The 72089-nt window shown below is 36.5% G+C and overlaps 1 protein-coding gene across 1 annotated transcript; it reads right to left on the bottom strand.

Moving 5' to 3' along the window:
• Nucleotides 1-15683: 15683 nt before the first annotated feature.
• Nucleotides 15684-68105, bottom strand: LOC129278860 (adhesion G protein-coupled receptor E3-like). The gene is made up of 23 exons (XM_064111537.1): nt 68072-68105; nt 61489-61664; nt 59392-59509; nt 58549-58601; nt 57533-57554; nt 55822-56199; nt 46053-46424; nt 44058-44101; nt 36415-36472; nt 32996-33133; nt 31145-31270; nt 30032-30255; nt 28277-28326; nt 26619-26727; nt 25327-25439; nt 24563-24665; nt 23243-23453; nt 21355-21421; nt 19703-19769; nt 18779-18894; nt 17703-17829; nt 17228-17269; nt 15684-16448 (listed from the first exon to the last, which is right to left on the bottom strand). The coding sequence occupies exons 2-23, from the start codon at nt 61519-61521 to the stop codon at nt 16377-16379; spliced, it is 2643 nt and encodes an 880-aa protein (XP_063967607.1). The 5' UTR covers nt 61522-61664; nt 68072-68105; the 3' UTR covers nt 15684-16376.
• Between the last annotated feature and the right edge of the window lie 3984 nt (nt 68106-72089).

The following is a 72089-nucleotide window of genomic DNA, read 5'->3' as shown; positions in this document are numbered from 1 at the left end:
TGGTGTCTCTGCTATGTTTTTAAGGCTCATTAATAGGTTTTACAAGTTACAAAATTAGACGGTGGTTGAACAATATGCAAAAACCCGAAGAAAAAAAAATTAAAATGGGGTACACTTCACCTAAACAGTACCATAACTCACTGATAGGTATTTCAGGATACGTCATATTAGTGCTTAGGACTATCCTTTGGTTTCATGATTAGGGAGCAGCCATTTTTACGCAATTTTAGACACTTTCGATATTGATCATCCATGTTACTTGTCGATGTATTACTTGAGCCTTCAAGCCACAATAGTGTAGAGTCCAAATATTTTTCTCCCAGGTTGATATTGTGTAAACTCTGACTATTTTTAAGTGATTCGACTCATTTTAGACGTCATTTTGATAGCCGTCTTTGATTTTTTAAGGCAAACTTAACAGCTTTATGCCACACTAAGATAGGTAATAGATGAATTGTGAATCTTTAGGCTATGGTAGTCATTTTGGACTACATCTTGGATTTCCATTTTCCCTGGAGTGCGTATGTTCACTCTTACCTGTATACGCCTATACCATTGTTCTCTTCATTCATTTCTTTCACAACATATTAAAATACAAGAGTTGCCAAAGCTGCTGTATATGTATAATTTCTCACATTCATATAGGGTGTTTCTAAAAAAAGGTAACCGAAGTTCAAAGGTAAACTTTATCAACTTTAATTTGACACCTTGCTTACGTCACAATTGTCGCGGGTCACCGAGTTATGGTCAATCAAATGCGAAGGGTACAAAACCTATTTTTCAAAGTTTTGTGTTTTAATGTACATGCACGAAACCCACTTTGTTGTAATGTTTTGATTTCATCAGAGTTTTCCCTGCAAAGTTCAGCGAAATGTTACCATTCTGCAATGTTGGTTGGACACATCTTTGGTGACTTGCAGGCACATGTTCAGCATGAGATAAATGTTTTTCGTCACAATCCCACAATGGTTAGAAGAGCAATGAAAGACATGCAGGTCGACAAGGGAGGTACTGTGGAAACGTTGAATATGTTACCTCCAAAATTACAGACTTCCCTAGTGCAACCCATATATAGAGGGTGTTTCTAAAAAAGGTAACCGAAGTTCACAGGTCAGCTATATCAAAACTACATGATATATTCTTGTAATGGTTAGAAGAGCAATGAAAGGCATGCAGGTCGACACGGGAGGTACTCATGGACCTATCCACGGAAGATTATCTATTGTTACTGGGGGTGCTGTGACAATGCTCAGCACCCCAGTAACAATAGACTAATCCTCCGTGGATAGGTCCATGGAGGTACTGTGCAAACGTTGAATGTCTTGGTGCAAAAGGTTTGGATGAATAACGGGCTCATGAAGGATTGAAGGTAGGCAGTTGATATATAAATGTCAGTCACTCACAAAAAGTTACCAGATGGGATAACAAAATTGAAGGGAACAACTCTGAAGAAACCAAAACCTTACAACAAAGTTGGTTTCGTGCATCTGCATTAAAACCCAAAACTTGGAAAAAGTAGGTTCTGTATCCTTCGCCTTCGATGGACCGTAACTCTGTGACCCTCGACAATTATGACAAAAGCAAGGTGTCAAAAGAAAGTTGATGGGCCACTCGGTCATGTAAAATAAAAAGAATATATCAGATAGCCTTGGTATATAGATGACCTTTCAGCTTCGGTTACCCCTTTTTTTTAGAAACACCCTCTATATTTTGTTTGCACTAGGGATGTCTTGTAATTTTGAAGGCATGGATTTAGGAAAATGAAACAGGGTTTGTTGTAGGTCTAAATATATATCACAGCGAAACACGTATGATTATCAAATGATTTACACTCAAATTGACTGTAACTTGCATTATCAGAATTCTGCCTCGGACACCCGGGAATTGTTTTGAGAGAAGTATATCGTGGTACACGTGAATCTAAGATAGTTCTAAAGCAACTTCATCGTGCATCGTCTGGGTACGATTCGTTCTGGATTGACCATTCGGATGGAGACTTCAAAATGGGTTTCCAGGGGAATTCAACTCCTTTCATCAGGTTGCGTCCAACAGAGCAAGTGGAGATCACAGACCTTTTAATGATGGTGCTCAGTCCTTCTCCGGGCACGGACTTGATGATTGAACTGCCATGCGGCCCTCCGGTCACTCACCCACATATGTTCAAATGGAGAGGATAAAAACTGGATCCAACCTTTTCTTTCTGGATTGCGTACTGGGTAATTGTCTGTCAACGGGGGGCCAACTGAAGAGAAAATAGTTTAAAAAGTTGGTAACTACGTATATAGGCCTACAATGTTAACCTTGGATCACTGACCCACTGTCGTACAGATGGGGCGCCTAGAAAATGATACAAAGTGAATCAAACATATTCTCTCTTGATTACGTACTATAGGTAATTGTAGAAGATTAATGATGAAAAAAAAAATCAAAATGGATAACTTCTAGATTTGCACGCCCTTAACAGGGATTCCGCGAACATACCCTACAGTAATTAGTATATATTTACATATTCACACAAACACCAACACCTAAGGGGAAGTTCAGCCTATAACGAAAGATAGGTTTTGATAATTTAAACAGAAAATCGAGTAAAATGTTGGTGTAGGTTAGATAGAAATCAGTCAAAGAATGACGTAATTGTGATTTTATTTTATTTGGATATTAATATTGTATATGGAATCAGGGTCGAGCCGCTCCGATCATCCATATTTTGTTTGATATTATACAGATACGGACTGATGGGGTTGCTGTGTAATAGAAAATTCCCTGGACCGATGGGTTTGTATTTTTCCGGGAAAATATAATAAAGAGGCGGTCCAAAGAACATTATTAAGTATAGTTAAACCCGTTTTAAAGTACATTTCACAGAAAAAGTACCCGCGTGTTTAAAGAAATTTCGGTTAAAACTTGAGAAAGGCCAGAGAAGAGCTTTACAGAACCAGCCCCGAATCTAATCATGCTAAAAGACAAGAGTTATCCGGTATACGGTTTGAGCTACCTTCATTATCCTACCGCCATCAAAGAGCAGGGGGCCCTTTCATAAAGCTGTTCGTAAGTTAAGAGCGACTTTTAACAACGACTGGTGATCCTTTCTCATGCGCTTAGTAATCACCAATGAACATTAATGGTGAATATCATTTACAAAAAAGAAAGGATCACCAGTCGTTCTTAAAGTCGCTCTTAACTTACGAACAGCTTTATGACACACCCATGAGGGGTCCGTTGCAGAAAGAGTTGCGTTTAAACGCAAGTAAAAAAATCAATCGCAAGTCAAAAATGCGCGCTGTTGATTGGTTGAAAATCAAGTTGCGCATGATTTTTGGAGTTGTGATTGATTGCAACTCATTTTGCAACGGGCCCCAGATCTTATCCAAGTATTCTGAATATTTCAAGGGACTGATGATCTTGTACTGTGACTTCATGATTCTTCAAATGCTTGGATGACTCCAGAACCAGAGAATATGATTCTGAGAAACCCCGAGTAAATACTCGAAGAAGGCACAATGTAGTGAAGAGCACTTTCATAAATCTTCGAATCAAATCTGGATATAAACGTGGGAGCTCAAAAAAGGAAAGTTAAACCCTAACCAATCTTTTACATGCTCTCGTTGATACGTCATCTCAGTGCTGAAACCACATGCATTGCCATATACCATGAAACAGTTTATCTTCCACTATTGAATTCATTAAATTTTAAATTTCAAGTCCACCCCAGAAAAATGTTGATTTTGAATAAATAGAGAAAATCAAACAAGCATTATGCTGAAAATTTCATCAAAATCGGATGTAAAATAAGAGAGTTAAGACATTTTAAAGTTATCTTTCACAAAACAGTGATATGCACAACTCGATGACTTTCGAATGAGCTTCGACTGTCGATGATGTCCCTCACTCACTATTTCTTTTGTTTTTTTATTATTTGAATTTTATAATATTTCATTTCTTACAGATTCGACAATAAGGACCAACTTGATCGAACTATATATTAAACAATGCTAATTCCACATGTTCAGCATGTTCAGGGAGGAATCAAGACAACAGGGAGAAAATTTGAATATTTTATATTTCATACGATAAAATACAAAAGAAATAGTAAGAGAGTGATGTCATCAGTCTCCTCATTTGCATACCGACAAGGATGTGAATATAACTTTTTTGTGAAATTAAGCGAAATTTTAAAATGTCATAACTTTCTTATTTTACATCCGATTTTGATGAAATTTTCAGTGTTATGCTTGTTTGATTTCCCTTTTTACTTGAAGAGACTGAATGGCAAACAAGTTTTTAAGGTATTAAAGTCTACTCCCACAACCTGGTATGTCACCTTTTGGGTTTGTGACGATTTTTGGCAACCAATATTCTGTTGCATTTACTGTTTATTGTTCACAGAAATCGGGCAGCTTTGTTATTCCTTAGCAGACTTTGATATGCCGAGTCAACAAATTGCTTGCTGGATATCTAGAGTAGATATGAATGCATTTATTGATGCTTATTTTAAGCTCTTTGGACAATGAACACAAATGTTTGTAGCAGAAATTAATATATGGTCACGATACTGAACATTAATCATGTTAATGCTGACTGTTAATTTATCTTGCTGGAATTTCCTGAATGGATCATTTTAAACCTTATTTATAATATTGAATAATTTGTGTATTTTATATTCGGAATTTAGTTCTGACTTGACGACAATATCTAGGCAATCCTTTTAAAAACTCTTGGCAGTCTGAATATTTATTCAACATTTTCTAGTTAGAGAAATGAAATACTGCATTCATTTGCTAGAATTGTTATACATACGTGGAAAAGGCTACTGTCAGATGTTTCAATCTTTCATTTGGTCAGTAACATTTGGCATAAAGCTGTCAAGTTATTCACGAATGTGTGAGGTTTTGGTATTGCTTTGAATATTGATCTGACTTTGGGATTTTTTCTCCAGATTTATCGTTTAAAAGATGTTAAGCCATTGGCAGAGTCGTTAACTCAATTTCAATTTCGGGATTATTTTTTGTTTTGTTTATGTTTCGTACATCACACGCAGATAGGAACAAACTAAACAAAGCTATTAGTCATCGTAAATTTTCGGATGTTAAGATCACGTGTTACAAAGGTGTCAAGCATGCAATTCTCATAGTTGATCAAAATATTAATTCTGTTAATTTTATCATGATTACTTCATTACATTGTTTTCATAATTATGATTACAACGTAATTAGAATGATTACTACTACATGTAAATAATCAATGAAATGTAAATACCTGATTACAATCAGAAAGCATTTGTAAATGAACTTGTGAATAATCAAAATGTCTGTCAGTGCAGTCATTCACATATTTTGTTATTAATAAGGATGCATGATGTTTATAGATAGCAGTAAACTCAGATAGACTAGAGGAAGCTGAACACTTAGTAGGAGTATTGGCACTGTACTTTAGATGGTTGATTTAGTTAACATGCAGTAGATAGGAAGGATTGCTAAGGTGTTGATCTTGAAGACTTGTGTTCGCTAATACATCGGTCACATTTGCTCTACGGCGGCCGTACAGCGAGTCGAAAACAGTCGTTTTAGTCATTTTTATTCAAACCACCTAATTATTTAGCTGGTACAAAAAAAGTTAAAACGGCTGTTTTCGACTCGCCGTACGTCCGCCGTAGAACAAATGTGACCGAGGTATTAGCAATATTCTCAGACAGTTCGGGACGAGGTTAAAGTTTCCGGTAGATTTAAATGCTGAGAAGAGTACTATGTGAGTCCTTGAACCCGTGATGATTAGAAAATAATATTTACGGATTTCTGATGCTTTTCATCACACATAAATTTCGGATGTTGATACAAGCTTCACACCGACAAAGTGAATGAAAGTTTTGTATGCACTGTAATGCTGGTAAATAAAGCCCGTTGAGAGATTTATAGGATATTTTTGGGGGATTAGTGAGTTCTATTTTGTTAGTGACATTGGAAGAAAAATTTTGAGTAGCTGCTGGAAGTTTATATAGGATTACTCACATAAATTAGGACGACAGAAAAAAAATTGTCCTGGAACCTTTGTGGAGAGTAGATTGCAGTCTTCAGTTGAAAATTACTCTTCGAGAGAACACAACTCTACGGAGTATAGTAGTAATTAAGTAGCATGTAATTTAGGTTTCTTTAGCTAGGAATCGATTCTTTAGAAATGATACTGAATATTTTCTAGTGTATAAAGACAGTGGTTCCATGGGGATACATTTATATAGCGCTAAACACATCGGAACGACGTCTCTAAGCGCTTTACAGATATATTCTTACCCCGGTCATCGGTCCTAGCATGCCCGCATACAATGTATGCACCTTCTCCACTCCCTGGGGAGCATTCCAACAAGAGTTCCAAGACTCAATTGCTAGGTATACTACATAGGCTTTCGCATCCTACCGGGTACCCATTTAACACCTGGAGAGTGGCAAATTGTGGATTGACGCCTTACCAAAGGACGCTAGGCCATGGTGCATGGGATTCGTACACACAACCCTCTAATTACAAGGCGAGAGTCAGAGCCGCTACACCACAGAGCTTCTATTTATCATTCGATCAGATGATAAAGTGATTTGCACAGACTTGAATTCTTTACTGCGCAGAGTAAGTGCTAGGGTTTAATATCGCTCATTTCATATTCATTTGATTTTTATACTTATGGAAATTGATGTAAATATCCAAATTCTATTGCGAAATATTTCATCACAATTGTTAACTTCAAGTTTCTCTTATATTAAAGTTCAGTTGAATTTTACTCGATATTTCTTAAGAATTCATAATTAGACTTACAAACTTGCATCTATAGAAGGAACATGGTTAGTGATCAGTGTTTTTTTTTTTGCAGGGGCGCGGAACGGTTTTGAAAGTGTGTGTGTGTGTGTGGGGGGGGGGGGGGGCTGGCCATGCAAAAATCACAATCAGATGGTCATTTTATATGTTTTTGTACACGGTTTTGGAAAAAAAGTGTCCCCGCAGCCCTCCATCCCGTTTCCGCGGCCCATGTGTTGGGAATATTGAATCCAATCAATTGGATTTGTAGTTAAGTCTTTGAATAAGAAAGGGTGATTAATTGATGATTGATGATTGATCGATGGTGTAATTAGGGATAAGAAATTACCGTACATTTAGTTTAAGCATTATTTAAAAGAAGTCATTCTGTCAGTTTACTATTTTTAGACCAACCTTTTATATTGTAAGAAAATGGACCTCGTCATCGAGCTCATAAAAAGTACGCTTACCTATAGCGATAACCAGTGACAAGAGGACATTTTAGAACTGAGGAAGAGACTAGAACAGGGGTTCTCAAACTGCAGCCCGCGAGACTCTGGTGGGTACTAGTCTTTAGGCACAGACCCTGATTGAAACTTTTATCAGCAAGTGTGTCTCCACGCAAAGATTAGCACATACAAAACTTGCTGTTTCAGGCACGAATAGGCTGTAAATTCAGACCCTAACTCCAGTGAAGGGTTTGCACAGCAGACTAGGTGGGTACCCCCTTTATTTTGTTACAATAACATTATCTTGTAGCAACTTTACATTTTCTTCAAATTATACAGAACTTCATTTTCTATAAAGTCCATTCACCTTTGTAAATGACTTGCTTTCACATATTTTTAAGCGTACGAACATTTCCTGTTTTGTAATACTTTTGACATGTACGCGCATTCCAAAGCTCCATGCCTTATAGACTTCTGAACAGCCAATCAAGTTTTGTTTACAATGCATCAACGAATGACAGCTTTTGTTTATGGTCAACAAACTTTTATTCAACCAATCATTTCAGTTCAAGGCGTGGCTTATCTCGGAGCTTTTTCTGTGGAAACGTTTTTGCCTCACTTCTTTTTGTGATCTTCGAGGAGTCAACTTCGTGGTCACACGTTTACTGAAGAAAGTCGCTAAACCTCGTGGTTTTACAATTTAACCATTCTTGGATTTTATATATACCCATACTTGGATTTATACACTTGGATTTTTATATAGTGGAGTTATATATCGTAGTTCTGTATTTCTGAGTTCAACTTTTCATCTGTGGACAGACCTGCGGATTGTTTATTCGCGTTTTTCGTGTGCCATAGAGGAGCTTCTAATTCATTTTTTTCTTTTTCGCGGACAAGATAACGCGACAAGTTTTCTGTTAATTGTGTTCAATGGGATTGTGCAATAACTTTGGACTTCACTTTCGCAGTGATTATCTTCCGCGGTTCGGTAATCAACTAGAGCTCTAGTCGCGATTCGTTGTACGCCCTCAACGGACTAAATCGCTTATAAACAACCGAAATCGCTAGCTTCCATATTATCTTTGAAGCTTAATTCATAGACTCCGTGAATCAACTCAAGTGTGCCATTTTGGATCAGAAGTCAGACAGTTGGTGAGTAGAATTTAGAGAACATAGAAATATAGTAGTTTCCATATCACATCCTGTTAATAACTACTAAAATCTAATCATAAATTTGTGCAAATTGTGTTTTTTTAAGTCTCCATTGCTGGGCGTACAAATGGGGAGCGGGCTTTGGGGACCCCCAAAAGTTTCATCACCATGAAAAAAAAAGAGATATAGAATGAAGGAGGGGAAAGATAAAATAATACATTTTTTCTGAATAATTTGTCAAAATCCACCCCCTAATTTTTTTTTTTTTTTTAATTAAGGGTAATTTTTTGCTCGCTCGCATTTTGTAAAATAAATTTTTAAGCCTTCCTCAATATTTCACATAAAACACTAAATCATCATGGACCTGATATTTGGATTGCATTGCCAGATTCACTCAAGCTGACAAGATCATTTTATTCCTTTAAACGAACTATAAAATGATTGCAATTAATCCAATACAAATTAAGAAAAGAAAATCATCATTGTTATCATTATTTTGATTAGACATTGACTTTTGTGTAGAACATGTATTAAAAATCAAACAACAAAACGTGTTATTCTCTAAAATTTCATGCTAAGGACCAAGCATCTCCCTTGCCCCCCTCCCAGTCCCTCATGCACTTGCACGTTTTATGAAAATAGATATTAATTATTTTTGCTATTTTCCAGGGCTGTTACGTTTTCAAGCTTTGCTTTTGTGACGACCCTTGCAACCATCCTATTTATTGTGTAACAGAAAATACCACTTACTATTTTTCATTTATGTATGATATATTTGATGATTTATATACAAAAGTATTGTTCATTATCTTGATGTCAAATTTCAGATATGTATTTTCTTGTCCAGAATTTTGTTATGAAATGTTGCAAAAAACCAATGAATGAATGAATATCTGGCCCCATCAACATTTTTGGCCCATTTCGCCACTGGTCTTCACTTCACTCTTGCCCTTTCGGATTACATAGAGTCCTATCTGGCCCTTAAAGTAAAAGGTTTCAGAACTAGAACTAGTACTAGTTTGGACTAGAATGATTACAAGCGAGGACTGACCGCTTGTATGATTACCTATGTATGTACGACTGCACGTGTAAGATGTGGATATCCCTGAGCTTGTGTGTAGAAACACGATGCGATATTCAAAGTTTTGTATGTTAATCAGGTCCATATTATTTTGAGAAAGTTAGACCGCCTTAAACAAATCTTGTTAAAGCTGGATTAAAAAAGTGTCTTTGCATAATTTGAGAGCGCCGAATCCGAATATGCTGTTTGCAAACCTTGAATTCAATGTTAAACCCCCAAATAGGCAAACACAAAATGACCACCATTCTACACTTTTTGCTCTAATTTGCCCCCCAAAACTTGCAACAAACATTGTTGTCAACTGTTTTTGGTACTATTGGGTCTCAGGAATACTAAAATCATACCAAATCTTCATCCGGGAAAGTGGTTATTATGGCGTCCAAGATGGCCGCCATTCACTGAAAATTAACAAAACCGACTCTTTATCCACCCTAGACACACCCTTTTTGGCGCATATGCAATGGTTTAGAGGGTAAAAGAGTATAGTGAACACAAGCACTCGAGGGTACCTGGAAATCCAAGATGGCGTCCAAAATGGCTGCCATAGCCTAAAACAAATCACAATTTATCTATCACCTATTTTAGTGTCCTTAATTCATGCTTTCTTAGCAATCTTTCACAATAAAAGTATTGTTATTGTTTCTCTTTTTTATTAACTTGAAATACAGCAAAAGGTAAAGAAAATAAAAAATTATCTTCCATATTTTGAAGAGTCAGTTCTAGTTAGTCCAAGGATATCAGATTTGGCTGACAAAGATTCCTAATTAATAACATCAAAATTGGCTGGCAAAGATTCCTTAGATTAAAGTCTACAATGCTGGCAATGATGAAATTGATGTTGAAATATGATGGATAATTAGAGTCACTGTAAAGAGTTAAAATGTCAATGAAGACGGGGTTGATGATGATATACAGCAGATTTTAGCAATCCAAGGGTTGCAAAATGTCTATGAGAGCAGGTCGATGATCTTGATGAGAACTGAGAAATATTCTCACTGAAATAGTTGCAAACACTTCACCGTATCTCTTTGAAAACCATCCAGATGGATGGGGAATATTACCAGGTACAGTATATTGTTCTTTCGCGGTTGATCTAAAAGTGGCTTAGTTGTTCAGTCTGCTTGCAATGACACATCAGACATGCTTTGGACTTCTCAGCAGCAACTTAAAAAAAGGGAAATGTTACTTGCACGCTGTTCATGGCGTTACAAGAGAATCTTTCACGGTTGCTCCTGAGGATGCGTCCATTGTTAACCTTTTATGCATTAGACAAATCATTCACGCCGACGCTACCTTATGTTCGTTTCAATAAATACATTTATTTTCAGTTACGAAACATTACACACGTTAATACAATAAAGGTTGAAAGTACCAGATGCAATTTAATAAGTTAAACAATTACAAAGATATCAGCTCATATTGTTCGATCGAAAAATGGGGAATTAAAGGGGAATGAAAAGTGACAATTGTGTCAACATTTCCGCAGTATTAAGGGTTAACTTCAAATGTTTAACCCATTGCCTACTAGAACCTGGTGAATCCTGTACAGAGTCCATGGGAATCACATAATTCAGTAGTCAACAAGTTAATACAGAAATAGTGCGTAAATTTTTTAATTCGTTTTTAATACAAGTTATCATTAAAATTGGGATACATTCATTCGTTGTGTCAAAATACAATAAATGAAGACAATATAATGTGACTTAGAAACCGGAGACGAATTAATGCTTATCGTGACCCTAATCCTAGAAGTACTGGGCTATTTGAGATGTATTGAGGACTGGAAGGGGGGTGGCCATGATGCCCCCTTCTGATGTCGGCCGCCGTTCGCGCCATTCCGCCGAAATTTGGCACGCACACGTCTTTAACACATAAACTACAAGCCAGTATATAAAAAAATCTAAAAAAAATCATGTCGCACATTTAGTCTCAGAAGTTGTGCGAGACTTGAAAGAAAAAAGTAATACAATTTCGCGGCGCTATTTTTTTGCGTTTTGGAAATATCGCGCGAAGCGTTGAGGGGGGCGCCATCATGGCCCCCAGTCCTTTTAGGATTAAACATTTGAAATAAATATGAAAAACCCAATCCGTAAAGAGTAAACACCCACACACAATTTAATTTGCTCCAACTGAGTTTCCAAAGAAATTGTATTTGATTCTTTGATGTATCCTTATGACTTATAAAGCTATATTCTTGCATGAATTTTTGAGTTTGAAGAGTGTAAGGCATATATTTAATAACAAAAATACGTATTTCGTAATACAGCACTTAAATAAAAAAAAAAACACACGCACTTAATCCACTTTTGATCAAAACTGAGTTGATTCCGTGACATTCTTTAGCTACAAAGTTTGTGGAGCGTTGTGGCCCAGTGGATTAGTCTTCTGACTTTGAAACAGAGGGTCGTGGGTTCAAATCCCAGCCATGGCATAATTTCCTTCAGCAAGGAATTATCCACATTGTGCTGCACTCAACCCAGGTGAGATGAATGGGTACCTGGCAGGAATGTATTCCTTGAAATGCCACCGCGCTGTAAAAAGGCTGCGGGGCTAAAGCCAGGGTAATAATATCCAAGTCCTTTGGAAGCGCATAGGGACGTTATGACATAATGTGATATGCGCTATACAAGAACTGCGTTATTATTATATTATTATTGTTACAAAATACTATAGTTGTACTTTGTGACCAGCCACCCAACAGATAACAATAAGCATGATAAGTGACCAGGATTCCGCAAAGGCCAGCTATTAATCACTAAATGAAATGGCCTATCAAGACCATCATTTCACGCGCGTTTTGCTCAGTAGACTGACTGGGAACCAATCAGAATTGCTCTTTTAAATTATCGATTAATTGCTGAGCTTTGTGTAACGGGGCCCAGCTTACTGAATATAAGAGTCTCCCAGCTGGGGCGGATCCAGGATTCTCAAAAAGGGGGAGGGGGTGCAAACAATTTTCGATGACAAATTTGACGATTCCCCCCCCCCCCATAACGTTTAAAACTAAAATTATGAACATTTCGTCCACGAAAAAAAATAGACAAGCAAAAATACAAGAAAGAAAAAAGGTCTTCACTTTCAAGGGGGGGGGGGGGGGGAGCACTTATACATCACAAATTTTAATTGTGCCTCTCAGAGGGGCATCCAGGTCAATGAGATTTTATCACACTCGATATTATTTACAGGCATTATGCTTTCAAAGGAATGTATGTTTGGTATATATGGCTTCAGCAAAAATAAATAAATTAACTGAACTATCTGTATAATTGATCCAAGAAGTATATGCACCCTTACAAAAGATACATATGCAGTTATAGTCTAAACACACGTTATATAACATAATTTTTAAGACACCTACTTGCAAATCACATTTATTTTCACACAATATATAACACATTATATATATGTATAATATCATTATAATAACATGAATATGTAATGATATCATATTATTTATATTTGAAAGATATACAATATATATTCACGGCAATCTGAATACGTACCTGTATAATGGTGCTTTTTGACAGACAACTATCTATATTGGAGGCCATACTTGTGTAGTTCCGACCTGTAATTTGCTCTGAATGGAATGCCCTTGAGCATCAAATTAACACGGAAAAGTACGCCATACAAATTGTATGCACAATTATCATTACTACTATCAAAGTTATTATCATTTCTATTATCATTATCATTATAATTATTATTATTATTGTAAACAATAATTATCATCATCATCATCATTATATACAGGTAGTATCTAATGAATGTAAGCTTAATGTATATACTTTTCACAAATACATAAATAAAATTAAAATAAGTGTATGATTCACCCAAGTAACATGCATTCCTACAAGTAAATAGCAAGGAACAAAAGTAAATAATTAGAGAATAATATACATAATACATGCACTACTTTTTCGGTAAAAATCAATATTCAACGTGTGAAAAATATCTACCAACATCCTCAACTCTGAATGTTCCTTATATATATATATCTATTATCTATATGTATATATATATATAGATCAGTGATTTTTTAATGATAGTCACCCAGCAGGTGCAAGGTGTTTTCGAATGCAATAGATCAGTATAATAAAGCCATTTATTATATCATGAATTCCTGATCAATTATTCCATTCACATTTACACACTGCTCCAATAATCACACCCTTGTGAGAACGTAGTAAGTATTGATTACAATATTTTTTTTTCAGTATTTACAAAGAGTGTCAACATGGTCAATGCAAATGGAAATAGTGTGACATGAAACGAACAAAGGCAAATTATTGATGTTGATTTTTGTTCTGATCCACTCGAAAAACCACAGCGTTCCACAGTGTTGACAGTGTGGAGCACAATGTGAAATCACCTTTGCACTGTTAAATTTGAGCATTTAATCAATGTGAATCACATATTCACACAGTCGACCATGTGAACACGCTGCGAACAGTCACACTGTCGAGGTGTTCACAGTGTGAAAATATCTCACACTGTTGATTTTGAGAAGTTTGATAATATGAATGATATTTTTACATAGTCCACTATATGATCACACTGTGTGACGCTGTTTTTTTCAGTAGGGTGAGCTCGGTTAAACTCTTTGAATTTTTTTATAACAAGAAGTAAAACTGTCCATTATTCAAATCATATATCACATTAAACAAAACCAGCCTCATAGGCGGATCCAGCTTTTGGCGAAAGGGGGGGGGGCGTACTGCCGAGTGGCGCACATATTTTTGCACTTCACCGGCGCCAAAAAAGAAAATGTTGAAAAAGGGGTCAAATCTGACCCTGTCAAATGCTCTTTTCAAAATGTAGGATTTCCAGTCATGCCATTTTGCATGACCACACGCAGATAATATTTCCGGGGGGGGGGGGCAAGACTCGAACATATTTTTGAAAAAAAAAATAAAATCGATAGAGTAAACGAACCGAGCTGCTCAATGGGGCGATTATTTTTTTTTACAAGTGTAATAAAAGTATTTGGTGCACATCTCACTTTTGCACATTTTTCATAGTTTTCATGAAATGTTAAGGAAAAAAATGTTTTCACAACAACTAATCGGGAATCCCCCCCCATTCCCCCTTGCTGCGTACGACCATTTCCTGAAGTCCACTTAAACATATCTCATTATAACAAAAAATATACATCAATTTAAACATATAATCTTTCTAAAACATATATAGAGAGAGATTGAAAGACTTATTAAGAAAGAAACAAGCAAAAAGTAGTACAAATTATGCATGTTATGTACGTTTTCAAAATCTCGTGTACTAACCCTTTTATTGCGATGAGGCCAATACTTTTGTATATTAATTGAGATACATATTAATTGAGATACTATATCATGAATCATTTGGAATACATCACCAATCCAGGTTTATATATTATCATTCAATTTTCATGTACATGATGTATAGGCCTATATACAGAATTTGGTATTTATATATATATATATATATATATATATATATATATATATATATTGTGATGCTTTTCACTAAATCTAATGCAATTTGTTATGATGAGTAATTTTTATCTAATTACTTTGAATGTTACTTTGATGAAACTGGATATAATGCTTATGACCTGAATTCAGAAAGAGATCCTTCAAGATAGAGCTTTGGAAATAGTTCTCCAGTTTTACAGGTATCGTTATCTTTGTTTTTAAATTCTTGACCGGCCCCGATTTAGATATAGGTGGCGCTGATTATCCTTGATCGGCCCGGTTAAGAACTCAGGCAGCGCCGATTTTTCTTTAACGGCGCCGATTTATAACCAGATGGCGCCGATTATTCTTGTCCGGTGCCGATTTAGATTTAGGTGGCGCTGATTATCCTTGGTCGGCGCCGGTTAAGATTCTGGCAGTGCCGATTTTTCTTGACTGGCGCCGATTTATAACCAAATGGCGCGGATTATTCTTGTCCGGCGCCGATTTAGATTTAGGTGGCGCTGATTATTCTTGATTGGCGCCAGTTATATGCAGGCAGCGCACTGCTGATTATTTTTAACCGGCGAAGTTGTTGGGAAAAGGGTAGTTAAAAGAAAAGATAAGGAAGATGATATGATTGTGCTTTGCTGGGGGATAGTCTTTCCTTTACTGTTGCTAATGTTATATCAGTGTATAATTTTTTTAAGTGGCGCCTTTTCTTTTCTTTCCTTAGTTTTTATTTTTTAAGCGGCGCCTTTTCTTTCTTTTACTTTTTTTTTTTTTTTTGAGCGGCGCCTTTGGCGCCGCTCAAATATTAGGGGTGGGGGGAGGGCGTGCGCCCCCTGTGTCCCCCCTGGATCCGCCACTGAACCTATCAAATATATGATTGATATTCTGTTATAACAACGATAACTCTACCTAAGCAGCGCTCAATATAAGTTATAAGCTTGGATTCAATAAGCACATTTATATACTGTATATATATTGAACAATACAAATAAAAACACGATTACAATCAATCAATCAATTTTTTTCAAAGATGAGAGATGTGGTCCATATTTACGAGCCGTAGAGGCAGAATGTTCCATTATCAAAATTCTATTACTGATTAGCAACACAGCCCCCAAAATCATGATGAATGGATAAGAGTTACACTCTGTACTACTGGTATATGCAAACATTTCTCCCTCCATGTTTCCTACGATATTCATATCGAATATATATACCAATTAATAAATCAATCAATCAATCAATATCTATTTTAGTAAAGTAAACGACTCCTCTGTATGTGATCAAACCGTATTTTGAATTTGTCAAATAGAGGACAGACTATTCTGGATCTCAAATTATCCGTTATCTTGTGAAATTAAAATCTTTATTTGTGTCACCTGCATTCTTTTCTATTCAATTTCTTATACATGCTTTATGAATGAGCAGGGACATGTCTCATTTTAAGTGGATTATATTTTGCAATTGCATCTAGTTTGGTTCCTTATCCTTCTTTTCGTCTTCATCCGGGGTATTGCCAGTTCGGAAAATAGCAGCACGAACCTTGAGTATTCAGATAACGAAACATAAATTGAAAGTCATAAGTTTCACGCATAAAAGATTAAACTTCATCTATAAACTCATGAATACGACGATCTAATGAACTGATAAAACGATGTGAGGGAAAAATAGAATATTGAACATTTGGAAGACGAGAGTAATTATATCACTGACTCTGAATATAGCGATAAACATTTTTTGAAGTATTTGGATATTCATTTAAAATATTTTGTACAGTGTATTTTGCTGTGATTTTTATACGGTAAATAAAACCAAGTCAACCCAAGAATATTTTTTAAAGATAATTTTTTTCTTATGCAAACACCTTTCTGGTGCGAATCTGTTTCAACACACGTTAACTCGGAAGGGTCGTGATAATTATAGGACTTATAAAATTGATGACCACCATCATGGTTCCAGTGTCAAAATCAAATAGAATTAATTACAAAGGCCTTCTTCTGGAGAGTTTTCTTTAATTCATAAAGCAGAAGTCAATGAAGTTAAAACAACTTTCAATATCCGAAAAACAATGAATAAGATTTTTCATTGGTAGAAATTAGATTTTTGCTGCTTCTTAACCTTCCTTTATATCTTATAAAATCAGCAATACACACCTACTTTTCCTCTCATACATAACTAAACTGATATCGCCCTTCAGTAACTACTTAAGCCTACTTAAGCCAAGTACTATTCGGCGGTTGTTTAGAAGGGCCCCTTTCTTGTTCCGAGAAAATAAGCATCTTCTTCGGTACTTAATTGAAAAAAAAAGTATTTTTTTTTACCTGTGGATTCATCGGGCAGTAGAAGACGAAAACCAAAAACCCCTGCAAAAATAGAAAAAGAGAGAATTAAAGTGGATCACTGAGGCAAGAAAATAGTGTCACGCAGTGTGACCACAGTGTGTTCACATAGTGGACTGTGTGAAAATATTATTCACTGCTAAAACGTTCAAATTTAACAGTGTGAAGATATTTTCACACTGCGGTCACCTCGACAGCGTGTTCACATCGTCGACTATATTACTGTTGAAATGCTCAAATTGAACAGTGTGAAGGTGATTTCATATTGCGTTCCACACTGTGAACACATTTGTGGCACATTCTGTTGGACACTGTGTTCTTTCCAGTACAGAAATACGGTAAATCTACAAATGAACGAAAATGGATGTGTACTTTGTAAAAGCTGACACAACGTTCGTAAAATCCTACATAGCTTTCGAACAACTTGATGAAACGGCCACTAAGATTATGATCTTACCTGGATCATGTTGAACAAGATGAAGAGATAATCGAAAGCCATGATGGACTTGAATACGAGCAAGGCATGCGATGACCAGGCCATCACGAGAACGAATGAGAGGACGAGTGATGATGACAGGCATAGGCTAAGAGTGTTGGAGATACGAAGAGAAATGATACTTACAGAATATGGCCACAATTATTGGATAACAAGATCACAAGACCGATTTAGACTTTCCTTTTTTGTTTCGTACACTTTGATCGAAACGAGAACAACAACTTTCGAATATATACAATTAAGCGTACATCTATATTTACAGCAAACCGTGTACAGATAATGCATTGAATTGTATTGGTATAATTAAGTGCCGTGATCCAATGACGATTAGTCAATATCGAAACGGCCCATCACAGACATGTCTGGATGATAATGAACATGATCGACCAATCATTACCTTTTCTGGAATGAACTGAAGACTTAAACTTTCACACTTTGCTTCAAGATTTTGCTTGAAGATAATGATATACATTTTCTTAACCATCCAACCTATTCAAAATTTACGGATATTTCATCTATCCGCTTTCATGGTCTTACCATCTGTCAGTGTATGATAGTCGTTAATTTATGAAATAAAAAAAGAGCAGTGGTCCCATTAATTATTCCTGTGGAACACTTAACGACAGCGTTGGCTCCTTGTACATGTTAAAGAGGGATTTCGACTGCTTATTTTTTGGAGGCGTAATTTTCATTTGCATAATTTTGTTTACCAGAGTTTTTGTTCCTTTGACAGAGTTTTTTAAGCCAAAAGTTTAATGCAACGGTTCCCAGGGGCCGTTATACATGTATAAAGCTGCTCGGAATGAGATTGAGAATTACATATCATGTGCGCGTCGGCACAATTAAAGCATGTCATTATGAGTCACACTTAAATGTTGTGAAACATCTCCGTGAAAGTCCCTTAAGGGTCTTTCAGGGTCACTGTGGAATTGCAGTGCGGATTCAATACACAATCGATTCCATGGGCCTTTATGTGTGAGACTTAAGGGTGTTTCGTTCATTGCACTGGTCCAATCACATCGGGATCAGAAAATTACCTGACTCTGTTCCTTAGTTTCTCAGTCCATTCTGCGTAGCCATCGATGTGCTCGGTAGGCTTATCGTCAATCTTGACGAGATAAACCACGGTCAACATGGCGAGCACGAAGTTGATCTGATTAGATAGTTAAGAGAAAATGAATAAGTTTCATTATTACTAAAATCGTGAACAGTGAAGCACCAACCTCGCATCTGTTGACTACACGTCATTATGCAACGCATCAAATTGAAAATCAACTTCGACTAGTCGAAAAAGGGTGGCACAAATGCGCATGTTCGCCTGCCAAAATAAAAGGTTTATGTTGTGACTATACATTCAAGTTTGTGATTCCCTTTTTTCATACAACTAAGGGGTATGGTCATAAATAGGCGAGTGTTTTAAGTGATTTGACTTTCATGGCGTGTGGCATACCAAAATAGTCAGATCTGGGCCCCGTCTAACAAAGAGTTATGATCGATCCACATCAAAACGTATGAATCGAATAAACATCATATGAAGAAAACATTCGTAACCTACATGCAATTTAAATAATGACGTTGCTGGCTTTCCATAGATGCTGTTGATCGGATCAATCGCAACTCTTTGTAAGACGGGACTCAGAAGTTTCAGATCATATGGTCAGGCGTAGGCATCAATGTGAAAATCTTTTTGTATATCATTACGCAAACAATGATGGAACTTTAATAATAACGGTTCATTAAAAATATATAAAATCATTGCCCCTTTCATACTGACCAGGAATTGACATAACTGTGAAGAAAATAACCTAAATTTTAACATGTCATAATTTTCTGATTGTACATTTGATGAAATTTTCAACCTTATGCGTGCTTGATTTTCCTGTATATTAATTTAAATCAACTTTTTGCCTGGATGGATTTGACCTTTAAGAGGATATAGGGAATAGAGTAAATGAACTTACCACGAGGGCCAGTGTAATGACTGCAATGAAGATAGGGTAGACATTCTCCTTCTCGGTAAGCCAGCAACTGTAGAGATGAACAAAAACAATGACTATTTATTGAAAATAAAATGAAAATGAAAATCCATGATTTATTGTTCGTGAAAATAAAAATACGGCAAAATTCATTTTGCCCACTTGATCGTGGGCTCGGCAGGCATTGTGCATCGCCAGATCGACGTTGCTCTGTCCTTTGAATCGTTGAATGCCAAACCGTCTAGCAGCAACTCTAATCTTTAAAGTATTTTGGTCTGACGCGACCGCGGCTTGAATCCCCGACGTCCCGTTTGTGGAGACGGGTGGTTCATCAACGGATCCAATACAGTGAACACACAGGTACAACTTCTCTGAATTTTTGTTGTCAATATTTACCACATTATGCCACATCAATTGTTATTCCACAATTTTTTTTAGATCTGTATTAAAAAATATAGCACGATGTCGTTTCGAAACAGAATCCTTGTAATATATCGTCATGCCATTAAATATAAGATAAAGATTCATGTGGACGTTCATGGCCGTACGCAGAAATTTTTTGATGGGGGCAGCATGCGTAAACTTTTTAAACTAAAAGTGGAGGTGCCGTGGCCGAGTGGTCTAAGGCGCCTGGCTATACATGGAAAGTCCGGGGTTCGATCCCCGGCCGCGGCACCTACGCCCGTGAGCAAGGCATTTAATCTACAATGCTCTTTTATCCTGCTTTCAAATAAATGGAAATGCTATATGCATTATTGGTAAATAGGTGTGCACTTGTTTGAAAAAAAAAAATAATAATCGAAAGCAGGGGAGCAAAGCGACCAAACTTGTCATTCGGGCGTTTTTGCTTTTGGTCAAGTGAACTAAAGGATTTGATGCATACTCTTGGTGAATTTTGTGAAAATGTGAAAGTTTTCAATTTCTTCGTTTTTTTTTTTTTTTTTTTTTTTTTTTTTTTTTTGGGGGGGGGGGGGGGGCAACGGCTGCGTACGCCCATGTGGGCGTTGCAGATATCATGTGGAGGGCAAAGAAAATTGGTAAATGGGCTGTTGCAATTTCAAATTTAAGCCAGTATATTTCGACCCACCATATCGAAAAGAACAGTGTCCCACATGTGCCACAGTGTGTTCACAGTGTGGAACACAATGTGAAATCACCTTCACACTGTCAACTTTGAGCATTTCAGCAGAGTTAATCACATATTCATCATGTTCACATCGTCGACCATGTGAACATGCTGTGAACAGTCACGCTGTCGAGGTGTCCACTATTTTCAAATTGTTGAATTTGAGCATTTTAACAGTGCGATATTTTGACATAGTTCACTATGTGAACACTCTGTGATCAACCTGTGTAACACTGTTCTCTTTCCATCATGGTACGTACATGTAGGCTATGGCGATCCGTTTTCTTGAGCCCATTTCTAGATTTCATCGCCTATTGTTTAAAAAATATTATTTACATAACGGGATAAAGAATTTGAAATCTTGATAGTGTATATTGTTCGCCATGTAATGCCTATAATTTACAACCAGAACGGAATGCTTGATGAATGAAATGGATTTTATAGGACAAAACTGTTGGCCATACGCTGGCGAAAAGCTCAGTGCAGCCCTTTAAAGGTCTCACTGTCCTACCTTTCCGGGGTTCCAAATCCATGTGGTATCATCTTGTAGAGGAGACCTACTAATACCAAGGGTCCTCCTGGATTAACAGAGAAGATGAAACAAGAACTAATGCATACTAATAATCACTAACGCCAACCCCTGTTGGAAAAATCGCATGTATGTTTTCACATACTGGACTATTTAAACATATTATTGACACTATTAAAGTAGTCGAATTTAACAGTGTGAAATTTGTTATTCACACTGTTACAATGAAAGGAATTTCACACCGTGGCTACCTCTATGGTGTGGATGTTCACAGTTTGTTGGTATAGTAGACTATGTGAACATGACTGTTATCCACTCCGTTGAAATGCTCAACTTTAACAGTGCGATGGTATTTCACATTGTGTTCCACACTGTGAACACACTCCAGAAGACTGTGTTCTTTCCGGTTAGGATAGGCCCTATCGACCTCATTTTACCATAATACTGCATAATGGATGCTTGCTCGTAATGTCGTTATTCTGATAATAAAATACTCTATGTTCGACTGTAGAATTGCGAATAACAATTCACCATCCTTTACATTCGTGGTTTAGTGGTTACGACACTCGTCTTTCAATCAGACGGACTTGCGTTCGCACCCACTTGTTCAGCAATTACCGATCTTTGTCACGAACCCTTTTTATGAGGCCGCCATCAACTACAAGCTTAACCGCTCACGATGGCGGTCTCCTGTGTTCATTTGTTTATGCTGCTTTTTATTATCATCATAATGTGAAGTATATGCCCAAATCATTTTTTTCTATTTATGTAATGTGAAGTAAATACCCAAACCATTTTTTTCCTTCTAATTATTATGTTTATGTTGTAAACATTATGGATTGTTTTATATATTGCAAACAATGTAAATATTTTTTGATAATGTATTGTGAACGCAGAAAAAAAAAAAAAAAAAAAAAAAAAAAAAAAAAAAAAAAGCCCAGCCATGGTGAGTTTTCCTTGAGCAAGAAATTTATCCACATTGTGCTGCGTTCAACCCAGGTGAGGTGAATGGGTATCCGGAAGGATTAATTCCTTGAATGCGCTAAGCACTTGAATGCAGCTCGAGGTCGAGCCGGGGTAAAAGTAATGATAACAAACAATTCGTCTAGGAATAGATTATTTCATTGCTACATGTGATATACTCTATTATCATAATTATTATGATCATTTTGTCAGGTCAGGATACATCAGTGGCGTACCAAGGATTTTCCTAGGGGGGGGGGCAAATTCGTCCGCCTAAAAAAAAAGAAAAAAAAGGTCATCAATCACAAGTAAAGGACATTTCGCACCAGAAAAACAATTGACAAGCCAAAAAAAAGGTCTTCAACAACAAATAAAGGACATTTCGCACCAGAATAAAATTGACAAGCAAAAAAAAAAAAAAATAGAATAGATTATTTCATTGCTACATGTGATATACTCTATTATCATAATTATTATGATCATTTTGTCAGGTCAGGATACATCAGTGGCGTACCAAGGATTTTCCTAGGGGGGGGGGGGCAAATTCGTCCGCCTAAAAAAAAAGAAAAAAAAGGTCATCAACCACAAGTAAAGGACATTTCGCACCAGAAAAACAATTGACAAGCCAAAAAAAAGGTCTTCAACAACAAATAAAGGACATTTCGCACCAGAATAAAATTGACAAGCAAAAAAAAAAAAAAAAAAAAGGTGTTTAAGTGCAAAGGAGGGGCCCACTTAGCTCGTCAGGGATCAGTTTTGACTCGTCAGGGGGGGGGGGGGGTGGGCAGAGATACGTCCCTTGCATGTGTTGTGACTCGTCAGGGGGGCAGTCTGCCCCCCCTGCCCCCCTTAGGTACGCTAATGGGATACATACATATACATATATATAATCTATCTAACAACTCACCCCACACAATCAGAAAGGCTCTAACCATTCGGATAGGTTCCGTAATGCTCTTCTCTGGTACTTTCATCTGGACTGGTTGGGCGACTTTCGAATCTCGAGGCTTACCGTGTATGAAACATGTATTGAAGAGCACAGCAGTCTGGACCACCAACCACAGGGCGTAGACAGTGTAAAGATACTGGAGACTGGCAGCTATGATCGCACAAACGAACTGAAGGGGTGATCAGAAAAAGAATGGTATATTTTCCCCTTTAATGCTTACTATTTGCTTTCTTCCTTTCCATTCAACTTTCTGTCTTCTTAACCTCTTTCTTTTAATTTTTTGAATACTTATTTGTCTTTCTTGCTTTCTTACTTTTTCCTCATTTATGTTATTCATTATCTTATTCCTCACTTTTATTTATTTTAAAAACTTTTCTTGGTTTGCGCGTTCTACATTCCCCTTTTCTTAATTCCTTCCTTGTTTAATTCATTCTTGTCATTCTTTTATCTTTTCATTTCGTAGATTGGTTAATTTCAGAGACTGATCTTTACTGAAACATAGTCTATTTTGGATTTGGGAATAGAAAGTCGGATGTTTCTTTTATCTTATCCCTATTTGCCGGTTGCTTTGCGCGCACAGAGACTCTTAAATTGGAATTCCAAGCGAAGTCAAAACATTGTCATAGCTTTCCAAAGGATATGTGAAAAGGACTTCAGCATGGCCTGCAACATAGCCATGAAAATTAGGGGGGGGGGGGGACACAGTTTCCACTAGAAACGAAAATGTGCAATTGTGTGATTATACAGTAGGGGCCGAGTTAATAAAAACTATACATCACTTTCAATGTCATATCGATATGGAGTGTTTCTTTGATGTGGCATTCATAAAGCGCAATTAAGAGAGTGACTTTGTGACTTGAACTTGATAACTTGGAGGTGGAGAATAATAATATGTCGACTAATTCACCACTTTAAATTATTCTTATCCTGCTGCAAGAAGTAGTAGAAAAATAATTTATTCATAAAATGGGAAGAATTTGAAAATACACATAACTAATGTGTGTTGAAGTTTAATGAATTAATTGGTACATTGCAATCAGTTTGATAAACGTCCACCAATACAGAAGTATTTATATGATGCCATCATTCCATAAAGTAGTGAAGCATAAATGTTTAGTGTAGACTAGGGTTAAACGTATTTTCCTTGTGGTCTTTGATTTTATTCATATAATCCCATTACTTCAGAAAATATAAATGAACGTAATTGGAATGGCGGGGATTTCTAGGTCTTTCTTCTTACTACACCAATCTGCATTATGAAACAAGCGGAACTCTTACCAGATTACCAGTCGCTTTCATTCCAAGCAAGAAAGTGACATGTCCAGCAAATGAGCTGACGGCCATATTCAATTGAATCTTTGTGAGTTGAGACCCTTTTACACTGAAAAAATCAGATAAGAAGAGAATAATTGCAGCCTGAATGAAAAACATCACGCACATCATTAACGGATATTTAAAACTGAGTATATGAGTATGAGGGAAACGCAAGTCCACCTCTTTGGTCAAATTGAGTTGAACATTGGAAACTGTCGATCATACCTGAGCTAATCTTTTGGGTAATTTACGTCCAAGAATTTCATGCGGAAGTCCCATAAATGAATAAAATTCTGAAACAGATTTTCTTTGGACATACATAAAATCAATTAACTTGGACCTAGGCCGTTCTCATAGGCCCTACTCGTGTGTTTCAGACCTTTCATACTTCGATATCGTCTCCCATGTTTGAAATATTTTGTATCTGCCATTGATGTTTCGACGCAGAGAGCAATGAAGAGTTGACTCCCCTTAATACAAAGTTCGCCTTCGACGTCGAAGGCTGTTCAGTTTGGTATATACAAACATGTGATTAACATCTTCTAAGCCGATTTTGTTGTCCCAAAAATTTATTATGCAGATTCAAATGAAATAAACAGAGCACTAATACACAAACCACCTTCAAGTTCCATGAAAGGAGAAAGGCCACGATCGTGACTTCTAAAATTGTAGCCAACTAATTAACAATTGTGTAATTGAAGCCACTAAACATACAAACACAAACTTACCCCAATGTTGCATATATCACAAGCATGACAAATATAGCAATGATTGAGATGCATCCCAAAGCCTTTTCAAGAATTGAAAGAAGTAAACCGTTTATCCAGTCCACTTTGAAGCCCTTCAAGAAAGAAAATGTGATTTGTATTATTCGTCTTTCTTTTATGTTAATTCACTAAAAACACCACTTCTAACGAGTAACTTTTATTTCCATAAGGTGTTCCTTTTTAACTATGTTTAATATTTGTACAAGATCATATATAAAATTTGTATAATTTATTTTAAAGGGACAGGGTGGTTGTATAATGAATAAGTAAAATATTCCACAAGGAGTCTGTTGCCACGTCTGATATCATTTTATCTTTCAAATAGCAACATATGAAATAAATAGTGATGACATCACGACTCTCCAATTTGATAATGTGCCTATCAGTGCTGTTCTAATTAGAGCAAAGACAAAATGAAAATGTGAATTACATCCGATCTAGGTGAATATATACATCATGCTTCACTTGTGTTTTCTCCTTTTAATTCATTTATTGAAAAATAATTCTGGAGTGGACCCAATCGTTTCTTTGTCACTGCGTCTTTTGGGGGTAGACACGGCTTTAACATTTAAGACGCAATGAACTGTAATCACTATATATAATTATGGAGACTTCATATTTGCCGTATTGGTGATGTCAAAAAATGTTACTTTTTCAAACTTTTTACTTCAAATTATACTTTTCTTTAATGAGAACATACAACAATATGTCCTTTGATTACTTTCTCAAGGGATTAGGAAATTTTGACTAAGCTACAGCCCTGATAATTAATATAGGTACTCGGTCTATAGGAAAGTTGTCCCTCCCATGTTTCATGATTACTTAATTGCCAATTTTATATTTATTTATTGTTAGTGATCTCATTTTCATGACTGTTTTCCCTTGTCCGATTTTTTTTAACCTATCACCATTCGGTATTTCTTATTTTGTTCCTCTTTCACATAATGACCAAGGATGGGTTCCACTTGAACGATGATCTGCGTATAGGCCTTGAATCTTGTTAGGTTGGTTTTTATAGCAGTTCCTAACGTTATTCTCGACTTTACGCACGACTGAGATGCTAAGTCAGTTTAGAACAAGAAAGGTATCCAGTCATGTGTATAGGGCCTACCATACAATTATCTTTATGAAACACTAAGAAGGAATGGTAGGTAGGTCCTACATAAATGAACAAGCGATTCCTAGTATTCTGTTCATGATACAGAAAGAACTGATCAGTAACTATTGAGTAGTCGATCAATATTGATGATGACCTTAGGGCCGCGTTGAAGCGCAATGGCAGTCAGGTGATTACATCGACAGGTCACGTGAGTGTAGTTTGAATACACAACCTTGCAGTCCTCGGTCACCCACTCCCAACCACTGCAAAGTGAAAACCACAAACATTTTTTTTTAATATAAAATGGTGATATAGATTATATTTATGATTGGCCGACATGGATCACGTGGCCAGTCATTTAGTTTTATAGCCAACATAAAAATTTGCTTATGACTTGCACTATAATTATGAGGACTACCCTCGTCAAAAAATTGCCAGTATACAATTGGAAAACCATTCGGAAGTATCAGTGGAATAACATTTGGATACACCACTTATAATGCATCATTAGAATCATTCATCTACCATTGAGATGTACCATTGGACCTGATTAACATTTTTCAGACAAATGGTAGAGCTCACTTGCATACCAATGGTAAATGGTACCCTAATATAATGATATATAACAGGTTACCACTCGGTTACTATGCGGTGAATGGCACCATTGACAATTATGCAAATTATTATATCAAATTACTTTTGCATAGTCCACTGAAACACCATTCAATAGCTACCATTGGTCTACCATTCAGTCCACCGTCTATCATTGAAACACATTAACAATCCGCCAATGGTCTGCCACAGATAGTCTACAATAGAGAGACGACTGCCATTGACAATCCACCACTGAGCTACCTTAGAGAGTCCACAATTTGTCTATATACCATTGAATAACATTCACTAGTCAACATTGGGCTATAGTACACAGCCCACCATTCGTCTACCATTGGCTTACAATTAACACATAACACCGAATGTCTACCATTAACATATTGTGCACTAGCCACCATTTGCCTACCACTTGACATAGAATTTAAACCATTAGTGTAGATATATCTAGCTCTACCATTTGATATATCATTCACATTTCACCATTGCCTACAATGAATAATGCTGATAGTTTCTTTACAATTTAAAATTTACCAAATAATAGTCTCACAATAATGTCTGGTGAATACTATGCCAATTATAGTGAGTGGTATACATAAGTAATGATTTTGAGATGTGGATAAATAAATGTTCGAACGTTAGACGTGATAGAACTTTTCCAGTTGTACCTTGTGTGTATAATTCTTAATAATGTCCGCAATCATGACGGCGTGTATCATTTTATACTATCAATGATTCTACTGATGATAGAGAGTACAAATGCAAGATACCCTTGCAGAAATCAATCAAATGAACTTCACGATAATCAACCTAAGGCTGCCCTTTGACTTGCGACTTAACTTCTGTGACAATGTTATTTTTCAAAAGTATTGTGATGCACTTGCGGAGAACATCTTATTCCTGCTGCGCGTATTTGGATAAAATAATTAGGCCAAATACGCGCTTCAAAGAACTTGGGTTGCAAATCTAATGCTGCCTAAGTAATTGAATTCAACACGTTGTGTTCTTTGCTTGACTGCCAAAATAATAATCGATGGCAAATATTCGACACAATTGTTGTGGGGGGGGGGGTCAAATCAATAAAGAAAGTTCAAGATAGATTATCATTAAAACAAATATTATATATTTTTTAATTTGACAAAATTAGGGAAAAAACAAAATGGGAAGGAAAGAGGGGAGTCAAGTCCAAAATTATTCACTTACGAATCATTTCGTTTCATCGAAGTGCAGACTGGAACTTCATTATCAAAATCCTGCAAGAGAGAAAGGGTGACGAAGTATGAGGGTAAGGACAAAACTAAGGTTTATGAGATAAGGCGAAGGGCAGAGGATACATATCCCAAAACATTCGAAAACAAAAAACATTTTTTAATTTTAATGAAAAGTGCAACTCATGCTACCTTTTTGTAAACCTTTGTATCGAGAAGTGGGAGTTCCGTATTTATGCCCTTCTTGATTTTGAAAACTAGTGCAAAGTTTTACCAGAAATGTGCAAACAGATTTGCACCTGTTTGAAATCCGCCAATCTGGAATTTTAGGAAGTGCTAAATTGAACTCTTGTTTATGAATAGAATACAAACACCATCAATCACAAAATAAGCTTGAAACGAGCTATAAAAAACACAGCGCGTAATATCATTTTTTTTTTCAAACAGTTGGTAAAATCGATTGTGTTTTTTCATTTTTTTCATCTTTACTTATATATTGTGCTTAATGCAGCATCATGATTTTATTTCTAGCTCCAACGGGTGATTTCAAGTTCAGTGTTGACCTTTTGGTGTTGGCGTTAGGTCAATTTTTCTACGATTATAACACCAAAGATAAAATGAAGCTGGTCCCGAAAAGTCACTCACTAGTAGTTTAAAAGTCAATAATGTGATCTGGATCAGTTTTACAAACTCAGAACAGATTTTGGAGCAAAGGAAAGCAATCCAAATCTCAACACCAACACCAACACCAAGGTCAGCACCGGACTTGAAATCATCCTATGTCCCGCTACAAATAACAACGCCCTTGAAACCACTGTGCAATGGGTATCAGCAATACATTCATCCACACTGAGCTGCACTCAACCCAGGCGAGTTGAATTGATGCCCGGTAGGATCAATAAGCCAGTTCGTAGTTCCACTCTGCGCATGATCAGAAGATTATGCGCATGATCAGAGGAAGGTCACTTGTACTAAAGTGACATGGTGGTTTAAAATTTAATGAGATAAGCACCAACTTTGATGTCTTGATTATTCATATATTCCTTTGAGTTGTGTTTTTCATTTACATCCACAAAACACAACAATTTGTCCACGGACGACTGGTATATCACAGTTTTGAAAATACATTGTACAATATGCTATAGTATGCGTTCAAAGTAGAAATGCAACAAATACCTTCATAAGGTGTTGAATGGTCTGCTATTCTAGTCACCTGGTCTATTCAATTTCTTTATCTTGCTATGTAAGGCATGCTTACGTAATACCTTGCTTTGAAATCTGCCTATCACACTGAAAGAAATCAAAGGTCATTTGACCAAAATTGTCCAGAAGTAACTACGAACTGGTCTATTCCTTGAATGCACCATGGAGCTACTACGTGAATGCACTGAGCGCTGCTGACAAAGTGGTAGCTCGAGCTAAAAACCTAGCTATTATCATTATTACTTTAATTATCATTACTATTATTTTTATTATTACTATTATTAAGATTATTAATGATTAATGTTGTTAATAACATCATTATGACTATATTTTCTTCGTATTATCATTTTTTTTTGCTTGCCAATTTTTCCTGACATAATTACCATTAGCTGGGAATGAAATCAATTGGGAGTGAAGACCTTTCTTGGGAGGGGGGAGGACTTGATATTCTTTTTTCTGTAAAAATGACACCCACCCCCCGTGGAAAATCCTGGATCCGCCCCTGATTACCGTTACCATTACCTTCTTGGACTTATCTTACACTTACAATTTTGACGGGAAAGACAACATCCACGTATTCCCCTTTGCGGAGGTGTAAGGGAGCGCCGTTGTAGCAGTAAACAGTCACGTTGACCACAGAGTTCAGCGACATGGATGTGCCGGAGACTTTGCTTTCGGTAGAAGACGGGGTTGTTGACGGATAGTTACTCGATGACGGGCTCGTGTCACAGCCTGTTTTAGGCTCCTGGAACGCTTCTACTGCTACCATGACTGAAATATGATTCAAATGTATTAGCATTAAAATGTTAATATCATTTTTGTTAATTTGATCATAAAATGACTGAAGAACCATATGGAACTTGATCGTTACCAACTGCCTTGTGGAAGCTTAAAAGGGCCACCCAGATGTTCAGATAATCATCTTGCTATGTCTATATCCCTTTAAAAAAATGACCAGATGACAAGATCTCGGATCTCGTCATGTCTACATTCTGCCGGTGGGAGAGATGATGAGATGACAAGATCTCAGATCTCGTCATGTCTACACCATGTGGGAGAAATGATCAGATGACGAGATCGTAGATCTCGTCATGTCTACATCCTGTGAGAAAGATGATCAGATGATAAGATCATGGATCTCGTCTAAAGGACCATGGAACCGTTCGAACGATAATATAAACTCTTTAACCATGATGTATCTTATTGTAACCTCCATTCCCTCCCATATTTTATTATCATTTGTTCAACTCTTCTCAAGCTTTCATTGACTTGTTTCTTTTATATTCCCAGGGTCTGTTTTCAGGGCTTCATTCTCTTTCCAAAAATGGATGGGATATTCTGATGGAATTATTCAGAGAAATCGAGAGGCGGGAAATGGAAAATGGAAGAGAGGGAGAAGTGGAAGGGGTGTGCTCACTGGCGTACCTGAAAAGTTTTGACGGGAGTGGCAAACATTTTCTGACAAAAAAGGTTAGGTCCCCGTAATTGCTGGAAGCAAGTTTTTGTCAGAAGGTTGCTACACGGCAACTATAGAAACAAAGACCATTAAAATATTTCCTCTTCAAAAGAGAGGCAGATGATCAGTGAAAGAGGAAAGGCGAGCAAACCTAGAAAAAAAAAACCCAGATAGATCAGAGAAGGGGAGAGAATCAATGGTTACCTGGTTTTGTCTGTAGAAATGGCGAGTAGAAGCTTACAGCTAGCCGTTCTGCCTCGGTATCTCCATGTGTTGAGAATGACAGTGGTCGGTAAGGTTTTGCGCTTGATTCTCCCTCTGTTACGTTGTCTAATTAAAGATTTTTTTATAAAAACAATATTGTCCCTTAATGAGAGCATTCAAGCACCAGTTCGATGCCATCTCTATGGAAAGCCAAGCTGGACAAAACGCTGATTGGATATAATCCTTACGCATGAAATTTGCACGTGTGGATAGAGTGCGTTTCTCTACAGACGATTGAGGTCCAGCTTGACTTTCCACAGAGATGGGGTCCTGCTGGGCGACGTTTCATAAAACTTGTTATAACAAATGTTAATAACAGTTAAAGCTACTGAAATTTTTAAAAATCATTAAATCTAATTGGCTGATAGTAAATTTGGTAGTGTGCATTTAGAATTAAGTCTAAAAACGGAATCGAGTGGTTATGACGCCTCCATGCATGAAAAGGCCCCCGATGACACACTGTTGAGTTTTACTCCAAACTGTTATGTGGTTATTTGAGAGTTTTCGCAATTGAGACGGTGATGGATTTCTGCAACATAGAAAATTTATTGCCAAAAGCCTTTCATGACAATGCAGCCTTTGACGAAAATCGGTGAATGGAAACAGCAGTTTAGTCACTATGCGCCAACGACCCATTTTTAGTCAACTCACAATCTTACGACGATCAGCCGTCCCAGTTCACCAAGTAAGCTAATCATTGTGACATGATACGTTGTATAATCCAAAAACCCGCTATTGAAGCGACAAAAGTGCGTCAATGCATTATCGGCGTTCCTCTTTTGTTCTAGGCCTATAACTGCTCCTTTCAATGTCAGCAAAATCCATGCAACAGGGCTACGTATACATGTTTGAAGTTGAAACATTTTTAACCATAACATTTCTTTACAAATAATTTGTTTAATTATAGCCGAATGATAATTAGGAAATGATTACTGAAAATAATATGACTTGAATAGATAAAGTAAAACCTGACAAAACAAGCAATAAAATTTCACTAATACAGTGTATCAGACAAGGAATAACAAAGCTGAGACAATTTACAGTTTACCATTACGTCGGTGAAACATTTCTATGCATGTCTTTGTGAATATGCAATGAACAAGCTGATGATATCATATCTCAAATAATTCTTTTGTATTTTACTATATGAAATCATATATATATTTTTAAAAATGTCCTCTAAGGATGACATAATGTATTGATTACTGAATTAATTTCTTATGATATTAATTCCTGCGAGTTTGACTTATTTTGTTACAAGGGAGAGATGACATACAAATTTATATGAAAAAAGGTATGAAAGTATTCTTATTTCATGTCATGATATAAGAAAAAAAAAGTATGGACATGACCTCATCTTCATGTACATGTATTGCATAACAAATCTGATAAGGGTGTCCATTATTTTCACAAAATATTGCTGAACCTTATAATTAAATAACTTCGTACGTTGTTACCAGATTTTGATGAAGTGTCCTTTTTGTGGGTAAAATTTACTAATTTATCTAACTATGATTATTTTAACAGGACACCTTTAATAGATAAACATACTCCAGGCATCAAATTTCCCTTGAAATTCAGTGAAATTAAATGACTTTTTTTGCAGGCTCATTTCTGGTTCTTTATTTTGTCTGTTTTTCTGTTGTAATAAGGATGGGAAATTTTATTGAGGGTTTAATAAATATGAATAATCCAAACCAAATCAAAAACATTATATTTTGGATGCCATGAAGAATGATTCGTTCATATGAAAATAATAAATTGCCAATTTCCACTAATTTTTTTTTTTACCGAAGCATTCGATGAGAATCTCCTCTAGGGGCTTTTGCGTCACATTAACGATATTTGTTGTCAGGGTAGTATTAGTAACTTGAAGATCCTCCGTCGATAGTTGATGTTGAGTGGTAGATTTAGGGGTTGTCTCCTCATCTGTTGTTGGCAATGGAAAAAAGGCATCGACGATGTGAACACAGGCACAGTATTGACCATAATTAAACACTTTCAAAGTTGAAACACATCGTAAACTGTCTAACCAGCACGTCAATGTCACTTAAGAGTTAACATTACCAAAATGGAAATATTCTTTTTCCTATCAACATCGCAGTTTTAAACAGGCCATGTGTTGAACATTACTGAATACATTTGTAGTGACAATTTCTGAGTTTATTTTAGGATATCAAAGAAGCATGAAACACTTTTATGTGATACTGTGTAAAAAAGAAAAAAAAAGAAAGGGAATTTGGATTTTTTTTAGTTGGACGCAAAGAAATTTCCACCCGTTATCATTAAAGACAGTATTTCCGGAACAGCAGGTGAAGTTCAAAAGAAAGCATTCCCAATACGTGTTGAACCCTAAGAGACACGGACTTAGTAATAATATGTAAATAATGTTTTTCTTGGTTACGCAAAATGACCAATTAGATCTCGCCCTATAAGGGCGGTTTCGTGCGTTCTTAATTAACGATACGGGACTCTTTAAAAAAGCCCGGTTGCTGATACTTCAGCAGAGTCGTCTGTGTTCAATTTTGGTTACATCTTTCTCTATGGGGATTTGAACCAATATCTCCCCGAGATCGTCGGCTTAGCTCCCGACTGCGTACTTCACCGATGCTGTCTGGGCTCGTCATTTTGTAAAGGAGAATTAATGGACTCCTGTTTTAGCTGACTTTTTACTTCTTTTTCCTGATTTTTATCGGGTATGTACTTTTAATATTTATAACAACATTTATAGTAAAAAGAGAAAAGAGATATTTGATATAACTGATTTCTTGACAAAGTATTTGTACTGAAGAAATTATGCTGAGTACGTTTGTAGACAACTTTATTTTTGTATAAAGTGTCATCCACATGAAATGTCGAATATTTTAAGCAAAAAAATAGATCTTTGAAATGATTTACGTTGATTTATATGTCATTGCAGACAGCTTAGTATTTAAGCGATCTTCAGTTGTCGGTATTATGGAGAGTTTCCCGATGTATGCTATACTTGATAGTGAACATTGTTATTTGACCTTGACATTATGAAAGTCATTCTCGTCGAATTTCTTAAAGGCATATAGCCTGGTTTTACATGATTTACTTGTATTTTTTTTGTTTAGAATTGCTGCTAAATAGACAATTCTCATTGTCATTATTATGAGATGATAAATTATATCTTTACACGTTTTGAGGTCGTTTATCTGTGTTCGACGACGATAAGTGTATTAGGACACTGTTTGTTTTATTTTGATAATTGTCAGGTTCCACTGTGACCCTCACCATAGACGAGTTTTTGTCCTGCATGACATCGATCGATGATTCATCAAGACCGGTTTTCCACTCTCCGTTGTATACGGCAGGCCTAGCTACGTATTTCATCATTCCAAGTTCAGGTCGAACAACTCAATTCGCCAAGTAGATCGAACTGTCAACTTCTCAACGCTTTGGCCTATTTTGGAGTTTATATCCTATTTTATTATATAATCAATTGCTCTGTTATAATTCCTTTTGATATTCGACATAACTTTATTTACTGTCTTCAATAATTTGATATATCATACAGGCATTTCTTTGAGTTGTAAACACTCTGTAAATTTGTCAAAGAAAACATTCGAATCATTTTAATTATAAATCGAAGTCATCGAACTAATTATTTTGTCAAGTGCTTATTTTTCTTGAATGATCACGTTTAGCTAAAAAGTTGGGGTGTTTGAGTCGCCGTGCTTGTTGTTGCTTGTTTAGTTTTTTCCCTTTTTTTTCCGAGTCTGATTAATTGGTGTGTTTGATTTGTCTTTGTTTTTAAAGTTTTCCCAACCCAATTCACCAAAATACTCAGATCCGTCCCAACACATTGAACATGGTTTTAAAGGGAGTTGAGCAATTTGAAAGGCGAGAAAATAAAGGTTTGAGAGTAGAGTATTCTTTAATTTCGAAATGAGTGTAGTCCTTAAAAGGACTGTAAACCATAAAGAGTGGAAAGCTGAGTAGTAGGCAGGCTTGAGTAGAATGTTTGATTAGGTCAGAGAAGTCTGGCTTGAGTCGGCGAGTAGAGAGTCCACTCTAAAGCTCCTGCTACCACTCTACTCGCCGACTCAAGTCAGCCTTCTCTCACCTATTCAAGACCTCTATTCAAGCACTCTATTCAAGCCTGCATACTACTTAGCTATTCACTCCTTCTGGTTTACAGTCCTTTGAGGACCACACTTACATGTATTTCGAAAAGAATGTACTCTACTTTCAAACCTCCACTTTCTCGCATTTCCAATTCACCTCTATTTCTATCAATTTTTCTCATCTCAGACCTTCCAGGACTTTACACATGGTGTACCGTAAACCTCTTCCGCGATTAATCATATTTATGTTGATCTTAACGGTAAAGCACAGCAGCTGTGGGAAACAATGAACCTTCCTCAGGGCGGTGTTCTTGCACCTACACTGTTTTACTTTTTTCAACATTGGCCAGCTGTAGTGTATCGAGAGACCATAACCTTGATACATGTATATAATATGATATGGCAGAGCAGCCAAATCCTCCGTATAGTTAAAGGCATTGTTTAACTTTGTGAGCAGCCGATTTAAAAAATTCTCAAACCAAGATGAAACATGTGTACAAGTGCATGTATTAAAACTAATAAACCCTGAAAACAACCATCATTGAGAATGAAAAGCTAAAACTACAAAGCAAACCCCGATTTTGTAAATAGGCGTCTTATAGACACCTAAATAGTACACATAAGTGTATGGGATGAAATTAAGATGGTGTTTCCGGTCACTTTCTATTTCAATTTTTGAAGCACTAAATAATTATTTTCGAACGCAATTTTTTCTGGGCTTTATTTTTGTAACATATCACAGACACACGTGACAAGTGTGACCTTCTAGCTCAGATTTTTTAAAAAGTCAAACCAATGTTAACCAATCACTTTAAAGGACAATCAGTTTAATTTCAACCCTTCTAAACGCTCAGGTCAACCGTTTCAATGGTTTAGAGGAAGTGGCCTTAAACTGGAATGGTAATTCTTTGAATTACTATTGGTTCCCGATCTTCAAACAACATGGCTACAAGATCATGAGTGTGGTGAAAGAAATCTAATTCGCAGACTGAAAACATTATCTCTGGCGGCAAACACGTCTACTTTTATACGATCCACTACCCTACTATCTTATCCTGCTGCTATTTTATCCTCAAAGTGCTTAAAGTGCTTCAAAAAAAAAGAAAGATAAAATCTCACCAGTTAAAGATATAGGTTCCGTGGAGGTGACTTTCGAAGTCTGGGGATCAGCAGGTGCCTGAAAATAAAGATATGATAGGAATTGGTATCCCAGTCACATTGAAAAAAAAAACTGGTCCACATAAAATACAATTTAACTCGACATGGACTGTTGAATAATCTTACTCCATGCACGTTCCCCATGCATACATACGGTGTGAGCGCGTCGTGTTCTAGTGGTTCTGACTCTCGCCTTTCAAACAGAGGGCCGTGGAATCGAATCCTAGCCATGGCTTGTTTTCCTTCAGCAAGTAATTTATCCACACTGTGCTGCACTCGACCCAGGTGAGGTGAATGGGTACCCGACAGGATTAATACCTTGAATGCACGAGCGCTGAAAGGCAGCTCGAGCTAAAGCCGGGTATTAATAATATTAACAATGCGCTATGGAATAAGTTGTTGATGGATGACGCTATACAAATGCCATTATTACTACTACAGCGCCACTCCACTACTCATCAATGAATGTATAATTGAAGGGACCATTCGTTCAAAAGCAAAATCACGAAAGTTGAGTTAAAGTAGAACAGAAATCAACTCCAAACTTGTGTTTAATGAAAGCAATTACGCTTGATTTGGCTCCGATGCAAGTTTTCTTGCAAAGCCCTATTAGGCTACTTGTGTGGTTTTCATTAACAAATGGCTGCTTTCGGTCGTCAGGCAGTAAAAAATGCATACGATGAATATGTAAACATAAAATATTTATTCAGGACAGATCAATGAAAGGTAGTAATAACATTACACATAAGTAATACACTTTATAACATGATTACACACACGAACAAACACCCTCATACACACACTCGGACACTCAGACACACTAGATGTACGCACTATCGTTTATCAACAAAGATAACAACAAGCATACAGTTGTTAAACACTCTAAATGCGAGGGAGATGGTCTGGTCCCTATTGTTGCACTCCTCTTGGAGTGGATCGGGGCGGTCTTTTTGGGGTGGGCTTTGTATCCTTTTGGTTCATTGTGGTTACTTCTGGAGTGAAAAAAAAAAAATCATATATAAAATAAGTATACGCTGTTCGCTCCGGAGGGAGCTATGGTGCGCTCTCTGGGATGTAGATCCCGCTTCTAAGGTGACTGGTCTCTTTATCTATCTCTGGGAGGGGTGTGATTGGGGGCCGGAGTGTCTCTTTGCATTTGGAGTGAGGATTTAGGTGCACAAGTTAGATCATGGTTGCGGCACAGAATGCAGATCGAAATGGAGGGTAGCTAGGTTGAGGGGAGGGAAGCAGGCCGTGCTTCCTGGGCTGGGCTTAGATGGGATATGGCGGGGGGGGGGGGGGCAGTGGGATGGGAGGGGTTTTACTTCTTTACTCATTCAGTTCAATTGCGTTGCTATACATTTTCTTTTTTTGTTATGTTTTTTTTTCTTTCTACAGACTAAGTATTTACTTTGTTCTAGATGACTCGAATGTTATATTCTGTATTTTTTGTATGTATAATTTGTTGTATTATGAATAATTATTTATTTGACTTTGTGAACAGTGTTTTGTTGATATTATATTACTTGTATGATTTTGAATTGAATGATTTTAATAAATACTATTACCAAAAAAAAAAAAATACTGCCCCCAAATCAGCATTCCAATGTCTTTAAGGAAACCAAAACCCAAGGAGAAAATCTATCAATCAGAGAAGAATAAAATGATAGGATCAACATAGTCGTAACAAAAACAACACAGTAAGAGAGCCGTGGGAGCTTGAAAAGTCTTGCAAACCCCCAAACTATATGCAAATCGATATACTAAAGAAAAACATTACACCGATTTTGCATCAATTCCCAACTCATTCAACACTAAGTAAAACAATGATTCCATTAGTGTAGTAGGTTTCACTGTACACCATGTATCTTTCTTGGGCAAGTGTTGGTCCTGAAAAGGACCACCCAATCTCGACGTTTCGACAAGGTTGTACAAATTTCTAACAGTTAATCATGTTTTAATACCACAACAATTTGGATTTAGGAAGAACTTTTCTACTGACCTTAGTGTCCTAAATTAATTTAACATAATTTCAAAAGAAATAGATGATGGTAATTTTTGCCTTGGTGTCTTTATGGATCTGTCTAAGGCTTTTGACACCATTGATCACCACATATTTTGGAGTTCGAGGAATTCCCCTTCAGTGGTTTCTTAATTATTTATTTAATAGAAACCAACATGTGGTGATTGATGCTGTCAAATCTCAACACAGAGACATATCTTGTGGAATTCCTCAAGGCTCTGTGTTGGGTCCCCTCCTGTTTCTTGTTTACATTAATGATATAATTAATAGCTCCCCAATTCTAAACTTTTCATTGTTTGCTGATGACACAACAGTCACATTATCTCAGAAAAAAATAAATAATCTTGTCTCATCAGCAAACAATGAATTAAGAAAATTAAATAATTGGTTCGTTTGCAACAAACTTTTTTTTGAATTTAGACAAAACTAAGTATATCATTTTTCGAACTCGAGGCAGGAGGGACCCTCCTCATTCTCTAAATATTTTTCTTGGTGGACATAATATAAAACAAGTAAAACATTTTCAATTTTTAGGAGTAATTTTTAATGAACACCTCTCTTGGAAACCACATCTCAATTCAATCTGTACCAAAGTTTCAAGATCTATTGGAGTTATTTCTAAAATTAGACATTTTGTTCCTCATTCAATTTTAATTACTCTTTATAACAGTATCATACTTCCGCACTTAAATTACTGTAACATTGTATGGGGTCATACATTCAAAACACACTTAGATAAATTGACAATTTTACAAAAGAAAGCAATAAGACTTATCTCAAATGCTCCTTTTAATAGTCATACAAAGCATTTGCTTTTACAATAAAATTTATTATCTTTAAAAGATCTGATATCATTAAATTCACTAGTTTTTATTTACAAGCTTAATGCCAGAATCTTACCACCTCTCTTCAGTGAAATTTTTGTTTCAAATTCTCAAATCCATTCTCACAATACTCGTCACAGCAAATGCCTACGCCCTCCACATGTTCGAACATCCATTGCTTTTAATTCATTTAAGACTTACTTCCCCAAACTATGGAATGAAATTCCAAATGATATAAAAAATAGTTCTACTTTATCAGGATTTATATCTTTATGCAGGAAAATGTTATTTTCCGTTTATTGATCGAATGCATGTGATCTCACATCTTACATTAGTGCTCCCCCCTTTACCTCATTCTTTTTTTTTCTTTTTCTTTTTGCTGCAGGAGTGTTTCTTTCAATTTTGATTTAGGATTTTTACTCTTTAATTTTGTCATTTGTAATGTATTAATGTATCGTGGTGACCTTTTTTTATAAGCATCGCTTCTCCGGGGTCTCCGAACCATCTATTTGTTAGTTTTTTTTTTCTGATACTTTGTTAATACTGTATATTGTACTGTTTTTTTATCCTTTTGATGGTTGAATAAATAAATGAATTGAATTGAATGAATTGAAGAACACACTTGTCGAAACGTCGAGATTGGGTGGTCCTTTTTAGGGCCAACACTTGCCCAAGAAAGATACATGGTGTACCGTGAAACCTACTACACTATTCTTCTTGGAAACCTTCAGAATGATTCCATTATTATCCCGTATTGACTGTACGATGTCTCCGTTTTGTTTTCGCTTAATTCATCACTTATTAATTGTTCACCCCTTCATTTAAACCCTCTCTACCCTCTTAAGATTTAAAAAAGAACTCAAATCATATATCATGTCCACCAAATGTTAAATGCAAATGGTTCCTGTGTTACAAATATTTTAATGACTCCGACTTTGTATGCCTTTCTGCCTTCTAATATGTTTGATTTATATAATGTATTTACTTTGTCTATTTTCATGACTTGCATATACGTGTTTTGTTTTTATGCTTTTAGGTCCCCTTTTGATACCTGCTTTTGCTGAAAGGACACCCTATTGAAATATTGTTTAAAAAAATGAAATAAATAAAACACTGACGCATAATCCCAAGTCTTTGCTTCACCAAACCTATGCTTTGAATCGGTACCCCATGCAAGATGATATGCTTTCAACACGGGCCTTCGCCCATGCGTGGCCGACTCTGTGAAATTCTTTTCCACTGAGTTTGACATCCTAGACATATTCAGTGACCACCTTTACGGGCAACCTGAAAACATACCTGTGCTTTGACAGACATCGACTTACTGGTTTTATTTTGAAGTGTGAACATGTATGTAAGTTTGTTTTTGTTGCCTTTTTCTTCTTTTTGTCTAATGCTCTGAAGCGCCGTGAACATCTAATCAAGATGAAAAGTGCGCTATGTAAGTCTTATCATTTTATAAAGTAAAATCAAAAGAACGAAGCACTGAATCTTTCGTCGAAATCGGACAAGTAATAACAAAGTTATGACATTTAAAAAGTTGCATTATGTCGGTGAAACATTTCTATGCATTTCCTCATGAATGTGCAATGAGCCAGTTGATGATGTCATACCCTCCCTTATCATGCTTATTGTGTTGTATCTTATTACATTCCAATTTTGTCCTCGGAGAATGAAAAAAATGGAGCGACTACTGGTCTAATGGGTAAGATATTAACTGACACGCGCGGATTTCGCACCCGGGCGCCCCTGTAAACTTTTTTGAAAATAGCACCCCCCCCCCCGCCAAGCAATCATTGGTGCCTTTAATTCATGCTGAATTATCTTAATTCAAATCACGTGAAAAAGGGCAATCGAAGATCACGGTTTTTAATGTGTTTATGAAAAACAAAATCCATGAATATTTCCACTTATTGAAAAGAATAAATGCGACCAGAAAGCATAGAATTTTAAGCACTTTGGGGTTTCAATTTAGTTTAAATCCTCATCAGAGTGGTAGGCCCTACTAAAATTGTGTGTGCGGGAGCTGTCATTTCTGCACAAAGGGCCGGATCCAGCTTTTGCCAATAGCAAAGGAGGGTGGTGGGGTATTTTCATCTATATGTTTCCCGATCGTACATTCTAAGCACCTTTTGCAACCGTGAACATCATTGGTATACGTACAATCTACACAATATTGACGCGAGCTGAAAAATTGTAATATGACTTTTGGTGAAAATGAACACGGTGGGCATCTACTTAATCGATGCGAGTACGAAGCGCGAACTGAAAATGTTTCATATTTCAACCCAAAAGTTGTCATTCTAAGCAAATTTTGTGACCATGAACAGGATAAGCATCCATCTAAATAATTGATGCCAGCGCGAAGCGCGAGCTGAATTGTTTATATCCTGACCTAAAATTGGACCTTATAGCACTATTGGTAATCATGAACAGGATGGGTATCTTACAAATCGTTTTGTACGAGCGCGAAGCACGAGCCTACAATTTTTGATATTCCGAACCAAATTTGGACATTCTAAGCACCTTTTCTAACCATGAACAGGATTGTCATCTTATCTATCTCAACATTTCATGAGAGCACGAAGCGTAAGCTGACAATTTTTGAATTTCCAACCCAAAACTGGACATTCCAAGCATTCTTTGTAGCCATGAACAGAATGGGTATCTATTTGAATAATTGTGCGAGCGCGAGCTAAAGAAAAATCATACTGTGACCTAAAATTTTTGGTTATCATGAAAAAGATGGTCATCTAACTTAGCAATTGATGCGAGCGCGAAGCGAGAGCTGAACATTTATTATATTGTGATTTAAAATTTGGACATTCGAGTGAGCATTTTTGGTAATCATGAACAGGACGAGTAGCTAACAAAACATTTTATGTGAACGCGAAGCGCCAGCTGACAATTTCTTTATCTTTCGGCCCAAAGTTGGCCATGCTAAACACTTTATCTTAATATGAACAGAATCGTCACCATATTAAACAATTGATGCAAGCGAGGAGCGAGATGAATATTTTTAATATTTGACCTAAAATTTGGACTTTCTAAGGACTTTTGGTAACCATGAACAGGATGGGCATCTACATAATCGATGCGAGTACGAAGCGCGAACTCACAACTTTTGACATTCCGACCCCAAACTTGTCATTCTAAACACATTTTGTGACCATGAGCAGGATGAGTATCTAAACATTTCATCTGAGCGCGAAGCCAAAGTTGGACATTCTAAGCACTTTATCTAACCATGAACAGGATCACCACCTTGGCACCCCCTCCCTAGGTTGAACAGGAATTTGGCGCCTAGGACAAACATCAAATTGGCACCCCTATGTCGAACCTAAACTCGGCGCCAACCCCTAGCTTGAACATCAGTGCGGCGCCCCCTATGACAAACATCAATTGGGTGCCCCGATTGGTTAGCTGGTGTGCCCTTTTCCACGAATAATCATTTAGCACGCGCGATATTTAATTTCTCTATTTGTATTAAAGTGTTATTCCTCGAAGATGTTTAATCTTGTATAGGACCTACTAATATAATAGATGGTTGTGTAACTAATCTACATTAATATGTCATATAATCGTCACCAATGGTTTGACGTCGTATGGATCGCCTTTGCTGACGACGTCCTACTTACGAAAGCGACTGGCGCGTATAATCTGGAGAGATTGAAGAGCGCCATCATATTCAACAACAACAACAACAACAACAACCTATGTAAAACATAAATTCGGCGCCTCCCTAGATTGAACAGCGATTCGGCGCCCCTAGGTCGGAACCAATCTAGCGCCCCCCCCAGGTTGAAGATCAAACCGGCGCCCGTACGTCGAACCTCTATTCGGCGCCCGCTATGCTGAACATCAATATGGCACCCCTAGGTAGAACATCAATTCGGTGCCCCTATGTCGAACTTCAATTCGGCATTCCTGATGCAAATTATTTTGCTACAAGTTCATAGTTTTTTTACAGACATATTTGTAAAAAAAATCATAATTTATTCCATATGAAAGATGTTTCCCATGACGTACATATATTCCGCATTTTCATAATGGAAATATGAAATACATTATGATTTCAATGACATAAGAACATAAAAAATGGGGAAATATATAGCATCATCAGTCCACCTACTGCATATTCATGACGGCGTGCAAATAAATGTTTTCACGATATATTGTTAAAATTAAGAATGATCAGATTTTGATAAAATCTTGGGGGATTTTCCCGGTGAATTGAATTCAATTCATTTATTTAAATTCATTCCGGATAAACCCACTTAAAGCCCCCATCACACTTATTCCGAATCAAGCAGAATTGGCCTGAATGAAAGGACTATTGTTCGACCACCAGTTGGCTATTTAAATCTACTTCGAACACCGTTCGAAAATACCCCTCGAATGTTTTGAACATGACCAAAACCTTCGGGACGGCCAAAAGAAATGACAAAAATATTTCGAATGCACTCAGAATGCAGTCAGAATATTTAGAATGCGCCTAGAATGTCCAAGAATGTAGCACGAATTATCAATCTGACTCCATTGCGGTTCATTTTGACTAGTGTATGATGATTCACCTGGTCAATTTACTGAATTTCAACTCCAGTTTGGCGAACTCATAAGTTCCTCAAAAAAAATCTAGATTTTTAAAATATTTTTTTCGTTCCAGCTTCTGCTTGATTCCTCCTGATTCCGAATAAGTGTGATGGGGGTATTAAGTAATTGGCCTTCGGTATGAATACATTAAAATGCTTACTTACCAAAGTTAAAATACTCTTGGTAGTCTGTTCCTCGCTGCTGTTGACTTAATATTCGAAGAAAAGAAATTAGTTAATATTTATGCTATTGAAATATCGAAATAATAATCTCATGGTAAACTAGTCAAATTACACAACGCTTTTTTTTTTAATTCCAAACAATTGATAATTATATTTTAGGAGTGGGTAGCCAATAATAAATTGTGTGGATCATTCTAATTATTGAACACGACAAACATGTTACTCTTTGAAAAGGCACACTCAACAAGCCCTGCTTTTTAGTGGATCGCTCCATTTACTCAACCGTACTTATTGAGAAAAAAAAACAGAGTTATAAAGGTAGCCTTGCAATATTTATATATTTTTTTTTACCGAGAATGGCATACATTTTTGTTCTATTTCCATTGTATATTTTATTATTGGTTAATATGATTATCACGTTATTTAGTGTTCACCATAAACGTTTATTTACTTTTCTTGTATAGTAATATAGCTTGCAATGTATATTCTTTTGTATTGATTTGTATGGTTATCATTTTATATCTGTGTAATTATTTCTTATCTTGTATTGAGTTGAGAAATGAAATAAAACTTGAACTTGAACTTGAATTTTGAAAGGTCATACGAATCACGGATATGAAGGACATGCTGGAGACTTAAAAAGATTCACCTTCAACGAAGTTGACCAACATAATAATTGATTTAATGATCAATATAATAGATAATGATAATTATTTTGCTACTGAATATATTGAAATCCAGTCAAATATATTGCTGTACACACGCATGGCCAAATTATTTCCAAACACCCCTAAACGAGTTTGTCTCTGTGTGCAAAATATCCCCTAAACAAGTTTTTCGCGGGCTTTATTTACACATGTTTGCCCCTAAAAAAGTTGTCGCCAGAATGACCGGGGGAAAAAAGACATATGCTAAATACGTTTGGCTAGTCTTTAAAAAAAAAGCTTTGGAAAAAACATACTTTAAATACGTTTCACCCTGCGATTAACCCATTGACCAGTCTTTCCCAAAATTTTTTAAGGGCGATTTTGCGATTTCGGAAAAGATATACCGTTTTAACGATTCTCTAAAGAAACACGCCGAATGACTGGACCTCGGAGCGACGACTGGGGCAACTGCTGCTGCAAGCACTAAAACACAGACGCTCTGTCTGCACTAGCGTACCTACGGGGGGGGGGGGGGGGGCAGGGGTGCAGTCTGCCCCCCCTGACGAGCTTGAAAACCTATTTTGCCCCCCCTGACGAGTTTGAATACCTATTTCCCCCCTCTGACGAGCTTGAAGACCCTGAAAACCCCCTTTTTTTTTTTGCTTGTCACATTTTTTTCTGGTACGATTGAGGACATTTTTCATTGAAGACCTTTTTTTTTTTTTTTTTTTTTTTTTTGCTTGTCAAAATTTTCGGCCGGTTTTGCCCCCCCCCCTGTGGAAACTCCTAGGTACGCCACTGTCTGTCTAGTACAGTTGAAATTGCTGTATTGGGCGATTCGGGCCAGGCTGGTTTCTGTCGTAGTCCGTACAAATTACATACTCTATTTGCAGTTTAGGCCACCATGATTTACACTGATTTTTTTTTTCTCATTTGGGGCGTTTTGACACTCTATTCGCGGTCCGTGCGTTCCATTTTTACGAGCGTAAAAAAACCTTTTTGATGCGTTTTCTTTGTACCGGATGCTGTTCAGTGCCAATGGTGGTGTCCCCTTCCCCCCTGGGGGGGGGGGGGGGTCACCTCCACACTGGATAGCATTATAATGAATTTCCTTTTTGTTCTCTCTCTTATAATACCTAGTTTCAAGTTTGTTTTATTGATTTCAAATGCAAACAAAAATGATTACAATCACATAAAATAAACATTTTTTTTTCAAACAAAGCGATGTTTTTGAACTTTAAGCGTTTCCAGGATTTTGCCTGAGAATGTTAATGGTCAAAGACATAATACGATTAAAACCTTGATACGTACCGTGTAGGTTTCTACTTACCTCCTTCTCTTTCACATATGTAATGATATTTGGTATCACATTTATTACCACGCCACTTAAAGCTATGATTCGGGTCCATGCGAAAACACACCCTTCCTTGGTCGAAGGCGTTGCCATTGCCAAAGTAGCTATAGGGAAGTCCTGAACCGTCTTCACCCCAGCCCGTGCTTGTTAAACCAATCCAGTACTTTTCCCTACTAAGTGTTGTTTCTATGAAGTTTTGCTCGCTCTCCGATTCTATGAACACGAGGTGCATACCACTTTTCTGGCAGATTGAGTCCGAAATTGAAAAGTTAGATTTTTCTGTAGAAATGTAATAGCAAGATCCGTTGTGTTTATGGTGTTGCCCATTTGAAGGGAGACTGCCACAATCTGTAAACGGGAAGAGAATGACCCCAAAACATGAACTTAATTTTAATATATTCATCTTTATATAACGTATGGTTGGAACTACGCCTTATCGACCACCTAATTTTCTAAGCATCGTAACTACGAAAAATATTAATCAGTTTTACCCAGTTTTCGTCTCATTGAGCAGATCAGATTCCCATGTTTCGATCGGCGACTCCGATTCAATTCGCGTAAATATTGGCGAACAACGAATACGACCATTTTACATTTGCTCAATTTGCACCCTCTTTTGAAACCGACCACCCGTGATACACTAAGTTTACCGTCGATTCTTGTCGCGGTGGCGAAATATTTTGACTCTTCCAAATCAGTTTTATGATGTCAACATGGTAAATGATCGTCTCACTACTTCCACTGCGATGATTCGACGATTGACGACGGATATTTGTTCTAAAGCCGTTTCCTATCCGATTTCTTGGTATGAACAACTGTTTTTTTCGGCAGGTTTCGGGTCAAGTCTAAACAATTTTAATAAATTCTACTAAATTTTCACCATTCTCCCTACTTTTTCTCTCGTAAAATCGATTCTTCCCGTTTTGATTGAATTTGTTTGAAAATCACATTTATTTCCTTCAAACAGATACAAAATAATATTTGACATAGTAACGAATACAGTATATATTTCGACACAATTTTGAAGGAGGCGAAAACCCGGAAAGCAGAGCTTGAGTTGGGGTCGCCAGATACAAATAAATAACAAGTTACGTACTGTAATGACATCATATGTAATTGCATATAAATAAGAAAGTTAAGAGTAGAAAAAGAAACACAGATGGAGAAGAGGGAGAAGAAATGTAGGCATTAGAAGATAAGTTCATTTGAATAACAGAGTAAACTGGTCGCAATTACGTAACATTGGTACATGTATAAAGAGCTTGAGTGATATTTGTCTAGCAGAGCAACAGGTAAGGCATGTGCATTAATTAACATTAGAAATGGAAGGTAGTTCAAGCATGTCAACATGTCAATGATCTCTGTCAGTGCGAGCATTTAAATAAAGTTTCATTTTATACATGTTATAAGAGAAAGATTGCAAAGAACGAGAGTTTTGTAGGCGGGCTGGTAAACTGTTCCAAAATTTTGGCCCAGAGTAGCGAATATCGTATTGAAATCTTCGGGTTCTATGTTTTGGTAAATGAATTTGGGTAACGCTTCTTGTGCTATACTTATGAATATCCGAATTGCAGTTAAAATGACAGAGATTACTAAATTGAGAGGGGAAAATGTTGTTTATGCTTTTGTACATAAAAATACTTTGCTGATGCAAATTAATATCGCTAAATTTCAATAATTTTAACTCTTTGAATACAGGATTTGTGTGAGATTGAAAATGTAATCCAGATATAATACGAACAATCCTCTTTTGCAGTATTATAAGCTTTAGGATGCTAGACTTACAGGAGTTGGCCCAAATAATATTACAATACGAGAAATATGGAAGTATCAGAGCACAATATAACATACGTAGAATGTGACTTGGCAAGAGATATTTAATTCTAGATATAATACCAATGTTTTGGATACTTTACTTTCGACCTCATGTATATGATCTTTCCATGTCATAAAACTATCAAAATAAATTCCAAGGAACTTGGCCTTGTCTACCCGTGGTAATATTACTTGTCGAATATAACACATGCATCATTCAAATTCTTTCTATTATGAAAAACCATGTAGTTACATTTCTTGACATTTAAAGATAATTTGTTAGCCTTAAACCATTCACATACATGTACAAGATTTGCATTCACAATATCACAAAGGGAGTTCAAGTTTGAATTGCTATGAAATATATTTGTATCATCGGCGTATAATATAAAGGATAGCTCAATTGCTGATTTATAAAGATCATTAATATATAATATAAATAACAATGGGCCGAGGAGACTGCCCTGGGGAATTCCACAGGTTATTGTCTTAAAGTCTGACACACACGATTTGTATTTAGTACATTGTAAACGATTATTAAGATAGCTAGTGAACCAATTATAAGCAATACCACGTATGCCGTAACGATTTAATTTAGATAGTAATATGTTATGGTTAATTGTATCAAAGGCTTTGGATAGGTCGATGAAAACTCAAATTGCGAACTCATTATTTTCAAAAGCATCTATTATTTTACTAGAGAGACTTGTAAGAGCCATGCTTGTGGAATAATCTTTACGAAACCCAAATTGATTTTCATAAAGAATAGAACATTTATCAAGAAATTCGAAAGTCCTCTTGTAAACAATACGCTCTAATAACTTAGAAAAAACAGATAAAACAGAAATAGGTCTGTAGTTCGTAAATTCACCTTTGTCCCCAGATTTAAAAATTGGTGTTACTTTGGCCTTTTTTAATTCATGAGGAAATATTCCTTTTGATAAAGACAAATTAAATATATGACACAAAGGTCCACAAATATATGGTACGACTTGTTTGATGACTCTTGGACTATATTCATCCAAACCAGCCGCTTTATTGTTTTTAAATGTTTTAACAATGTTACAAATCTCATTCTCCGAGGTGGGATACAAATACAAGGAGTCAGTTGGTGGATCATTGATAAACTTCAAATAGTCCGTTTGAGTTTCAGGGATTCTGTTTGCAAAAGATGGACCGATATTAGTAAAAAAGTTATTAAACGAATTCGATATGATGCTCGGTTCTGTAACAGTTTTCCCGTTATGTTTAAACACAGAATTTTCACTTGGTTTACTTTTATTAAGTAGTAAATTAATTGCTTTCCAAGTGCGATTAATATTGGATTTATTGAGTAAAAATTCATTATGAAAATATTGTGATTTTGTTTTAGGAATTAGCGCTGTGAGTAAATTACGATAATTTTTATAAACGGAAGCATTTTCATCTGACGGATTACGTATATACCATTTATATAATTTATTCTTATGTCGAATAGACTGTAACAGTCCTTTCGTCATCCAGCATTTCAATTTTTTATTCCTATTTTTTTCAACTACGTTCTTATGGACACTGCGCCTACTCTCCCGCGCATCAAAACTTCCCACAAATCAGGCGCGAGTTCAGCTGTGTAACCTCGATTTATCCATATAGCCTTTGCTTTCTAGTCCTTAAAATATCAATTCATATTTTGTGCGGCGAGATATTTCGTAGTAGATCTAGATTTAATCTTGCATTAATAACTACGATATTCTTTTTTATCAAGATGAGAAAAGAATATAATTCAAGACGAAAGAACTGTCATAACATAACCAGCATTTAAACGCTCACAATAAACACGGCCTCTATTACAGACTAGTGTATTGAGCTAGACGGATTGCGAAACGAATCGCTCATGAATAATTCATGATTCTTTAGTGGCCATCCTACGGTTTAAAAATTCGCCTCCCGCGCGTATCGTTTGTAATACGCAATAGGTCTCACGCGCGTAAAACATTCCCCATAGACTTGTGTGTTAAAATGGCACTTAAGAAAAATTCATAAAAAATAAATGTGAAATTAGAGGGTCGAATGTTTACTACCTTTGGATAGGATATATATCTGACATTCCATATCTGACCAGAGAAGGGTATCGTAGCCGGCTCATTTTAAAAATAAATCGCCATTTATGAAGATAACTATGATGGGATCAAATTCATCAACTGAAACAGTAAAATAGCCCCAATTCTTCCGCCAGTCAAAAAATAGTTCCAAATCATTGATATATCTTCCCAATTTGGGCAAAGGAAGTTCAGTAGTTACCATTTCTAGAATCAGTGTTAGATTTTGAATCATTCATACACTTTTGTCAATCAGCAATATCAAATTTAAAAAATTCGAATGGGTGGGTCGAACGAATATCTTTAGCCGTCCTGATGTAATTAGGCTCATGGCACCTATATTATATGACCTATGAATTTTATTTTTTTAATAGCTACTTTGCTATTATTTTATATCTGTACACTCACACTAGCACAAAGAAATGCATTGAAAATGCCTATTTTCTATGCAATGACCCATTTTAATGTGTTACTCATACATGTTATATTCATTATATGGATGTCTACATATCCTACCTGCATATAGCCCAATGAGTGAATGCAATGACAATATATATAGGCCCCTATTCTCCTTGTAATATAAAGGTGTATGTAAATTTTGTGTAGATATCGGGATACCAGAACTGCCCCAAACATAATTACCAGATATACATGAGATTGAATGAGGAAATAATAAAAGAATGAGAACATATTACTTTAGTACATTTGCACTTGACCTATTATATCAAAATCTTCCTAGGGCTATTGCCTATCAGATGTAAGAAGGAAGAGATACATAAATAGATAGAAAGAGAGAGAGAGAGAGAGAAAGAAAGAAAGAAAGAAAATTTTATAAATGGCATGGCTTATAAAGTGGAGGGGGGGGGCTAGACTAAGATTGGAGCACACAGCCACCCCCCTCCCTCCTTAGTTGAGCACTATTAGATACCTTACCTTACTCTGTGCCTTTTTCTAAATACCTTCTTGAAGGTACCACTCTAGTTCTCTTCAGTAAAGTTCACAAAGTTATATTTCCTCTCTACCCCATTCCAAAGAACAATTTTAACATGAGCAATTTGTAAAGGCCTTTCTAACATTAAGTAGGTGATCATACACTAGCACAAACCAATGATGCATCAAAACATAAAAGAGGCCTAGTAGTAGATTTGACAGTCCCATATAGGCTCAATACACCAACCTAGAAAAGTTCTTTCCGATGAAGTTTTTTTCTTGATTCGTGTTCCTATGGGGTCCTAAAACAAATTCAGCTTGGTTGCCCAAAGTTGCCCTTTGGGCAATTTTGCTAATTTGCATATATCCACAATGGCCGCCAGATGCCATCTTAAAAACTTAACTTTTGAACCCCTTGCCCCAAAATGATGAGTAATGACTCTCTTTAGGGGTTTAGGAGTGTGTAGAATCCATTTCTATAATCATTTTTGCAATATAAGGTCATCTTCATGTCAAATCAAAGATGGCCGCCAGATGCCATCTTGAAAAATTGACTTTTGATCCCCTTGCCCCATAATGACGAGTAATACCTCTGTTTAGGGGTTTTGGGGTGTGTAGAATCTCTTTCTGCTATCTATTTTGCAATATAATGTCATCTTCAGGTCAAATCCAAGATGGCCGCCAGGTGATACCATTTTGAAAAAAAATTTACTTCTGAACCCTTTGTCCAAGAATCATGAATAATACCTCTTTTCGTGAGTTATTTGATATGTTGATTCCATTTCTGTTAATAATTTTGCAATATAGGATCATTCAGATAAAGGAAAAAAAAAGGTGGCCGGTAAACGCCATATGAAAAAAAAACTATCCCCCGAGACTATTGAACCTTGAAGAAGTACTCTCCCAAAAATCGGACATGCTGTCCTAAAGAGATTACTATTATGTGTAGGAGCTCATGTAAGGGTATTTCAGTAAGAATGATTCATTTCTTTTAATTTCTCCATTTTCAGTGGTCAATAAAGTAAGGACTGATATGGTAAGATGGTTGATATATTTTGTCATTTACCGCTCACCTTGGAATGAAACCATTCAAGGTTTGGGCTATGACCTATTTCGGGAGTTCTCATAGTTATTTTTTTATGTCCAGCCATATTTTTCTAGTGAAAGGACTTCAAAGTATTATTTTTAACTAAATAGTGATTTCTCAGTATTTTTCAGAAAATCTGTTAACGTATTACCTTCCTTTATAATTATCATTGGACTTTTCGTCCTGACAAAAGCCTTTGACTTGGTCAGCACGAGTGCACTTTTTAGCCTCCTGTAGAAGACAGGCTCCCCAAGACTGATCCATGGTCATATCATTCCATGTCAACAGTTTGCTACAATGCTGGAACATCTTGTAGCTTCCCTCAGTTCCTGTGAGCAGTGGCGTGAAGCAATTAGGCTGCGCCTGGCCCTGACATTCAGAATCTTCTTCTCCATGCTTCCCCAGTATGCACTTGGCGAATGCACAGAATGCATCTACATATCCGTACCAGAGCAGATGGGAAACTCTTCAACATCGACCGGCTACGTGCCAAAACAATGGTCAGGATGGTTCTCATTCGTGAGATGTCGCCCCTGCCTTTCATAAAGAAGCTGGAGTAGGCCTACAAGACCTAGTCATACAGCCGCCTGTTTTTTGCATGTAGGCCCCTACATGATGGAAGGAGTTTGGATGACCCATCAGCCTGTAAGACAGAAATCCTGATCGACTCAAGACACTGACTGTCCTCCAGATATCTCTATCAACACCACACACTCGTTTGGTTGTGGTGGACTCCTTACCAACCTTGCATTGACTATCTGTCTCTAGTTCCCTTTCACTGGACAATGAGATAAGCACCAGGATAGGAAACTCTGTCACAACCATGGCTAAGCCCCTGAACGGAAATAAGTCCTGGAAAACGTACGCCGATCAAGAAAAGCGGCTAAACACCTTCCATGCCAGCTGCCTCGGACGTATCCTACACATTAAATGGCAGGACAGAGTGAAAAATACAAGCCCGGAATATAAGGCCCTTCAGCGCACGAACATGCTGGCATCCCCAGCTTATGACTCATGTTCGCCGGATGAAACTTTAGTAAATCCTTGAAGGGATTCGCCAATGTAAGGTGAGCTGTGTGACTGGTCCCCTGATAGATCACCTCCGTTATAAACACACCTGCAAACGTGACATAAAACTTGCCGGCATAAACACTAACACTTGTGAAGATGTAGATGATATTCGCCATCTATCGAGAGCTACTAAGTACAGGGGTCAAGACGTCAGAAAATAATCGGAATTCTACATTGGCAGGCCAAGGACCAAATAGGAAGGCTAGGGCAGCATCTCCATCTGAACCTGTCTCAGCGCCATGCTCACTCATCTGTACAAACTTTGCTTTAGAGACTGCCACTCTAGAGCGGAGCTCTACAACCACTCTCGAAAATGTAATACCTAGCGCGCTACACCATCGTCTTTTGAGACGAACTGATGCCTACCTATCATTGGACACTTTGATTTAGTGAAAATATTTCAAATTCAAATAAGACTTTACAGCCTCTTCAGTACAAAAGTATGGATGGACATTTAAAAAAATACAAATACAAAATTTATCATAGCCGAAACATAAAGAGGATTCTCTTTTAGGTGAGCAGTAAATGTCGAACGTCTGACAACATCTCAGATCTGCTTCCCCTTGAGCTAAAAATTGAGAATTAATAAAAAAAAAACAGTATTCTTACTGAAATCCCCTTACATAAGTTCTTACACTACAAGCCTCGGAAAGTAATTTTTCAAGATGGCGCTTGGCGGCCATCTTGGATTAGATCTGAAGATTATTCTTTGTTGCAAAATTACATCAGAAATTGAATCAACATACCAAATGACTCACGAATATAGTTATTATTCATGCTTCTGGAGCAAAGGGTTCAAAAGTTAATATTTCAAGATGGCGTCATCTGGCGGCCATCTTGGATTTGACCTAAAGATAACCTTATATTGCAAAATAGATAACAGAAAGAGATTTCACACACCCCTAAAGCACTAAACACAGGTACTACTCATCATACTGGGGCAAGGGGTTCAAATTCAATTTTTCAAGATGGCATCTGGCGGCCATCTTGGATTTGACCTGAAGATGACCTTATATTGCAAAAATGATTATAGAAATGGATTCTACACACCCCTGAACCCATAAAAGGAGACATTCCTCATCATTTTAGGGCAAGGGGATCAAAAGTTAGGTTTTTAAGATGGCATGTGGCGGCAATTTTGGATTTATGCAAATTAGCAAAATTGCCCAACCGGCAACTTTGGGCAACAAAGCTGAATTTGTTCTAGGACCCCATAGGAACACGAATCAAGAAAAAAACTTCATCGGAAAGAACATTTCTAGGTTCGAAAAATGTCAAATCGACTATAGACTCTCATTGACCAGTCTATATGCATTCCTAGGCTTACATACACATACCTACTAACTTTACCTGATATATAGCCTTGCTAAGCCAATAAATTCATTTTTTGCACCACTTGATGACTAAACATATTGATATCAGTTAGAAATTGTTTGCTACTGAGGAGTTTGGGCAGGTATTCCATCCACTATAGGGAACTCGCCTGTATTACCTATAGGTCTCACGCGCGTAAAACATTCCCCATAGACTTGTGTGTTAAAATGGCACTTAAGACAAATTCATAAAAAAATAATGTGAAATTAGAGGGTCGAATGTTTACTACCTTTGGATAGGATATATATCTGACATTCCATATCTGACCAGAGAAGGGTATCGTAGCTGGCTCATTTTAAAAATAAATCGCCATTTATGAAGATAACTATGATGGGATCAAATTCATCAACTGGAACAGTAGAATAGCCCCAATTCTTCCGCCAGTCAAAAAATAGTTCCAAATCATTGATATATCTTCCCAATTTGGGCAAAGGAAGTTCAGTAGTTACCATTTCTAGAATCAGTGTTAGATTTTGAATCATATTCATACACTTTTGTCAATCAGCAATATCAAATTTAAAAAATTCGAATGGGTTGGGTCGAACGAATATCTTTAGCCGTCCTGATGTAATTAGGCTCATGGCACCAATACTTTTAATGCTCGCAAGGTGGTCGGTTTCAAAATAGGTGGTCGATATGTGGTGGTCTTAATACTACTAAACTGTAATTTAACTATATATAACAACATATACGTATTATCAGTAGGAGAAGTGAAAGGGCAAATAAATAACGTGTTTAATAAATAACGCATTTTTCAATGTGTCCCTCATATATTATAGTTCATCAGCCTTTTTATGGTTATGGTGACTTTATGTGAAAACGGGATTTTTTTCATTCTTACATTATATTGTCTTGTTCTTTTGCAAACTTTCAAAACTTTGAATTCTCTCAAATTTATTACTCGCTTCCGGCCCCTGACAAAAATCGTCGCCGGTGCCCCTCCCACAAGTTAAGCCTGCATGATATTATTGGCAGGGTCGGATCCAGGATTTTCCGAAGGGGGGGGGGGGGGCGCACATTTTCTGTGGAAAAAATTGACAAGCAAAAAAAAAAAAGATTTCAACCGAAAATGAAGGAAATTTTTGTCCACGAAAGAATTTGACAAGCCAAAATACAAAAAAGAGACAAAGTTTTCAACCAAAAACGAATGAAATTTCGTTCACGAAAATAATCAGACAAGCAGGAGAGAGAGAGAGAGAGAAAAAAAGTTCTTCACTTTAAAAAACGGGGGGGGGGGGACCCACCTGTGTTTTAACGGCTTTTTACATAAAAAAAATTGCATGTCAAAGGGGGGGGGGCGGGAGACGGCAAGGGCCGGCTGTGCCCCCCTTAGATCCGCCCGTGATTGTGTGCCCTTACTTTTCAAAATTTTCTGAAAATCTTTACTTACCACCTTCTGCTTCGCAGATAAAATGCTGTTCTTCGGAGCATATTTCGTCGTACCACACGAAATCTGAGGGATACAACCTAAAGCATTGTGAACCGTCATCAAAGGCGTGACGCAAACTACCAAATTTGTCGTAAGTAAGATGTGTGCCATCGAGCCAATTCACTGCACTTAACCCTATCCAGTATCCCTTACCAGAGGCGCTACTGTCTGTTATCTTCCCATCTAAGAAATCTTGTTCTTCCTGAGATTCGATTTTGACCACATGCATGCCAAGCTTCTCGCACGAGGATTGGGCAGAGTAAAAGTCTGATTCCTCATGTTTCTGGTGAAAAAACCTGTAACAAGATCCTTTGAATTCAATTTGATCCGTGTCACATGCTGAAAGAGAACGTAATGGATGTTAAGAAAAAAGGAAATGATGTCCTTTTGGACATTATTGTTAGCGATTGATGTTAGCGATTGATTGTATATTGTGGTCAATGCAGTCAGTCGTAAATACATTTTTCTACACTGTTAAAAAAACTCTAAATTTACAGAAAAAAAGAAGATTTTGCAGAAAGCAATAACATAATCATTCTGTAAAATCATAAAACATGAATTTTCTGCAATTTAACAGAACAGGTCTGTTTAAAAAGGGGAAAAGGGTGTTTTATTTAAGGAAATTTGTAAGATTCCATGCACCAAATACCAATTTCCTGTAAGATTACGCAATCTGGTAAGATTACAGGTGTTCTCGAAACTCTGCTGCAGGAACTTCTTTTATTTTAAGGATAAATTTTCTAACAGTGTACATTAATTGTATACGAGCTTTTGTATGTCTTTTATAAAGCTGCTACGCGGATTAGAAGCAGCTTTGTCATTTCCATATTGGCATTTTCACCATGTTCACATTGGTCTCTAAACTTTCCAGGGGCTCCAACCCGGCCCGCCAGACACCGGCAGGAGCTCTGAATCTCTAATCTGCAACGGCCGGGCTGCATTTTTACGGGCCACTGTATGGACCTAGCCACATTGACTAAACTTTACGTTGTTGAAGCAATCTGTTGTGTAAAACCTATACCCGTCCTGAATTTGGCTAAAAAATATCTAAATCTCGAGAGGCTCCGGGTACCGCAACAGAACCACTCCCCCCTTGAGCGCGCCCCTGGACCAACCCGCATATGCGCAAAATATAATTTTAAAATCCGTTCATATACCATGAACATGATGAAGTAACCTGGATATTGCTTGACCCCCCACCCAGCAAACTTCCCCTGATACATTTATTGAATGAACCCCAAATATCATTATTCAACAATATCAATCTAAAGCGCACCTATGCACACCCCCACACACCCTCAATTCATTTAGGCCTCCTTACCCTCACAAAACGTACACAGATCTACACACAAATAACAAACTGACAGTCCTACTCAGCACAGCCTTTCGTAAAAAGCTCCCCGCTGTCTCAAAAAGGTGCGTTAATCTGACTCCTCTTCCCCAACCTACCCTTTCGCGAAAGCACACCCGCCCCCCAAGTTTCTCGAAAGGATGCGGCCACCCCCGCTCCATCCTCGCTCCGCGAACGCAGACGATCATCAGAAGCCATTTCAGTCAATCACTTGATTAGGATCACCACTCTGATGATTGTTGAACTTCGATTCAAGCAATAATGATGAAATATGTAATTGGTACTATCTTCAAAGATTAGAAATATTAAAAATGCAATTACCTGGTTGCGTAGTGACAGGGGCCTGCAAAATCAAAGAGATAAATAGATTTCCTTGTTTAAAATGTATAAAATTAGTAAACTTTTTAATTTTCTTAGGGTTAACATTATTCTTTGTACTTGCACATGCATAATGTTTGGAAGAAGGAGAAAAAGAAGAAGATTGAAGAGAAGAAGAAGAAAAAAAGAGGAAGAGAGGAGAAGGGAAAGCATGAGGAAAAGAAGAAGAACAATAACATAAAGAAGAAGATGAAGAGGAAGAAGAGGAGAAGATGAAGAATAATTAAGAGGAAACGAAAAAGAAGAAAAATAAATAAAATAAGAAAAAATAACTAAAATAAGAAGAATTAAGAAGAAGAAGTATAAAAGAGGAAGGTGGAGAAGATCCTATAAAAATAATGTCCAGTTTTCAGGTTAGTGTATCAAATGTTTTCGTCTCGCGCTTTGCATTCGCATTATTGTTGAGTTTGATAGGCATCATATTCACGATTTCTTCATTATTTTGCGCCTAAATGGTCCCTTAAGGGTGTGAAAAAATTAGTTTGCGCTTAGCGCTTGCATTGTTTTATTGAAAAAAAGTGTTCTTTATTCAAACGCATCAATAAAAGGTCTTGTTTTTGGATTGGAATATAAAAAAAATCAGCTCACTCTTAGCGCTCATCTCATTTATTTAGGAAGATACCAATTCTTTTCATGGTCTTCTAAATATGAAAAAATATTACTCATTGTCATATTTATCTTATTCTTTAATTAAAATGACCACAGATCGTCCAGTTTTTTAGGCAAAAATATTCAAACGCATCAACTGTCTTTAAACACAATTTTTTTTAAAATTCAGTTAGCGCTTTGCGCTCGTATATCATTTAATGTATTTAAATAGGTAGGAATATCTTATTGTCAGCTCATAGTTCGCGCTCACTGGTGGTGGTTGTGGTGATAGTGATGGTGATTATGGTGCCGAAATAGAAAGACAAGAACACGAAGAAAGGGACGGACGAGTAGAACGAAACGTTATTTACCATTGCTGAAGTAGTTCCTGTGGTTGGAGGGTCACCCGTCCCCATCCATTCACCTATGAGCGAAGAATATGGTATGAGTTTGTATTACTTGATGGGTGATATACAAACCATCCGAATGTAATAAATAATCGACATCGATGAGGGCATTAGTCTGTAACTATCCACACGATTGGAATAGTTTTTAACGAACATATTGAAGAAAGGATGATATACGAATCACACACATAAACCCGGGAATTAGTTTGGAAATATCTAAACAAGGTTCCTTTGGCATGATTCGAACCCAACCAAGGCAATTATTGAGGGTCTTTCAACTGTTCAAGAATCGGATGTGGAGTGTGCGTTATTATATGCTAATGCAATTAAAACAATATGTATATTATATGTTTGAGTAATCGCCCTTTAATATTTCGGGTAAAATTACGCGTCACCTAAAATAAATATCTTATCACCTTCATCCCTGATATTATCCAATTATTTGATTATAGATGCGAATACATCATCAATTAAGATACACAGGTAAATATTATTTTTCATCTACAGTTTAGCAGAAAATGATTCACATCAGGCGAAACCTGTCGTCACCGATTGACTCATGCCCTCTATTGGCTGTTTCGGTGAGGCATCGAGGGTTTTATGTAGCTTTATGGTTTGGGGTCGGGTATAGAGTTAAATCCAGAGTTGCAGTTACTCATTTGATTGGTGTATGGAATTAATAGTGGAACTATTACCATGGAACCATTAAAACAAATTGGGGTATGGGGGATCTGTGTCACTGTATTCGACATATGTGCAAGGCTCGAATGAAATGGAGCATCTTCTGCAGAAGACATTTATACTCACAGTTATACTCCAGAGACGCGTAGGAAGCTTCTCCAGAGCAGTGTAAGGAACTTCCTGTACAAGTAATTTCACATTGCCCAGGAGAGGCATGATCACAGATAGTGTTCCATTGTGTGGTCTGAAGTGCAAAGCGTGATGAAGAACAAAATATATTTTCAATGGATAAATATTAACCCTGCCCTAGGCACGGTAATGTTAAAGGACAAGTCCACCCCCAACAAAAGAAATGATTTTGACACTGAGAATCTCATCAAAAGTGGATGTAAAATAAAGTTTTATAGTTTCGCTTAATTTCACAAAACAGTTATATTCACATCTCGCTCGGTATGCAAATGAGGGAACTGATGACATCACTCACTCACTATTTCTTTTGCATTTTATTACATGAAATATTTTAATTATCTTCTCATTGTCCTGTGAAACAAAATTTTTTTCTCCCTGAACATATGGAATTACCATTGTTTTATATTTTATGGGACAGTCAAGTTGGTCCTTATGGTCAAATCTGTACAAATTAAGTATTGTATAATTCAAATAATAATAATAATAAAAAAGAAATAGTGAGCAATGGTGAGTGAGGGACATCACCGATTCTCTCATTCGCATGTTTCCAAATTGTGCATATAACTATTTTGTGAAAAATAAACGAAACTTTGAAATGTCATAACTTTCCTATTTTACATCCGATTTTGATGAAATTTTCAGCATTATGCTTTTCTGATTTTTCTCAATTGATTCAAATCAATTTCAGTTGGACTTGACCGTTAAATTACACAATTTTCACCCTTACCTTTATACTAGAGAAGCTAATAAATGGATCTTTAATGAAAACATATATTTACGTACGTTATCAGTATCAATGCTGAAATATGTAACTATAGATTCAAGAAAATATCAAGAATAAAATTATCCGTATTATCCCTGGGGTGGATTTTTATTCGACGTGAAAAAAGGATAATATATGATACACTGTTAAGAACAATCGTTTTTTTACCGAAAATTAGGAAGATTTTGCAGAAAGCAATAACAGAATCATTCTGTAAATTCATAAACAGCAATTTTCTGCAATTTAACAGAACGGGTCTGTTTAAAAAGGGGAAAAGGGTGTTTTATTTAAGGAAATTTGTAAGATTCCATACACCAAATACCAATTTCCTGTAAGAGTACGCAATCTGGTAAGATCACATGCGTTCTCGAGACTCTGCTGCAGGAACTTCATTTATTTTAAGGATAAAATTTCTAACAGAGTAGGGCGTACATAATATGAATAACGTTCTTTCTAAAATTCATAAGTTGGGTAAGTAAAGAGGGTTCTCCGGGCTGAAAATAATTATATATAAAAATAAATAAAGTAAAATTCGCCAAACAAATTGCTGAAATTTTTATCAAATTTTGATTACAAATAACGAATTTATCTATTTTTTTAATTTAGCATTATTTTGTAAAAACAAAAGTAATACGCAAATGGTCATGATGAATTCGTGGGCTGATGATGTTACATCCCCACTTTCTCTTTAATCATGTTATTACAAGAAATCATAATCATTTATTTTTTCATGCATGTGAGAAGGACATGTCTTCCCATACATAAAAATAAGTTGCAGCAATTAATATGTAGTGAATCAAATCAGTTCTCGGTCCATCTTTGTTATGTTCTTGGAGGAAAAAAAAATGAATTAACATAATTCAATGTAATAAAATGCAAAAGAACACGTGGGCATATAACATCATCAGTTTGCTCATTGGATATTCTTAAAGACACTACATAGATCTGTTTCACCAAAGTAATGCAAATCTTGAATATGCCATAACTTTTTAAAATCATATTCCTCGGCCAATTTTAATCCTCTTTTCAGTGTTTTGATTGTCTGACTTTTATTTACCTGTTAAAAGCATATTATTTCTAGCCTGGAGTACCGGGGAGTACCCTAGTTGAAGCATGCATCATTGTTCATGAACAAAATACTAGCCTGTTACGATATCTGGGAATATCTTTAAGAAGTGCATAAGTCGAATTCGACTAGATATATTTCAGATGGTTTCCAGAGGGTGCAAGTTTAAAATAATTTAACGTTACTAGTCTAGATATGAACTTACCTTATTAGTGACGGGACCACAGGATGTTATCATAGACTCTTCAAAGGATTCACAATTTTTCACCAGCACACAGATACCGTATATTATAACGATCTTGTGGTCTGCAGGACAAGTCAACTGAAAAGTTTGGGATCTGTGTCCATTTTCACATTTGGTTTCGACTTCAGAGGATACACCTAAAATATGAACGAAACTTAATAATTGCAAGTGCATTTGGAATGCCCTTAACCCTAAATCTCCCGGGGTATTTTGATTCTTGTCATTCCCGGGGGGGGGGGGGGATTATGGCCCCCCTTAAGATCTCGGCCGCCGATCGCGCGAGCGACGCAAAAATTTGCACGCTGGTAGTGTGTGATGTAATCTACAAGGCTGTATGGTGAAATTTTCCAAAATAATTAGATTTTATTTTATATGAATTAATTATGCTAATTTATGCATAAATCATACTTTTTGCTCTAATTCACTAAATAAAGCTCCTAGAATGCTAATTTTTGGTAAAAATAATCTTTGTAGCATTCTTAACAACCTCAATAAAAAAAAACTTCGGTTTGGAAATCAATTTCTTATGTATTTTATTGTTTTATGAATTTCTTATGTATTTCCTTGTTTTTTTACTTTTTGTTTTTTATTGATTTTCAATGGAAATCGTTCCAGACTTAATTCTGATCATAAACAATGCAAAATTAATTAAGTTTAATCAGTAAAAGTAGAAATAATGATACATTTATGAATTTTGGCTAAATACACAATTTGCATTGGATTTGTACATGAAATCACGTTTTTGAGCAATTTTGGTCCGACATGCACTTATATAATGTTGCGTAATGTAGTAACCGCGTACCTGGGCGTCACAAATTTGGTCTCAAAATTTGCGCGAGACTTAAAAGTAAAAAACTCAGTGAGCGGCGAGGTCAAAAAATTTCGCGCAACAGATATATCGCGAAAATTGTCGAGGGGGGGGGGAGCCATTATGGCCCCCCGGGAGAATTAGGGTTAACTTCCATTTCCCCAGTGAGCGGGGAGCATAAGGGTATTCTGATAAGAGGTACAGGGTTATAGTTACGTGACCAAAACCTTCATTAGCATGCTTCTCTTTCTTCTCTGATTCTATTTCTTCCCCTTTTTCAATACTTAAAGAATCACAGGGTTCCACATGTCATTCTGAAACACCGCCCCTACCCGCAGTGAAACTAATTATATTGCCACCTTAAGAGTGAGAACTGGAGACACGGGTCGTGTGGTCCAGTGGTTAGCGCATTGGACTCATAATCGCAAGGTTGTGAGTTCGAATCCCAACTCTGCCATTGTCTCCACTTTGATAAAAAGGCCCGAGAGTGATATCTGTCGTCTATAACGTCAGCCACTATGACTGATTAACCTAGTCGTAAAACGTTTTATAGGTAATTGGTTATATACCAGCTTGGCGTTTACCAGCAAAATGCTGTCCTGCCGAGTTCCTATACGGGAGTTACCACAAACAGAAACAGAAACAGAAAATGATTCATTGGACGCAGTGTGGGCATTTTTCTTTTCAAGTTGGAAACATATAGGAATTTTCGTTTACATGAATCACGACGTATTCAAGAACATAGAAAATTATTGTCAAATGCCCCTTATGACATTGAATAACTCAAGTCTTTGTCGAAATTTGGTGAATCAGAACAGCAGTTTCGTCCATGACTCTGGACAAACGACTAATTTGCAATTCTTCGTCAGCTTTGAAACTTTGGACGAAAGTCTTGTTCTAGTTCACCAATCTTCTTCGACAAAGACTTCCCAGCTATACATTGTTTTTTGACTGACATTTGTAATCCATTTGATGTTTTCTGGAATCCGTCGTGCCTCACGGCGCAAAAGCTTCCTGATATCTCAAGACTGAAAAAAAAAATGGATTCGACTATACTATGAAAACGGGATGTTCAAAATCACTGTCCAGGAGGGACAGTTTAATTCATTCATAATCTGATATATAAATATATACATATATAATTGAAGAGCTCAATTGCAAAAGGGGTTAGGTCCAATTTTCATCAAATTAGATTTTTTTGTCTCAATATATAGATTTTTAGTAGTTCAGTAAGATTATACCAAAGAAAAGTTGAAATTCCCATTAAAAAGTGATCTTAAATGGCAAAGAATTTTTTTTTCAAAATGAGTTACATGTAGGTCCATTTCAGTTTAGTTGCAAAAGGGGTTAGGACCACACAGAAAAGAATATCAAAAAAAATATATGAAGACAGGTATATTTCTTTTATACCCAATTTTATGTTTCCATGGTAGGGTATCATGAAAATTTAATTTCGCATAAGAATATTGCAATATGGGAGAATAAAAAAAATGATTTTCTTGGAGTGGACCTAACCGCTTTTGCAAACAAACTCTTCACTGAGCTCATTTGTCAAAAGGGATTAGGTCAATTGTAAATAAATTTTATTGTTTTCTGTCTCAAAACCTCAACATTTTTAGTCACGCTGATGAAAACAACGAAAATTTGAAATTCACATGAAAACATGAATAAAGGTGGCAAAGAAAAATTACCTATTGATTGGATTCATTTTAGTTTGCTTGAAAAGGGGTTTAGGTCCACAATAATAATTTTTAAGAGAATTCATAGAACATAAAACTGAAGACAGGTAAATTTATTTCATACCCAAATTTATGTTCACATGATAGGGTAGTACATCATGACAATTTAGTTTCTCATAAGAATATTACAATAAGTGAGAATTAAAAACATGTTTTTTCTTCTCGGAATGGCCCGAAGTGGACCTAACCCACTTTGCAGCTAAACTCTTCATATATATATATATATATATATATATATATATAATCACAAAAGGTTTAGTAAATGCCGTAAAAATAAAATCGTAGATTTTAAAAGGAGCATAGCTCTCAAAAATGAAAGGTAAAGTCACACTCTTCGTCAGTGCCCATGATGTGACAAAAAAAAGAGAATTCAAAATTTTACAGTGCGCTTCCTCCATCTTCAGCGCATTGATTTCTTTGAAAGGTGAGTTTCACAATCCGTATGCTCATGAACAGACGTGTTTTTCACGACTGTTTCAGAAACGGATTTTGAATTCTCTTTTTTTTTTGTCACATCATGGGCACTGACGAAGAGTGTGACTTTACCTTTCATTTTTGAGAGCTATGCTCCTTTTAAAATCTACGATTTTATTTTTACGGCATTTACTAAACCTTTTGTGATTATTTTATTCCTTATGCCGAAGCAGACTATTTCTATTTTACTCAGGTACTTTTTACTGCTAAACTTCGACTGTTGGCGGTGAGGCCCTTTTCAGATTTTCCTGTTTTGGAGCCGGAGATTCGCCATTGTCATCTTGCAGTCATGGTAACGCGTCTTTAGATGCGTCTTTTACAGTGCGCTTCCTCCATCTTCAGCGCATTGATTTCTTTGAAAGGTGAGTTTCACAATCCGTATGCTCATGAACAGACGTGTTTTTCACGACTGTTTCAGAATCGGATTTTGAATTCTCTTCTCTTTTTTTTTTGTCACATCATGGGCACTGACGAAGAGTGTGACTTTACCTTTCATTTTTGAGAGCTATGCTCCTTTTAAAATCTACAATTTTATTTTTACGGCATTTACTAAACCTTTTGTGATTATTTTATTCCTTATGCCGAAGCAGACTATTTCTATATATATATATATATATATATATATACAGTGCGTCCCACAAAAAACGAAACCGAGATTTATCGATGATTTATCATAACTTAATCGCAAATACAATAGACAAATGACCTACCATTTTAAAGCTTAGAAACTCCTCTTTCATCTGAAATTACTTAGATTATTTCTCATTCAGGCATGAGTGAGCAAAAACAATTTGAAAAGGGGATACCAAAAAGTCACTTGGCGGGCCGTATCTGGGTTTTAAAAAGAAAACCACATTTTAAAAAAGTTCAATATCTGCTCTTTAATTTGATACCTCAATCACAGAACATGGTCAAGAAATAACAAAGTTCTGGTTATTTGAAATAAGGCTTGAATTTCAATAATTTCTTAAAATGAAGAGGTTTTACAGGCTAGCGTTCAAACTCACTCGACACTCCGTTTTGTTGACGATCAGCCATGCATTAAGTCTTTTGTTACGGCGCGATAGCTTCAGTGGGAAACCAGGGAAAACACGTTTATTTTATGAAATTATGGAAATACAAGCATTGTTTCGAGGGATCATAACTTTTTTACTACTTTACCATTTTCTGTGATTTAGGTATCAAAGAAAAGAGAATATATTGAACTTTTTAGTCATGTGATTTTCTTTTTGAAATTCAGATTCCCCCCGCCAAATGAGTTTTTGGCATCCTTTCTTCGAATTATTTTTGCTCAATCATGCGTGAATGAGGAATAATCTAAGTAATACCAGATGAAAGAGGAGATTCTAAGCTTTACATTGGTTGGTCATTTGTCTATTTTATTTATCATTAAGTTATGATAAATCATCGCTAAATCTCGGTTTCGTTTTTTCTGGGACGCACTGTATATATATATATATATATAGGTTCAAACAAAGAAAAGTATAAAAACTCCGTGGACAGTAATATTTTAACGAATTTTCGCCCATAGGGCTTTGTCAAGTTATGACAAATTTATTAGATTGCGTCAAAATAATGCATCATAAAAATGCGCGGTATCCAAGCAGTGAGCAAAAGCGCACAAAGGATGACGAAAAGGATACGTCATAAAGGGGAAACGAAAGAAGACAGTAGGAGAAGTAGATAGAGAGAAAATGAGAGAGAGCGCGTGAGAGAAAGAAGAAGAGAGAGTGGGTGAGAAGGAGGGAGATAAGGAAGAAAGAAAAAAAGAAGAGAAGAAGAAAAGAAAAAAAGAGAAGAAAAAAGAAAAGGAGAGAGAACAGGAAAGAAAGACAAGGAAGAGAAGGTAAAAGAAAAAAATAAAAATAAAAAAAGAAGAAAACAAATATCCTTTGTGCGCTTTTGCTCACTGCTTGGATACCGCGCATTTTTATGATGCATTATTTTGACGCAATCTAATAAATTTGTCATAACTTGACAAAGCCCTATGGGCGAAAATTCGTTAAAATATTACTGTCCACGGAGTTTTTATACTTTTCTTTGTTTGAACCTATTTATAATCTCCGAGCAGATCATTTGACTATATATATATATATATATATATATATATATATATACATATAATATGCCAATTTTTCTATCTTTTAAAAGTAATGCATTAAGTTCCAAAAAATCATTTTTTAAATTATAAAGTATATTCCGAATTTTCGACGCATTTTGTGGCGCCGAAATACGCTTATGCTCTCTCCCTTTCTCTCTCTAATAGGAAGGGTGTCTTAGGTGTTAAAGGGATGGTCCGGGCTGAAAATATTTATATCTACATAAATACAATAAAATTCACAGAGCAAAATTATGAGAAATTCATCAAAAACTTACTGAATTTTAAAGTTTAACAATATTTTTTAGAAAACAGTTATATGCACATTGTCCTGAATATTCATTAGCTTGGCTGATGATGTCACATCCCCACTTTCCTTCGTCTTATGTTATGAAATCATAAAAGTTTCTTTTTTCATACATATGTATATTGTGTCTCAATTTTGATGAAATAAGTTCCGGCAATTAATAACTTATGCACTTAATCAGTTGTCAATACAATTATTTTAGTTTTTGGTTGAAAATGTTTGAATAAACCTAATTTCATATAATAAAATACAAAAGGGGATATGACATCATCAGCCCACCTAATGAATATTCATCAAGACATGCCTAGAATTGGTGTGGTTTGAATGTTTGCATGGTGGCATATACAATCGCTGATGCGGTTAACGGTACACCATGTGGAGTATTACAAAAACAGTGGATAGAAGAAGAAAAGAAATGGATAGGCGAGAAAGTGGAAATTTGAGAGTAAAGAAATCTTTCCTGAAGACGGACAGTCAACCCGCCCGAAACGTCGAGTCTCTCTACTATTTCTACTCTTCATCTCTACTTGCCGACTCAAGCCAGCATCTCCCCATCCATCCTACTACTCAAGCTGTTTCAACTCATCAATCTCTTCTGGTTTACAGTCCTTTTCAGGACTACATTCAAGAAAGATTACTCTACTCTCAAATTTCCATTGTCTCGCCTATCCATTTCTTTTCTTCTTCTATCCACTGTTTCTATAATACTATACACGTTGCACCGTAAATCACATCAGCGAATGCCTAGAACTGTTTTACCGGAATAATGCAAATCTTTAAAATTCAATAACTTTTTTTATCCGATTTTGAACAAATTTTCAGCATTTTGCTTTGTGAATTTTACTCTATTTATTGAAATATAAATATTTCCAGTCTGGACCATCCCTTTAACATTTCATCATAGAAAAGTGTGTTAAAATAGCACTAGATTGAGAAATAGTAGTAGATCTATATGGGATTAGACTGATTGGCATTAGGCTACCAGAAAAGTAGACCAAGAAAATATAAACTGTTTATGGTTTTCCCCCTTTTAGTATTTTTTTGTTGTTGGAAAAGGATCCTGCTTGATAATATCTCATGGCGTATAAATTTATACAAACATGAAAATGAACACTCACCTTCATGTCGGAGGATGACGACGTATAATACCTGAAAATAGATAAGATTTTTATTATATGTATAACGTACAAGTCAACTAAATGGTTACATGCATACCTATTGAAGCTAATAAAACTCTATATGAACAAGCACAAATGATATATGATCGAATCCATTAATATCAACACAAAACACAAATTAAATATATACATTTATATATATCCATATATGGATGAGGTCTGGGCCCCGTGTTAAGCCCCTTTCACAATTGACGTACGACCTGTTTACGACCACCTGCAACAGTTTTTTCTTGTAGTTGCACGATCGATCCCTTGGTGTCTTGCGAGCACTCGCAGTCGTTGTAGACGATCGCACAAACTCGAGGTGGTCGGAGGTGATCGTGACTGGTCGCATCTGAACTTTGAACATGTTCAAAATCCAAACGCGATCAGATACGATTGATTCACTCGCAACAGGTCGTACCATCGGTCGGGCGATCATCGTGTGAGTGTTGTTCAACGTTGTACGACTTGGTGCGAGAGGTGGCACAACTAAGTATAGTCGCATTTAGTCGACTGGAGGTCGTACAACACTTGCACATGTGCTGGAGACATACTGAGACCAGTCTTGCGACTGGGTGCGATAATATGAGACTGTTGCAAGACCGATCGAAATTACGGCTTACTACATTCCACTACCGTTGCATTCGCATGTATGCGACCGTTCAGCCCCTTTCACAATTGACGTCCGACCAGTTTACGACCGCCTGCAACAGTTTTTTCTTGTTGTTGCACGATCGATCTCTTGGTGTCTTGCGAGCACTCGCAGTCGTTGTAGACGGTTGCACGAACTCGAGGTAGTCGTGACTGGTCACATCTGAACTTTGAACATGTTCAAAATCCGAACGCGATCAAATACGATCGATTCACTCGCATCAGGCCGTACCCGGGGTCGTACCATCGGTCGGGCGATCATCGTGCAAGTGTTGTTCAACGTTGTACGACTTGGTGCGAGAGGTGGCACAACTAAGTAGTCGCATTTACTTCACCGGAGGTCGTGCAACACTTGCACATGTGCAAGCGACCTACATGTACAGAGACCTGTCTTGCGACTGGTTGCGATAATAATATGGGCCATAAGACTGTTGCAAGACCGATCGCAACGGCTTACAACATTGCACTACGTTTCATTCGCATGTATGCGACCGTTCCACTCGCCATTCCTCGTGCAACACTCGCATGTGATCGCACGAGCACGATAAGAGCATATGCGAATTACTCGTGCAACGGGGTTTACTGGTTGTTTTTGTTGTACGACAGCTGTTGCAACTGTGAAAGCCTCTGTGCGATCTTATGAGATGACTAGCGATTAATGCCTGTTGCAGCCTGTCGCACGACCAAAAGGTCGCAAATGGTCGTACGTCAATTGTGAAAGGGCCTTTAGAAAGAGTTACGATTGATCGGATCAGCCTCAACTATACACACACAACAAAATAATTTCCGAACCAATGCGAATTTTTAATGTATTTTTACATGAGCGTGTAGGTTATTTTATAAGCTACCCTCTGAGTAAATGTTATTGACGTACTTTACGTCATGCTTCAGTGAGCACCGTCAGAAGGCAAAAATGTCACTTTTCAAAAGTCACAAGCCAAATATCATGACTTTGATTCCATTTTATTGGAACTAATTCCACATCCTCATCATGAAAAATAGAAGGCTTGTAAAAGGTACTTTCTAAAAGACGATACAACTTTTTGGCTAAATTTAATGGTTGAATAAACACAAGTCCTAATTTGCTATAATTTGATTTTTTTACACATTTCTATAAATAAAAATGGTAGAATATGATGACAATTATTTTTGGGAAGAGTATCTTCAATAATATTCATCGTTTCACGGTTCAATGAACATTTATTGAAAACAAAAATACGATTTTCAAATATCATAGGCAAGTATTGTTTCATTTTGGTACTGAAAATAAGATTTTCTCAACTTTTTCGTTATTCAAAGGCGTTTACTTAAACATTCACGCTTGAATGAACATGTGGAATTTGATTAGCTCTTTTTTACGTTATTGGGAAAAATGCAATTTGTAATTATGGATATCTGTAACAAGCCTCCCTGCATAATTCATTTGATTGGAGTTTTATGAAAATCCCGATGTTTCATGTATCAGTGAGCACACACTATTCGAAAATTATGCAAATGAGAAGAAAGTTCAAGGCCTTTGCCCTACTCTGTGCCGTATCGAATGGTTATTTTGGTGTGCACCCCTTTTGGATAGTGTTGCTCTGAAGCCATGTGCGAAGTTTCATGAAATAACTGTTGGCAGAAGTAACAAAAACCGTCCATGAAACAAACCCTCATTTCATATTTTCTAACATTTTGACTTCCTTTCTCATAGACTTGTGTACATTATGGGTGCATAATTATGTTTAACAATAAGTAACCCCTTATTCAATATGGTGGAAATTTTTTCAAGGCTGTCTTTAGCAATGTTATTTGGCAGTTATGTTTATCAATTGAATTGAATCAACCTATGGGCAGAATTCTGTGCAAAAATGAAATCGATTCGTTTATTTATGGATGAATGAGCACGCATCAAAATGGGAAAATTGGTATTTTCAATGTCACAGACTCATTTTAAAGGGTAATAAAGTGAATATTGGGGGCAGATTCGGTTTAAAATGTGACTTTAATTGCTGTTGTTTTTATCATCCATCATTATCTATCACCACACACTTTCCGAACTTAAACATTTCATGGTTGAGCGAGCACATTCGAAAAACTTAGGAATGAATACTCTTTATACTGCATAAATGTATTCTTTTCCTAACAACTTCTCATTATCAGTTTAATTTATGGACAAATCAGTGATGGATCCAGAATTTTAAAATGGGGGAGGGGCCTATAATCGGGGGAGCCGCCAACATTTTCAAATTTTAATATGATCTAACAAGTTGTAGAGGATACTAACATAAACCCATATGATGATACGTCACAATACAGGGGCCGCGGAACAGTTTTCAAAGTGGGGGTGAGGGCTGACCATGAAAAAAATCACAATCGTATGGTCATTTCTACATTTTTGTACATGCTTTTGGAAAAAAGAGGGGGGGGGGGGCTTTAGCCCCCCGCTTCCGCGGCCCCTGCAATACATTGTGCTCACTCAAGCATGAACATATGATATCAAAATTGTGTGTGGAGTGGCTAAATGATGGATAGTAAAACAGCGTAACACCATAAAATTCCCCTAGAAACAACTATTCCTTTGTATTTGCACAATCTGAAAAACGACTCTTGTGACTTTCAAAACTGGTCATTTCTAATTCAATCCTTAATTACTCACGCATACCTCAACCGATCAATCTCATTTTCCCCAGGAGTTGCTTAATGAATGTAGAAAATCAACTACGAAATATAATATCTCAAAATAATTCCGTTCAAAAGTTCCAGCAATTTGATTTAGGGGGGGGGGACTTACTTTTTTTTGTTGCGTATAAATGGAAATCCAACAATGTCATAATTCTTTTTTTTACATAAATTTTGCAGAATTTAATTTGTAAACAAAGAGAACACACCGAATGTCAGAAAATGATGAATGAATATGCATCATATGTAGAATTATATGAACAAAGATGCATGCTTAGATGTTGACATTGCTGGCTTTCCATAGTTGTGGTTCATCAATTGTCACTCTTTGTAAGACAGGACCAAGGGCCCCATTTCATAAAAAAAAGTTCATATCACAGTAACTCTTACTGGAATGTCAATTCTGCTTCCTGATTGCTACTTCCAATGAAAGTTGACATTCTAGCAAGAGTTGCTGTGGGGCCTGATAGACCTTCAACTTAACTCTATTTAACTGACTTAATTTTAGAAATGGCACTACCCCCCCCCCAAAAAAAAAAAAAAAAAAAAAAAAAAAAAACCAGAATGATTGGAAGCATCTATAAGGAAGCTTACTTTTGTTAAGAAATATTCTCAATTCAATTCAAGTAAACATTTTGTTTTCTTCCGATTGAAATTACATAGA

The sequence above is a fragment of the Lytechinus pictus genome, chromosome 16 (assembly GCF_037042905.1).
Source record: "Lytechinus pictus isolate F3 Inbred chromosome 16, Lp3.0, whole genome shotgun sequence".
NCBI classification, from domain to species: Eukaryota; Metazoa; Echinodermata; class Echinoidea; order Temnopleuroida; family Toxopneustidae; genus Lytechinus; species Lytechinus pictus.
This window is presented reverse-complemented; position numbering and strand designations above follow the sequence as displayed.

Bases quoted from the DNA above. Each gene is read 5' to 3' on its own strand.
- LOC129278860 (XM_064111537.1), bottom strand. From the start codon at position 61,521: ATGATAACATCCTGTGGTCCCGTCACTAATAAG. The intron at 59,510-61,488 runs GTAAGTTCATAT...TTTGCACTTCAG, and splicing joins GTGGTCCCGTCACTAATAAG to ACCACACAATGGAACACTAT. The intron at 26,728-28,276 runs GTAAGTGAATAA...TTCACTTTGCAG, and splicing joins TCGATGAAACGAAATGATTC to TGGTTGGGAGTGGGTGACCG.